At 46.4% G+C, this 71859-nt stretch overlaps 1 protein-coding gene across 1 annotated transcript; it reads right to left on the bottom strand.

Moving 5' to 3' along the window:
• Nucleotides 1-19016: 19016 nt before the first annotated feature.
• Nucleotides 19017-63215, bottom strand: NOX5 (NADPH oxidase 5). The gene is made up of 16 exons (XM_036274490.1): nucleotides 63166-63215; nucleotides 57459-57582; nucleotides 55511-55661; nucleotides 51076-51286; nucleotides 43929-44163; nucleotides 42214-42367; nucleotides 41814-41992; nucleotides 40558-40740; nucleotides 38916-39048; nucleotides 35705-35847; nucleotides 30853-30897; nucleotides 30440-30564; nucleotides 30064-30148; nucleotides 29095-29194; nucleotides 20217-20383; nucleotides 19017-19171 (listed from the first exon to the last, which is right to left on the bottom strand). The coding sequence occupies exons 1-16, from the start codon at nucleotides 63213-63215 to the stop codon at nucleotides 19040-19042; spliced, it is 2217 nt and encodes a 738-aa protein (XP_036130383.1). The 3' UTR covers nucleotides 19017-19039.
• Nucleotides 63216-71859: the final 8644 nt, after the last annotated feature.

Genomic DNA, 71859 nt, shown 5'->3' with positions numbered 1-71859 from the left:
ACCAGGCAGAGGCCTGGGCAAAGGTATTTGGAGAAGTTCTCCAGCTGATTCTTTTGATCAGTGGACTCCTAGGCTGAATCAGAGGTTTTAAACTTTGGCTGCATGGTAGAATCACATGGCCCAGGTTCCTGCCCCATAGATTTCCATTTAATCCATGTGGGGTGAGTCCCGAGCTTTTGTATTTAATGTTAGTGAGCAGCCAGGGCTGAGAACCAAAGGCTGTACTCTCTTAGGGATGGCTGGAGATCAAAATTAGAAACTTTCTGCCCCAGCCTATCCGTCCCTGCCCAGGAGTCAGGAATTAGGCTCTTGCAGACACACTTGCCTATGTCCAAGATTACATGGATCAGATCTCCACCCAGAGACAGACTGATGGCCTACTCAGGTACTGACTTTCATTTATTTATTTTTATCCTTACCCGAGGACATTTTTGCATTTATCTTTAGAAAGAGCAGGAGGGAGAAAGGGAAGAAGAGAGAGAGAGAGACATCAAATGGTTACCACCCACATGACCCCAACCAGGGCCGGGGACAAACCTCAACCGAGGTACATGCCCTCAGCGGGAACCGAACCCAAGACTCTCTGGTCCGCAGGATGATGCTCTAACCACTGAGCCAAACCGGCCAGGGCATCAGGTACCATCTTTTGCACCTGGTTTTATACTTTTGTTCCAGCTCTTCCTGTACAGAGCCAGTCGGAGAGCTGACCCTCCTGTAACCCTCGGCCACGCCCGGCCCCTCCCTTCTGCCCACAGCTGTGACAACCCGGAGCAGCGCGTCCCGTCACCCAGCACGAGCTGCTCGCTCTCTATTAGCAGTTTCTTCAGAAAGTCCCCAGTGAATAATTTCCATTAGTAACTTCATTTGGAAAGCCCATCAAGTCTACCAGGTGCTATGCCAGGAACCCCATAAGCAAACACACTAACAGTTCCCTCTTAAAAAAAGAAATGTTTTTCTCCTTCAGCTCAAAATTTCCAAAGTCATTACATCCCTACACCTGGCCTCTGAGGGGAATTGAAGAGGGAGTAGAAAAGATGGGAGCTCCAGCCCCACTCCGTGCGAGGAGCACAACTCTGCTCTTTTCCTATGTCTAGCCTCTGAAGCCCCACCCAACTCTGACATGAGGTGGAAGGGAAGCCCCCCAGATGGCCTCAGTTGTAGCTGTGTGACATCTGTGAGCCTCAGTTTCTCCATCGGTCAGTGCTGTTTTAAGGACTGCGGTGAACGCGGCTGCAGCAGCAAGTACCCCAGCTGGCACGTAGTAGGCAGCAGTGATTGTTAGGACCTCTTCTCTGTCTTCCGGTGTTTTTCTTCTAGAGAACTGACTGTGTTGGGACATCTTTATGTCACTGCTCCATGAGCTGGAAACCGCAGCCCTGCTGATTAAAATTCTGGTTTGCAAGGAGCTGAGTGATAGTGTTGACATTTGCAGAAAGCTTTCTTGCTAAACTTTAAACACTTTGCAGATCTAATCCTGCTGGCATGGCCTGTTAGTGATATTTCTATGGCGATGATGGGCATACCGAGTTCAATAGACACCGGGGAAAGGGCAGGATAATTGGTTTCCTTTAGGGATCCAGCTAAGTTAGGTGGACATCAAGTGTATTTTAGCATGAAGGAAACTAACATGTACTGAGTGTTCCTGAGACAGCCCAGAAAGCCAGGACCCGGGAACAGGAAAACTGAGACAGACAGTTAAACAGCCAAGCAGTTTATAGCCATCTAGTAAATTGCAAAGTCCTATCTTCCCTAATCAAGGACACTTAAGAGTAAATGGTTTATACTTCTCCCCATCCAGAGGGTAAATAGCTTAAATCACCCTACTCAGGCAAATAGATAGCGAAAATCCAATTAGTACCATTTGCCAACCACACCCAAGAACAGATAATTAGGGGAATAAATCTTATTTTGGCACATCAACTAGAGCTGATGAATATTCTATTGAATCCTCCCCTTCCCCCCCCCCTAAATCCAGCCTTTAAAACCCTCAAGATGAAAGACCCAGGGTACACTGTCCCTCTCAGGAGCACACCCATGCCTTTAGTCCCTCTCGGGCATGCATCTCCCAAACTCTAAGGGTACCCCATAAGACTTCAACCAGGGGAGCAATGGGCAGCAGCAACTTGTCCCAGGCTAACCCCCTGAACCTGTCTCCAAAGCCCCCTTTTCTCTGACTTTCCAGTGAGCCAAAGCAGCCCCAGCTAGGCTCATTTTCCCATCTAGTCTCTCTCCTGTTGCTTCTTCTATGCTAAGCTCTTCCTTGTTTCAGCTCTAATAAATGTACTCTCAAAAATCACCTGGACTTGTGTTGAGAAATCTCTTCTGCATGAAATCAAGAACCTGCACACTACAGGCTGGCCTGAGGCAGACCAGCTCTGGGTCTGGTTCCTGTCTGGTAACATTACCTGTCTGGCACATAGGAAGAGCTCAATAAATGTTGACAAGCTGAATAATGTGAATGAATGGATGAATGAATTGCATGGGCCAAAATGAATTATGCAGTTTTATTCTGTACTATTTGCTATGTACAAATGGCTAATTTCAAATATGGATGCATTTATTTGCACACAATGGTATGTCAGGCCTCATGCTAGGTTCCAGGGATAGAACAGTAAACAAAACAGACAAAATCTCTCTGCTTCTGAGACCTCTCAGTGCAGAGAGGTGACAAAAAATAAATAGGAATATGACCTGTATTAATTAGTTTGTTCCGGCTGCCATAACAAAAGACCATAGACTGAGTGGCATAAACAACAGCAATTTATTTCTCACAGTTATGGAAGCTGGGAGTCCAAGATCAAAGTTTGGCCAATTTGGTTTCTGGTGAGAGCTTGCTTCCTGGCTTGCAGATGGTTGCCTTCTTATTCCTTAAAAAAAAAAAAAATGTTTTTATTGATTTTAGATAGAGAGGAAGGGAGAGAGAGAGAGAGCGCGCGCGCGCGCAATCAACTGCCTCCTGCACGTCCCCTACTGGAGGTCAAGCCAAAACCCAGGCATGTGCCCTGCCAGAAATCAAACAGGTGACCTTTTGGTGCATGGGATGACAATCAACTGAGCCACACTGGCCAGGGTAATGGCTGCCTTCCTGCTCTGTCCTCATATGGCCTTTCTTCAGTGTGTGTGTGTGTGTGTGTGTGTGTGTGACAGAGAGAGAGAGAGAGAGAGAGAGAAACACACACACACACACACACACACACGGACAGAGGAAGGAATGGGGAGAGCTCCCTGCTGTCTATTAGAAAGCTAATCCTATTAGGTCAGGGCCCCACTTTTTGACCTTGTTTAATCTGAATTACTTCCCATTCCAAATATGACCACACTGGGGGGTAAGGCTTCAACATATGACATTCAGTCATGACATTACCTTACAGTGTGGTAAGTCCTAGGACGGAGAAGGCACTGGAGGCAGCTAACCCAGCCCGGTGGGAAGCTGGGGAGGAGGCAATCCGGTGAGGCCGCTGGAGGAACGGATGCAAGCGGCTGGGAAGGGTGAGTGAAAACAGCTAGGCGGAGAGCACGGAGAAGCTTGCCGGGCAACGGCAACGTCTTAGGAAAGGCCTGGAGGCAGGGAAGGGCTGGGATTCTGAAGAACTGGCTGCTGGTTCCTAGGCTGGTGCAGACAACAGAGAGGAGGCAAGATGGAGAGAGGTGGGAGATGACCTGCGACCTGGCCGCGTCATCTGATGGGCAGGCAAGTGAGCCGAAAGGCAAGGGCAACATGGTTGCTGTTGGTGAGGAAATAATTTGATGGGGTTGCGGGGGGGATAAATCAGCTCTTAGGTAAAGTTCCATTTGTATATTGCTTTTATTTTAAATTACACTGATGGTGGTTCCCATAACTCTGTAATGTTTAGGGTCTCTAAAGGCTCAGATTGTGAGCTCCCGAAGGCCATGGTAGCAAGGGGAGAGTAACAGGCCTACCGTACTTTGTTCCATCTCAGGTGCAAGGGAAGCTGTTCAGGAAGCACAACAGGCCGGCTGCCTAGATGCGGGCCCAGCCTACCCAGAGGCAGGCAGAGAAGAGCTGAGGACTCAGTTTCTCCCTAGACACAGCCTGCCTGGGGGCCTCAGGTCAGCCCAGGGGCCTCAGGTTGGCCCAGGCTGGGTGGGGACAAGTGGTTGACCAGGCAGCCAGATCTCAGAGTAAGAGGCCCACTTCTCACCTGGTGCTGCTACAACCTTGTAGGGGTGCAAACTGACTCTGTGACCCCTCCTCCAGGCTCTCGTTTGTGCCCAGACCCTGATTCTTCCCTAGGCCTTTACGCAGAATCTGCGCTTAGCGTAGTGCCCAGGGAGGAATGCTCTCTGCCACCACCCTGCTCCAGGCTCACCGAGGCCCCTTACCTCCTCTCCCTGAGGCCCCTCTGCCGCTCTGTGTAGCCTGCCGCCCGGTCCCTTGGCGTGTAGACACCCTCTCCAACCCTGCACCCCTTCTCTACCGCAAACCCCACAAGTGGAGCACAGGGGTGGGAGGAGTCTGGTGGAAAGGGGCAGGGAGGCGGGATCACGTCGGGTAGTTACAATCCTTCTCCCCCTCAAAAGCAACCCAGCACCTCCTGGGGCCAAGCAAGTGCAAGGCCACTGAGAGGCAGTTCCTTCTTGCTGTTGTTTTTAAATAAGGGCCTGTGCCTGGCCGGTTTGGCTCAGCAGTTAGAGCGTTGGCCTGTGGATCAGAGTCCCAGGTTCGGTTCCGCTAAGTACCTCGGTTGCAGTTTGTCCCTGGCCCTGATTAGGGTTGTGTGGGTGGCAACCAGTCGATGTGTCTCTCTCACATCGATGTTTCTCTCTCTCCTTCCCACTCTATCTGAAGATAAATGCAAAAAAAAAAAAGGGGGACCTGTGATCACAACTCAGTGGGTGGTCAGATGCCTCTCCCACTCCTCCTCCCTTCCTTCCATCTCCTCTACTGCTTGCCTCTCTTTCTCTCTTTAGGATTTTCCTTGTTTTATCATACAGTGGAATACACAAATGCATTTCACCGTGAGAGGTTGAAATAATACATGTATGAGATTAGGAAGCAAAATGTCATCTTATTGCCCTTCCGCTCCCCTCCCTGCAGTTTCCATTCCCCCAGGCGGAATGCGGCCAGCGCTGTGCCGTGTGCCAATTTATCTTGCTCACATACATGAACATATACATTTGGGAAAGTACAGATATGGCTCATTACAGATGTGCATATATGTACATGTATATATAACTTTTTTTGTATTTTTATAAAATCGGAGCCACATCATAAGTATTCCGTAAATTCCTATTTTCACATAACATGTCTGGGGCTGTCAGTGACAGAACATATGGGTCTTTTGCATATAAGTTCTATCTCATTCCAGCAGCTGCATGTTCCACACGTGGAAATCTCACGGTTTATTTAGCTGCTCATCATTGCCACTTCTGGTGTTTCTAATTTTTTGCTATTACAAACAAGAAAGCAATGACTTTTATATTCGTTATCTGTTGCCTAAAACATTACCCCAGAACTTGGTGGTGGAAAACTATAATAAATATTTATTATTGCTCATGGTTTGTGCCAGTCAGCAAGTTGAGAGCTGCTTGGCCGGTGGCTTCGGGCTCACTTTTTCGTGAGGTTGCAGTCCAGTTGTTGGCTGGGTTACAGTCACTGAGATGTGACTAGGGCCAGGGGTCCACTTACTCCCAGGCTGGCAACTGGGTGTTGGCTGATGGTGGGGAACCTTTGTTCCTCCCCATGTAGACCTCCCCACCAGGCGTACAGAGTCCTCACAACAAGGTGGTTGGTTTCCCCCAGAGTGGGTCATTCAAGAAAAAACAAGGCGGAAGCAGTATCTTTTATGACCTAACCTCGGAAGGCACACATTTCACTTCTGCCACATCTATTCATTAGACACAAGTCACTTTCTAAGGGCATTATGTCAAAGTCCTTGTGGACATATTTTAAAACCACTAGTATTACCCTTATGCATAATCTTTATGTAGTTATGTGAATATTTCCTTAGAATAGATTTTTAGAACCAGGATGGCTGGGTCAACTGATATATGCACTTTTAATTTTGATAGTTCCTGTTTGTGTCAGAAACTGTTAATTGTCCCCCAGTCTCCTTTGTCTCTCTTCTTCCTTTTTGCAATAGATGTCCTGAACTTTTGCTGGATGTTTTGAGTTATATTTCCCAGGCTCCTTTGCTGCTGCACAGCGACATGTAACTTCTGGGTCATGCCTACTTCCTCTCCCCCCTGGAGAATGCAGTTTGGAGAACAGATGTGATGGAAACCAGCTTCCAACATGTGATGAAGGCAGCACCCTTGGGGGTGGTGGGGTGACCACAGGAAGAACCTGGGTCCCTGGATGACCTTGTGGAGGCGAGCCACCCTTCTTCCCAGGACTTCCTATGAGCTTGTATGAGAGAAAAATAAAACTTCTGTCTTCTTTAAGCCACTGTTATTTAGTGATGAATTTTCAGGCATTGGCAAAGCTAAATGAGGGGCACTGGGACCAACTGAGGGTGCTTCATTGATGCTGTTGAAATCGTATTTTTTAAGGAGCTGGTCCCATTTTCCTCTTCTCTCCTACCCCTCTTTCTCCTCTCCTCTCCTCTGTTTCCTTTCTGTCTATCCTTGCCTAAATGGCCATCCGAGTCTCTGATGATTCAATGTGATTACGTTTCCATAGGCAGGTGTGTGTCTTGTTTAGTCACATTAAAAATAAATCACTTGGCCACGCACAGTCAATGCATCAATCTGTTACTCTCCTCTGCTTTCCAGGAACAGATTGCTCAAAAAGCAAATGGCTGTTGGTTGGAATTCAAGCAGGAAAAGGAGTGAGATAGAGTGAATAGAGTCCTGCTAAGCCTGCCCTTCAGACTTCCCACCAATCAGAAAGGGAATCAGTCATGCCCACAATTATGCCAATCACACAGCACTGTGCTGATTCTTGAGACCAATGACAGTGAACTGTGGGAGAACAGGTTTGGGCAGAGATGTGGGGCTTATGTTTACTGAACACCTACTATGTGCCAGGCCCTGTGATTGCTTTTGTATCTATTCCCTTCTAAAGGGGATCAGGGCCCTGGCTGAGGGACCCTGGGCAACTTTGCCTTTAGGGTCTCATTTCTTTAGACTAGATACATTACATCATTCTCTAATTTTTTTTTGGTATGATGAAAAACTCGTGGTGTTAGGCAGAACTAGCTCTACCACTGTGGGCGGATTCAATGGCTCTGAGCTTCAGTTTCTTCATCTCTAAAATGGGAACGGAGATTAGGATCAAATGAGATAATGTATCTAAGATACCTTATAAATAGGCAGCTAAAAAATAATGGTGTTTAATCTCTTCTTCATAACATAAACACAACTTCACCCTCTTAAAGATTTTTTTTTTTTATCCTCACCCGAGGACACTGTTTCCATTTTTTGTTCAGATAGAGTGGGAAGGAAAGACAGGAAGAGAGAGAGAGAGAGAAACATTGATGTGAAAGGGACACATCAAGTGGCTGCCTCCTGCATGACCAACCAGGGCCGGGGACAAACCGCAACCGAGGCACATGCCCTCAGTGGGAACTGAATCCGGGTCTCTCTGGACCACAGGCTGACGCTCTAACTGCTGAGCCAAATCTGCCAGGGCCCCTCTTAAAGATTTTGTAATTTTTATAGGTTGGGGTGGCAATGTTCCAGGAGGATGTGTGTGTGTGTGTGTGTGTGTGTGTGTGTCCTATTCTATTTTTTTAATCCTCACCCAAGGACATTTTTCCATTTTTTGTTCAGGTAGAGTGGGAGGGAGAGAGAGGAAGAGAGAGAGAGTGAGAGAGAAACATTGACGTGAAAGGGACACATCGAGTGGCTGCCACCCGCACGACCAACCAGGGCCAGGGACAAACTGCAACCGAGGTACATACCCTTAGCGGGAACCAAACCTGGGTCTCTTGGGACTGCAGGCCGATGCTCTAACCACTGAGAAAACCGGCCAGGGCAGTGTGTCCTATTCTTGATGAAAACAATCTGGGGGAGAGAGAACCAAGTCTTTTGTAGAAATCTCAACCCTTCAGAAAACCAGACCGTGGCTTCGATAAAATGCTCTTGGGATTCAGTCAAAGATATCCCCAGCAGATCAGCCTTTTCATAGTCCCACCCTGTGTGGTATCCTTCCACAGTAGATCTGGGCTGGTCTGTTACTTGTTTTAACCAATAAGACATGGCAGAAGTGACCCAGGGACAGTTCTGGGACTAAGCCTTAAGAAGTCCTAGAAGCTTACAGTTTTGTGCTTTTGGGCTCTTGTGTCAATATGTGTGAAATTTGGTCTCTCTGTGTTAGAAAGACCCTACAGACAGAACATGTGGGAAAGGAGAATGTATGAAGGAAGAGAGAGTCCACCTGTCCACGTTCCCAACTGAGCCCAGCCTGCCAACCACCCCTGCAAGGCACCAGGCAGATGAATGGCCCATCCTAGATACTCCAGCCCAATCCAGCCCCCAGACGCTGTGGCCTCAGCCGATATCATTTGCAACCTGAGAACGAACTGCCCAGTTAATCCCAATCAATCTGTGGATTCATAAGAGTCCTAAAATGGTTCTCTTAAGCCATTAATAAAAAATTTTTAAATTGATTTTTAGCTCTGGACGGTTTGGCTCAGCGGTTAGAGTGTCGGCCCGTGGACCGGAGAGTCCTGGGTTCGGTTCCTGCTAAGGGCATGTACCTCAGTTACAGTTTGTCCCCGGCCCTGGTTAGGGTAGTGTGGGTGGTGACTACTTGATGTGTCTCTCTCGCATCGATGTTTCTCTCTCTCTCTTTTCCTCCCTCTCCTGCTCTATCTGAAGATAAATGCAAAAAATGTTCTCGGGTGAGGATAAAAAAAAAAAGTATTTTTAGAGAGGGAGGAAGGGAGAGGGAGAGAGAGAAACATCCATTGGCTGCTGCCTGCATGCCCCCTTCTGGGAGTGGAGCCCACAACCCATGTATGTGCCCTGATCAGGAACTGAACCAGCAACCTTTTGGTGCATGGGACGATAGTCAACCAGTGAGCCACACTGGCCAGGGCAAGCCATTAACTTTTGGAGTGGTGTATCACACAGCAAAAGAGAACTGAAATAGCCAGCAATATTTTTGAGCTTTCACTGTGTACCAAAACATGTGCTACAGAGAGATACAGAGGAACCACCCTCTGGAACTTAGTTTGGGCAAGGAGATGTACTTAGGCAAGTATAAAGATCAGAGGCATTTACTAACCCACACTCCAGTGTGTGCTTAGAAGCACAATGCAAACAGACTACTCAGAGGAGGGTTGGGAGGGGGAGACAGGGAACACTTTCTAGAGAAAAAGGGTTTTGACCTGGACTTTGAAGGTAAGGGCAGATGGAATTAGATGACATTTCCAAGAATAGGGAGGTGGGGCATTGATAGCAACATGGCAAGAAAATTAGGAGCATGGGGAGAAGGAGCAGAGAAACTTCCAGTTTGATATTAGATGGATATCAAAAACTGGGGCTAAAAAGAGATCTTGCCAAGTCAGGATCTGGGCCTGCAGCAGGGACCTCAGGAAAGCTGATTATTTCAAGATCTTGACTGTCTCCTTCCCATTCGGTAAAAATATAACTTGCAAATGGCAGCAACTCTCCGCTGCTGAATTATTCGTGTGTGCTGGTGACCGGGGGTCTCTCCAGGGAAAGCCCCTTTTCGGCACCCACTGGAGGGAGCTCGGGAGGGTGGGCAGAACCTGTTTGCAGAGAGTCCTTTAAGTCTCCCCCAAGGACAGCTTGTGGGGGGCAGGAGGTGAGGTTGGCAGAGCCCCTCCTCCTTGCTCTAGCTAGAGGTGGAGACTCAGAACTGTGAAAGCAGCAGCCTCAACCAGAGCTAATTGGTTGGTAATTAGCAGGTTAATGGCTCACGTCAGGGATAATGCAAGGCTGGAGCCAAGTGGCAGGAAATGACTTTAAAGTGCCCCCTGGTTGCTTCCCTCCCCTCCTGGTGTTTGGTGGGGCTTTGATACTCTCCTCCCCAGAACAGCTGGGTCCTGTTTGCCTCCTCAGCTCCAGCAATCAGCACCAGGCCCAGGGCTAGCACCAACCACAGTGACTCCTGAGAAAATGAGGGACTCTGCCCTTCCCTTGAGGAACAGGGAGGGGTGCCAGTGCAGGGGAGGGGAGGGGGGCAGTGCTCCTCACTGTAGGCAAAGAAAGGCTGAGAGGGTCACAGCATCTCGGTTCAGATTTTAGGGTGGCACCTGAGTTTGTGGGCCTGCCCAGTTTACTTCACTTAGCAGACAGTGTTATTAATGTGTAGAGATACTGAATGAATCAGTTAGGAGTATGTTTCTAAGTAACATATCTCCCAACAGATAGTGGCCAAAGCAACAAAGACATACCCTCAAATCCACAAAGATTCCTGAGAGGTGACCACGTGCTGAGCACTGTAGCCCAGGTGAGGGCAGGGGCTTGACCTTGCTCTGAATGTCTGAATGACGTCTGTCCTTTTCCTCCGTTCACCCTGTGTACTGGCTTCTGCCTCACGACCATTAGATTGCTCGGGATGTCCAGGAATCTCGGTCAAGACAGAAAGCAGGAGGTAGAGGGGGGCATCAGGCTCACCTGTTCCTTGATCAGGAGAACAAAGTTTCCCCAGAACCCCCAGCAGCCTCTCCCTTACCATCATGAGGGAGAACAGGCACCTGGCTACATCGGAATTTTCATGAAAATCAGTCTGGTCATTATCTGTCACCTGGGGTTGCCTGGAACAAAGTCAGCATTCAGTTAGCAGAAGAGGGAGGAAGGACACTGGGGTCAGGTGGCCTTGCTCCCTTCCTGTTCATGGGGTGAGGTCGACAGGACACTTCATGAGGCCCTGCACCGGCCTCTGCCTGATTGTATGGGCACAACGCTTGGTGTCCTCGTGGCCCGGCACAGTGCCTGGCATACGGCAGGCATTCAACAAATGCTGTGGGGTGAATGAATGAATGATAGTTCTCCGATGGTGAACTGGTGGGCCTCAGCTGACTTGATAAGGTTTGCTGGGCACATTGGGGGCATGAAGAGGGGTCTTTCCTTTCTGGGACATCAGCCTTAGTCCAGCCTGGGGGGATGGGGAGAGGTCAGATGCTTTTTAAGGCCCTCCTGCCTCCTTCCCATCTCCCTGCTGCTCCCCATCTCCCTGCTCCCCTGGAGGTGGGCTCTTGGAAACTGGCCTTCCCCTCCTCAACACCAAAACCCACGCGCCCCTCAAGTGCATTTCCCTGTTTCCCTCTTCTGGAGAAGAGGCGCTCAGAGCCAGAGCCAGAGGGTGGGAAAGCATGGCTCGGATTTGATCAACTGGCAGGAGGCTTCAGAAGCAATCAGGGAAGAAAGAACATATATTATCTCCCGGAATCCACAATGCAGCGCTAATGAGCTGGGGAGCTGTGATTTGATCTCCCCCTGCCTCCTGCAGCCCAGGATTAGTGGGTTTGGGAAGGGGCCTGGAGGGCTGCTGTCTGCTCCGTGTCCTCACAGCAAGGCCAGGGCTTCCCCTGGGATGTGAAGGAGGGGACGGTGGTGTTTGCTGACTCCTGGGAGGCTCGTGGTGTCCCTGCCCCAGGGAGGGAAGGCATATTGGCTCCCACACGTGGCTGGTCCTGAACTGAAGACAAGGGACTGCAGATGCCTCCTGGTAGCTGTGGGGTCGCCCCGAAGAGGGTCCTCACCAGAACTCACCCTGCCGGCACCCTTATCTCCCCAGGCCAGCCTCCGGAACTGTGAGGAAGAAATTCTGTTGTTTATGAGCCGCCCAGTCTGTGGTGTTTTGTTAGAGTGCTCCGAGTGTGCTAAGACAGAAATAACCAACATCTCCTGAAACTTACTACGTGCCAAACTCTGTCTGACGCACCTCTCACACGTTAACTCATTCAGTCCTTCTCATTATTCCATGTGATAGGTACCATTTCATTATTGTCCCCATTTTACAGATGAGAAAGCTGAGAGCAGAAACCTTGGCTCTTCCATCCACTGTTGAACTCCAGCACTCAGAACAGTAGGAATTCAACAAACTGCAGAGCCGGGGGCCACCAGTCTCCCAGAAATGGTGCAGTGTGACCTGGAGAGAGATGCGGCTCTGAAGCTATTTAGGAGGTTCTACCCCTCCCTCTTGCACCCCTTTCTCCCAAACTTCTTTTTTAAGGGCCTCCTAGATGCAGAAATTGTGCACAGAGAGGCATCAGATTTCGTTCCTGCCACCAAATGGATTATAATTACAATTTAATAAACAGGGATGAGCTACGAATAAAAATTACGGTACAATAATAAAACACACAAAAAGAAGCAGACATAATGTTGCCGCCCATCTATCCATCCATGGCTGTCTATCCGGCCATCCATCCATTCATTCACTGGGTCACTCATTTGAGGAGCATCCCTAGCCAAGCTGAATGTGACTCCGGTCCCACCCTGGTGGGAGGCGGCAGTGGTGGCTCCCCCGGCAGAGGCGTGGGGAGAGAGACCACTCAGAGAGCAGGCTCCAGGCCTGAGGCCTGCCGCCAACCCCTGTCCTCCCTGCTCCGAGGGTGCTTTCCCAGAGCTGGCCTGACCCACAGTGGGGCCCCCAGGGATTCTGGCCTGTCGAGAAAGCAGGTCAGAGAGCCTTGTCCCAGCCTTTGGGCTGATTGTCTCTGTCCTCCCTCCCTCCCTCTCTGCATGTGGCTGGGCGAGGGCCCCGGCTTCTGGCCTTTCACCCGCGGAGCTGTCTGCAGCAGCCGTGGCCGCTCCCACCCGCCTGCCCAGAGCTCTGTGGGGTGATGGACGGGGCTGCTCTTGCTCCGGGTCCCAGAGAGCTCCTTTGAATAATAACTTGGCAAAATTACTCTCTCTTTTTATTTCCCCCCTATTTCTGATACATTTGCTCTTTCTAAGTCATTCATCTCTTTTGAGTTCGAGGAAGAAGAGGAGAAAGAGATATTGCAGAGGTATCGGAACCATGAGCTCCACCTCCTCAAGTTAGAGGGAGCTGGAGACAGACTGCACCTCGGCCATTAGGGGTTCTATGTTAAATCTGACCTCTGGACTGGCTGGTGTGGCTCAGTGGCCTGAGCGTCGTCCCATAGACTGAGAGGTCCCGGTTCGATTCCCGGTCAGGGCACATGCCCGGGTCACGGGCTTTATCCCCAGTAGGGGGCGTGCAGGAGGCAGCCAATCAATGTTTCCATCTCTCTCTAAAAAAATCAATAAAAACATATTAAAAAATATTTTTAAAATCTGACTTCTGCTTGAAGGAGAAGAGCAAGGGTAGGAGGTATGAGAAGTGGGGGAAGGCAGGACTCGTCCCAGAGCCCCTGACGTTACACCTTGCAGCCTCGCTCTGTCCACATGTAAAGCTGGTCCTGTCTGCCTGCAGGCTGTTGGCATTTTCCCCTTAAAGGGGAGAAGCAGAGAAGATAGGGAAAGGAAGGAGAGATGGGGTTTAAGTGAGTCATGTCAGCTCACCAACACTTTCATTGATCACCTCCTACGCGCCAGACACTGGGAGACTAAGATGAATGGACACTGTCCCTGCCCTCAAGGAGTTCACAGACACGTAAATGGTAAATACAATACCTGCAGAGATGCTCTGGCTACAAAGTAGGTCCCATGCGGTCACACGGAGGAGACAGTCTGTTCTGTGATGAGAGGGGCCTGCAAGGAAGTCTTCACAGATGGGCTGATGACACAATGTTCTGAAATCTCAGGGTGAAGGTGGGGAAGGGTGCTCCAAATGGCAGGCCCCATGGAAGCAAAGGCTGGACGGTGAGACTCTGCATGGGGATATGGGTGCACTAAGTATCTGGTATTTGTAGAGCTCAGAGTGGATGGATATTGACAAGACACAAGAAGCAGAACCTGGGGATAATATTGGTTTTAATAATAACAGCAGATCTTAATGGAGTGCTTAAGTGAGGGAGGCCTGTGTGCTAGTCTCAGGAGTTTGATGACAGCAATAGGACAATTATCCAACAGGAAGTTGTGTGATCAGATCCCCAACAGTGCGGAGGATGGATTGGAGCTGCAAGAGGCTGGAGAAAGGAAGACCAGTCAGGAGGCGGATGCCATGGTCCAAGCGAAATGCAGTTTACGGGCTGAACCAAGGCAGGGCCAGTAGGAAAGGGAATGGATTTGAGAAACATGTAGAATGTCACACTGAGAGGGCTTGGGGACTGACCGTGGGAGGAGAATGGGGGAGATGGAGGAGTCAAGGGAACCTCCTGGTGCCACCAGCTGAAACAGGGCTCATGGGGGCAGAAACGTTCATGAAACGCTGCCCCGTGCCCGTGAGGTGATAGCACTGTTCCAGCCACAGAGACTCAGAAACAAATAATTTGTTTCCCTCCAAACTTCTTCAGGGTTATTTAAAGACAGACTTCATCTGTATATGTAAACACACATCCAGACAAATTTGGGTGAATTTCAGAACTTTTTTCTTTGACAAAAGATGCACCCTTTCTTCCCTGTCACATTGGGATGATTCGAGGTGACCCTGTTGGTCCGTGGGTAGGAAGGAGTAAGGCAGCCTGTTGGGGTCATTGCTGCCTGGCCATCTCTGCCATTCAGCTTGGATATTTTTCCCCCTGGGATGGATTTCTCCATAAAATAAATGTCTTGTCTGAATTAATCTTATTTTTTAAAGGAGAAAGTCATCATATCGTAAAGACAGACCATAAAAAGATGTATCAATCTGTCAGGAAGGCTGGTTAATATGAGTGTGTGTTTAGCAGAGACGGTGCGCCCCGAGGCAGCTGGACTGGGAGGCGAGCAGGTGCCGCCGGCTCTGTGCGCAGAACTTCCCTGAATGCCGATGGCTCCGCAGTCTCTCTGGACCAGCCTTGGGCCTGCAAGGGGCCTTGGTTTCAATATTTAGCCCTTTGAAGGTGAGCAGCTCTGTAGATTGAGTAGGGGCGCTGTAGCAGCCTCACTTTTCAGAAGAGGCCTCTGGCTGGGGAGGGCAGTCCCAGGTCTCAGGTGTGTCCGAAACACTTTCATTAGAAAACTAATCAATATGATGAGATTTTAGATGACAGCTCAGACAATCTTTCCATTTTGTTTTATTCTTTCTTTGTTTGCTTGTTTGTTTTTGTTTAATCCTCACCCAAGGACATTTTTCCATTTTTGTTCAGATAGAGTGGGAGGGGGCGAGAGAGAGAGAGAGAAAGATGGATGTGAAAGGGACACATCGAGTGGCCACTTCCTGCACAACCCCAACCGGGACCAGGGACAAACTGCAACCGAGGTACATGCCCTTAGCGGGAACCGATCCTGGGTCTCTCTGGACCGTGGGCCGACGCACTGCTGAGCCAAACTGGCCTGGGCTGTTTTATTCTTCTAAGAAATGTACACAAGCCACAACATAAGTACACAGATAAAAAAGTAAACATCACACAATAAATACATAAAGTGCATGGCATAATCGTTCTATACTGTGAAACATTACATGGGAAATACATAGTACATGAAAGAGAAAAAAGCTAAAGTCTTCCTCTACCGCCTCCACAGTCAAGCACCATGAGCTATTTGGTGTGTCTCCTTCTCTTTCAACACACTTATCCTGCGCACAATACACATACAGGTTATGTTTTGTTAGAATCATATCAAAACGTGGTACTTTTTAAAAAACTTACCATCCTGTTTTTTGCCCTGGCTGGTTTGGCTCAGCAGGAAAAGTGTCGTCTGCGGACCAAAGAGTCTTGGGTTCGATTCCGGCCAAAAGTATGTACCTCGGTTGCAGTTCGTCCCCAGCTCCGGTTGGGGTTGTGAGGGTGGCAACCAATTGATGTGTCTCTCTCACATCGGTGTTTCTCTCTTTCTCTCTCTCGCTCTCACCCGCTCTCTCTCTCCCCCCTGTTGCTCTTCCTCCAGTTCTTTCTGAAGATTAATGTAAAAATGTCCTTGGATGAGGATTAAAAAAAAAAATTCTATTTTGGGTTTCTTTTAAAAATTAAATTATAAAACTAATACATGTTTATTTAAAAAACTTCAAACTTTAAAGAGGGGAAGAAAATAAAAAGTTAAAAGAAAAACCCCAAACAAAAAACAAAACTATTTTCTTCTTGTCCCTCCATCCCCACTCTTCAGAGCAAAGAGATTAAATAAACACATTTTTGTGTATCTTTTAAGAAACGATTATGCATTTACTAGCATGTAAACCGTATTTCCTTCATCTGTTCATTTTAGAGACAAGGAAGTGAGCGCTCAGAGAGGTTACAGGCATACTCAAGATCACACAGCTGACTGGGGCAGAGGCAGATGTGGGGCCCTGACTTCAGAGGGCAAAGACCTTCCCACTGCACATCCAAGGCGTCTGCCATGAGCAAATCTTGGCTGATGTCTCTCATCCCTTCCTAAGTTTGCCCTGGTCGGCAAGGCCGTGACACTCCTCACTGTTGCCTATGTCGCCCTCCCTCCCAGGAATGCTTAGGTTCTCAGTGTGTTAATAGACTACACTGTGCTGCTCCTCCGGGGACCTGCCTAACTATTTGTTTCACTAATGCCTGCTGTCTCTGACCTTGCAGCAGGCCAGCGTCTTGGAACCTAGCAAAGCGATTCATTCAGGGAGCATGTGTTTGCACCTTTGTTCCCAGATTACATCACAATTATAAGCAGAGGACCCTTCCCAAAGGTAATTTCATTTAAGCAGCCCTTTGGCCTGGTGGGAACCAATGTTTGCATGAGGCTTATTTCCCCTCCCTCTAGATTCAGGGTCCATAGGCCTGACCCTGGGGAGCTCACAGCACCCACCCTCTGTCTGCAGTCAGCCTGTGTTTCCCATTCTGTGTGTGTGGTGTCAGCCTTAGCCATCTTGGGCCCAGATGTGTCTATAGCATTGCCAACATCTGGGTGAAAGAGAAACGTCAGCCAGCCATACAGATGCATTCTTGTTGACAGCAGGATGGCCCCATCTGGACTTCTGGGAACCATCCAGATGGACAGATCAAATGATCTGTGCACCCACATATTTTACCTTGCCATCTATGATATGAGATGGCAGAGCCCAGACCTACAAAATCTCCCCCAGCTAGGCCTGTCCTGACCTTGCAGAAGGGAAAGAGGGAAGCCCAGAACCTGGTCACTGGGTGTGGGCAAGGGAGGTGTGTGTGTGTGTGTGTGTGTGTGTGTGTGTGTGTGTGTGTAGGGCTGGCAGCTAGAGAAACTCCGATCTTGGAAATGAACTCTCTTGACATCGCAGTTCTGCCTGAGGCTGGGCCTGGAAATGTTGCCTTGAGCCGGGAGCTTTGGAGTGAGGTGCGGTCTTCTCTGGCCCATCTTTGATTCACTGCCACTCAGCAGACAACTCCTCCTGGGATCCCTGATTCTGCATCGCCCTCCAGTGGGCAACTGGAATATGTCTGGAGAGAAAGCCTTCTGACACACTTGGTCACAAGTCAAACACATGGATTTTAGAACCTCGATTCTTTTCAAGTTCTCCCCCAGGGACCTCCAACCCAACCCACAGAAAAGAAAGGCACAGTCTACAATCCCATTGGAAAGTGCCTGATCCCGACCCTGTGAAGGCAGCTTTCTGGATGAGTGTTTAGACTGTCACAGAAAAGACAGAACTGGCAAGACCAGCTGCAAGGTGAAGGGTGCCCAGGAACCGTGGGGCTCCCAGGGGTTTGTGTTGTGGGGCAGCTGAGATCCGAGGGGGTAAGGCCAGCCCTCCCACTCTGCTCGCAGTCCAGGCTCTCCTTCCCAAAGTGCCTCCCAGGAGAGCTCTGCATCCGCGGTCTGCCACCCACTCTGCCCGGGCACTGACAGATGCAGACAGAGGCTGGGACATGGAGACAGAGGGAGCCACAGCGTAGCCAGAAGGGGCAGAGACGACATGTCTGGAGTGATAAAGAACCACAGAGGGATGGAAGATGAACGTCCTGAGCACTTAGTGATGTCTCATTTCACTTTCAACTGGGACTGGGAGGTGTCATCAGTCCCATTTTTCAGATGAAGAAATATATGTAGAGAGGTTGCCAGGGCTGCACAGCTGGGGTGTGTCTGAGCTGAGCTTCAAGTCACGACCTGCTTGGTCTCCAGCTCAGGGCCTTTCTGACCCCACAGACACATGGGCGCTGTCTCCATCCTATTTCTCTAACGACCCAGTGCTTGGAGAGAAGAGAGACACCGACATGCGGAGCAATGGAAGGACACTGCGGGACACTCTCAGGAGAGAGAGGAAAAGGGGCACAGACGGAGGGGTGATGGGAAGACAGTGACACAGAGAAATGTTGAAAATATGCTGCTTGCCCTGGCCAGTTTGGCTCAGCGGTTAGAGCGTCGGCCTGCGGTCCAGAGAGACCCGGGTTCGGTTCCCGCTAAGGGCACGTGCTTCGGTTGCAGTTTGTCCCCGGCCCTGGTTGGTCGTGTGGGTGGCAGCCACTCGATGTGTCCCTTCACGTCGATGTTTCTCTCTCTTTCTCCCTTCCTCTCTCTCCCTCCCACTCTATCTGTACAAAAAATGGAAAAATATCCTTGGGTGAGGATAAAAAAAAAAGAAAGAAAGAAAGAAAATATGCTGCTTATCTCTTCCTACAGGAATAGATTTTGGAGAAAATACACATGCCAGGTCTCACCCCCAGATCTTCAGAATCAGAATTTCTGGGAGTGGGGCCGAGAAATATGCATTTAAAGAAATGTCCTCCGAGGGGCAAAGGGAGCTGCGAACCGCATCAGAAGAGTAAAGCACACTGACGAGTGGACAGAGGGAGAGCCAGGCGGAGAACATGTCATAAAGCAAATACAGCAAAGTGTTAACTAAGGACTCTAGAAAGTAGATAACACTGTTCACTGTACACTGCTCTTTATTTTCTGTATGTTTGAAAATTTTCATAATATGATGTTGGGGGAGAAATTTCCCAAATGATTGTGATGACTAGGCAGGTCTAGAAGGACCATTGTTGTAGGGGAAGGCCCCCTCAGGGGAGTTTTGGAGGAGCAGTTGCCCTGGAACCCTCCCGCCCCACCCCCCATGAAGGAAGTCCATCTCCCCTTGGAGTCCCGTTCTGTACGCGGCTGTCTGAGCTGGTCCCTGCGGGGCCTTGGTGCAAGGCGATCCAGCTGGCTGGTGGGGTGGGCAGAGCTCTGAGAGGTGGGGCTAGAAGTTCTCTTGGAAGAATCTGAAGCTGAACTGCTCGCAGTGGACCTTGAGCACCTTGGCCAGGGCTGGGGAGCCACAGAAGAAGATCTGCACCTTGCCCTTATTCTCAGCGGCTATTTTCTGGAACACCTGGAATCCACGGGGTTAGGGAAGAGCAGAGGGAGGAGGGTGGGACTGTGGACCCACCTGCTGACACGTCCACCTGAAGCTGACCATGTAGTGGGTTGCAGTGGCAGCGGTGGCCATCTGTCTGGCCCCATGAGGAACACCAAGATCAGCTTCTTGTCTTCATAGCAGAGAGTCCAACATGCAGCCATTTGCTCTACTCATAACCTGACCCCAAACCCAGGAGGCATGGGCCAAAAAAAAGACCCAGGCCCTCGCCCACAGAGCTGTCTGTGGACAGGTGCACACCACACTAACCACTAACCACTGGAGGACAATGACAGAGCCCTTTTGGCATGCTGAGCCCAATGGCCCGGACCTCATGCTGGTCCTTCAGCTGGCCACATGTCTCCATTGAAATGGCTCTTTCCTGAAGTTAGGCTTCCTTTCCCTCAGGGGGGACCCTTTTCCACCCCACGTTCTGCTTAGGAATTGCTTTTGCTGAAAGGCCTCTTTGGTGCCCAAACACCTCTGGCAGCCTTTCCCCTCAGCCCTCACTGCCTCGGCCTGGATTATCTGTAACAGCTCGAGAGCAGTCCCGTTGGGGTCACGTTGTGAGACTCTAGACCCCAGTTGGTAAGCACTCAGGGAAGAAAAATGAGAAAACCACTCTGAGAAATAAAATAGAAAGACTGCAAACTATTTTGTGTCTCTGGGCCTCAGTTTCCTCATTGGTACCAGGATGGAATAAGATTAGGACGCTGTCCATTTGGGCCTTCTGACTCTGATTTCTAGGAGGTCAGGGCTGGGAGAGGCCTTGGAATGATATAGGCTAACTTCCTCTCCAAACAGACGAGGCAACTGAGGCTTGTGATGGAATAGAGTGGGTTAGTGATGGATCCAAAAGTAGGTCTCCTGCCTCTGGATCCAGCCCTGAGATCCTGGCTGGACTCCAGATGCCCCCCTCATGCTTTATCTCTGGCTGCTGGCCCCTAATCTGCCTGGCCACCACTTGGGGCTCTCAGCGGCACTGGTGCCCGCGGGCTGCATGGCTCCAGCTGGCCTTTACCTTGTTCCAGTTGGGCCGCCCCGGCTGGGTGCGCGCCTGGAGGCCCGTGATGGAGTCCTTCTTCTCCTTCTTGGCCACAAGGTCGAGAGCCATCTGCAGGCCAATGGCCTTCATGTCATTCTTGCCCAGTGCAGAGGTCATGTACATGTGCAGCTCCAGGAAACGGTCTGTATGGTGGGAGGAGAGGCACTGAAGGGCCTGTGGCCATGATGGGGACAAAATATAGCACCTCATCCTGGGGCTCGGAGGGACACCAAGAGGGCTTGGAACTCACGCCTGCAGCTACTGTGCTTACCCAGGAACCCTGTGTGACCAGTGATGTAGAGAGGAACGGCGCCCCCTGCTGGAGCTGGGCCTGTTCTGCGCCCAACATGCACTAGGTTTTCATTCATATCCATTGTCTAATGTGAGCCTCACAACCACCCCAGGGGTTATTTCTAGAGGGGAAATTAATCCCAGGGCAGTGTGACAGTCCTTGGGCTCCAAAGCTATGCCCTTCCATCCCACATGGTGGCTGCTCAGTCAGGTTGGGGATACAAGCCACACACACATGGAAAGGTAAGAAAGACCAAAGGGCGCAGGGTCGAGCAAGTGGGTCAGATGGCACATGCTACTGATACACAGGGAGGGGCTGGAGGAGGGCTGCTTCCCGGGAGGGCGGGCATTGGGTTAGGTCTTGGAAGAGGGGCAAGATTCAAAGGAGATGAAAAGCAGGCACCCTGAGAAGGAGAACTAGCATGAGCCAAGGGCAAGAGGCTGGAACAAACTTGGTGATTGTGGGGCACGATGTGAGTGTCTGGCTGGAACAGAGGATCCTTGACCAGGAGCAGCAGGAGGCCGGACTGGACGCTCTGAGGCCAGAACACGAAAGGTCTTAAGTGCCTACCCAGAACATAGGGGCAGGTAGAGGGCATCTGAACAGGGCACAGTGAGATGGAGACAGCGTTTCCGAAAGGGGAGTCAGAGGACCAAAGGGACAGGGCAAAGGCTGGCATCACGGAGACCATTAGTGATATGCCTGCAATGGGACGAGTCAGCCGAGGTGCTGACCCTTCAGCCCTCCGGACAATGGGAGCTCCCAGGTGGGCAGCTCTGTGTTCAGGCTCCTTCCTGTTTTCCCAGACATGGCACACAAACGTTGCCATTTTCTGTGTCCCATGATGGCGAGTGCTGCCCTAGACCTGTGCATCCGCGCAAAGTCAGAAGGGGCAGGGCCTGAGCTGGGCTGTTGGATTCACGGGCTGATGATCACTGCATCCTTCTCCTCTTCCCAGACTAAAGGATCTGTGCAATTCTCTGTACCGCAGGCCAACGCTCTAACTGCTGAGCCAAACCGGCCAGGGCGGATCTGTGCAATTCTCAACTTGCGCTCCACTGTTTGCTATGGCACCATGAGCCCAGTTTCCCTTCGGCTAAAGGTCTTGGCCACTGTTAAAATGCAAATGGCCTTCGAAGGGACACCACATTTTATTTAGCATATCAGTGACCTTGAATAGTGCTGAGTGGTGTGGGAGGGAAGGTGATGTGCTAAAAAGGATGCCTGCCTGCCCTGGCTGGTTTGGCTCAGTGGTTGGAGCGTCAACCCATGGACCAGTAAGTCGCGGGTTCGATTCCAGTCAAGGGCACATACCTGGGTTGCGGTTCGTCCCCGGCCCCGGTTGGGGTCATGTGGGAGGCAGCCACTCAATGTGTCCCTTTCATGTCGATGTTTCTCTCTCTTCCCCTCTTTCTCTCTAAAATCAATAAAAATATTTAAAAAATAAATAAATAAATAAATAAATAAATAAATAAATAAATAAATAAAGGGTGCCAGCCTGTGAGAGCCCCAACCCTCTCCTGCCTTCTGCCTTCACCACACCCCAGAGAGGGGCAGGAGAAGAGACGCCGTGTGGGAGGGAGGCAAAAGATCCGACCTGACAGACTTTCACCGTCTCCAAAACAGCTGCGTTTGAGACAGTCGTCCCATTTCTGGGACACTCTCCCAAGGGAATCATCCAAAGAGAGGAGGGAAAAAAACCAAAAAAACCATCATGTGCACATACATATTAATTGCAGCTTTACTTATGATAGCGGAGAATTAGGAATAAAAAAAATGTCCAGTAGTAGAAACTTGGTTAAATAATTTGTGGCAAATCACTAATTGTATCACTCATTAATACCACTAAATACTACTACTGCTACTGCTAAATTTATTGAGTAGTTACTTCTTCTTCTTCTACTACTACTACTACTACTACTACTACTACTACTACTACTAATTTACTGAGCAGTTATTAAGCTCCAGTCACTGTTCTAAGTGCTATACAGATGATGTCTCATTTAATCCTCACAACAATCCTATGTGGTAGGTAACAGTCATATCCATATTTTTTAGATGAGGAAATTGAAGCAAAGCAGTTAAATAATGTGCCCAAGCTTCTTTAGCTACTAAGGAATAAAGATTCCAACAAAACAGAACAATTGGAGCTTAAGCTATAGAAATTAAAAATGATCAATCACAAATTCTTTTACTCAAACCTCATTATAAAATTAAAATCTGAGGCCACAAATTGAGCTGCAGTTAATGAGAAACATTGGTAGAAATTTGAGGTAATAAATGTGTTGACTCACCCTGGCTGGTTTTGCTCAGTGGTTAGAGCGTTGGCCCGCGGACCAGAGAGTCCCAGGTCCAGTTCCCGCTAAGAGCATGTACCTCAGTTGCAGTTTGTCCCCGGCCCTGGTTGGGGTTGTGTGGATGGCAGCCAGTCGATGTGTCTCTCTCACTGTGATGTTTCTCTCTCCCTCTTCCTCTCTTTCTCCCTCCCACACTATCTGAAGATAAATGCAAAAAAATGTCCTCGGGTGAGGATAAAAAAAATAAAATAAAAATAAAGGTGTTGACTCAAGTGGCTTTGAGAATGGAAAGCTTTGGGTTAGCTGTTATCCTTGTTTACATGGATCGGAAAGAAGCAAACAGCAAATATTTATATACCAGTAACTAGACATTTAAATTAAATCTAATCTTTCCCCCTTGCTTACATCATAAAATCCAGTTTCTAGTGAGTTAATATACATAAAAGCATTTAGAACAAAGTTGATGCTATATAAATATTTGCTATAATTGTTATTCACAAGAAAGGGCAAGAAGCTTTACTACAACATTCTAAGGTTGAACAGTTATCTTCCAAAGACTGTTGACTTGGGCTTTCAGGCTTTAGATGTTTGTTATAAGTAAGCTGCATCTGTTTGAACGTTTCCTGTAGAAAACTGTTTGATTACTTGAACTTATAAACTATGTTTACTATTGGAACTGGAATTTCCTCATGGCGACCCTGTGATAATTAAACAGCCAAATAAGACCTAATCCCAGTGAATTCAACCAGTATTGAAAAAACACACCAATTCTCTTGAAGTCAGAAATAGATCTAAAGATGTTCCTCCTTGTATAAATTATCCCACTAGTAAAGCAAAATGAAACAAAAATAATGAATCTAACAGATTAACTTTAGAACACAGGGCAAAACCACAAAGATGTCCTGTGAGGACTATGACGTAACCCAGAGAAGCTTGTTATCATACGTGGTAAGGACTGGCTCGGTGAATAATGTTGAATGCACCTTGGGTAGGGTGCGGGAAGACTCGGGGCTGGAGGAGAACATGTGAAACATTCATTTTTGATGAAAGTATAAAATAAGGGACCAAACAGTAATATTCATATATGCTAAGGTGCTTAACCTTTATCTTAGACCACTCTTTAAACTTTTTGATTGCCACTGTATCAGGAAATATATTGAGCATTCAACCCCAATAATATATGTTTATTCACATGTTCATTTCTACTAACCTATTATGTACATTAAAAATGTATGTTGGGGTAAAAAGAATCACGCTTCCTTTCTCACCTTAAACAACTAGAAAAATGGACAAAATACATAAGACAATGGTCAACAGGTAATGCGAGACTGTAACTGCCGAGAAGGAAACAAATGAAGTGAGCCCTGCAGTTGTCCCAGCCTGGTGCCGGCCTCGCTGAGTAAGGAGACAGAAACTGGAGGTCAAGAAGGCCAAGACAACTAGAATATGCAGGCACAATACTGGGAAAAGGACACCACAGAGAGAGAGAGGGGAAAAGAAGAAGAGAAAGAGGAAGGAAGGAAGACAGGGAGTCAGGGAGGAGGAAGGGAGGGATCTAGCTCTGGAAATCTGCATAAAGTTTCCCCTAAACTTTGACTAAGCATTAATCTGTACACGAAAGAAAATTTCCAGAAAACAATAGGCTGAACAGTGCCTGGAGCTCAAATAGAGTTGGGAATAATCTGTGCTTCCACCAGTAAGAGTGGGGAGACCTTGAAATACACAGGGCAGTAGGTAGAGTCCTCAGAGGTGAAAGCCTTAGTACTGGGGCTAAATTAGTCCCACAATAAAGTCTGCTCTGGACTCACCATACCAAAAATTGAACGCAAGCCTTGAAAGGATCCAAATTATCCTAACTGTGCACCAGAACAAAGTACTATTTAAAGAAATGCCACAATATCCAGACCATAGCATGCAATCACAATGCCCAGCATCCAGTAAAAATTATTGGGCCAAGAAGCAGGGGAACACCACTCATAACTAGGAGAAAATTAGTACTAGAAACAGACCCAGAAATAACAGATATGATGGATTTAGACAAACATGTTACACAGATATTATAAATGTGCTTGAGAATGTAAAATCAAAACAAAGCAGGTATGATGAGAAGAGAAATAAAAGACATAAAAGAGACCCAAATGAAACTTCTAGAGAAGAAAAATATAATCACAGAAATTAAAAATACAATGGATAGGATTAACAGCTATTTTAAGTCTTTTGGTTTTCCAAATAAATTTTATTTATTTATTTTTTTGTTAACCCTCACCTGAGGGTATTTCTCCATTGATTTTTAGATAGACAGGAAGGGAGAGAGAAAGAGAGAGAGGAACAGTGATGTAAGAGACATCAATTGGTTGCCTCCTGCACAACCCCAATTGGGGTGGGGGATCGAACCTGTAACCCAGGCATGTGCCCTTGACTGGGAATCAAACCCATGACCCTTTGGTGTGTGGGCCAATGCTCAAACCACTGAGCCAAACCGGCCAGGGCTCCAAATAAATTTTAGAATCAGCTTCTCTATTTTTTTTAAAAAACCTGTTCAAACTTTGATTAGGATGGAAATGATAGATAAGGTAGTGCAGAAGAAAAGATCAGTGATTTTGAAGACATAGCAATAGAAACTATCCAAAATGAAGTACAGATTGAAAGGAGAAAAGAAAACAAAAAGAAAAAAACTAAGTCTCAGTGACCTGTGGAATATCACACTGCCTAACATCTGTGTAACTGAAATGACAGGAAGGGAAAGAGAAGAGAGGAAAAAAATGTAAAGAAAGAATGGCTGAAATTTATCCAAATAGCCAAAAAGTAAAAACAACTCTAATATCCATCAACAAGTAAATGGAAAAACAGATTGTGATATATCATAAAATAGAACACTATTCAGAGACAAAGGAATTAACTACTTACTGATATAAGCAACAACATGAATAAACTTGGAGGAGGATTAAAAAATCCATTTATATAAAATTCTAAAACTATAGTGACAGAAAGCAGTTCAGTGGGTTCCGAGGACTATAAGTTGAGGGGAAGGTATTGATGCAAACTGGGATGAGGGAACTTTTGGGGGGTAATAGAAATGTTCCCTATTTTGATTGTGCTGATGGTTATACAACTAGACACATTTGTCGAAATGTCATTATATTCACTGAATAGTTGTATTGGTGAATTTTATTTAAATTATCTCTTAAAAAAGCTTTTTAAAGGAAAGGTATGAATAAGAATCATCTGAGAAGTATGTTAAAATAAAAATCTTAATGTCATTTTTAAAATAAATAGAACAAAAACCCCCATCATATTTGTATGGGAGCAAAAAAGAACCCAAATAGCCAAAGCAATTCTGAGAAGAAAGAACAAAGCTGGAGGTATCACACTACCTGACTTCAAATTATACTACAGAGCACCGATAATCAAAACAGCATGGTATTGGCAGAAAAACCAAAACAGACCAATGGAACAGAATTGAGAACCCATAAATAAAACCACATGTATATGGGCAAATAATGTTTGACAAAGGAGCCAAAAATACACAGTGCAGAAAAGAAAGTCTCTTCAATAAATGGTGCTGAAAACATTGGAAAGCCACATGTAAAAGAATGAAACTAGACATGAGTTTGTCCCCATGTATAAAAATTAATTCAAAATGGATCAAACACCTAAATATAAGATCTGAAACAATAAATTACATAGAAGAAAACATAGGTATTAAACTCATGGACCTTGGATCTTAGAGAAGATTCTATGAATTTGACCCCAAAGGCAAGGAAAGCAAAGGCAAAATAAATGAATGGAACTATATCAAACTAAAAAGTTTCTGTACAGTGCCCAGTATGTCTGGCTCAGTGGATTGTTGTCTCAAGGACTGAGAGGTCCTGGTTTGATTCCCGGTCAGGACACATGCCTGGGTTGCAGGCTTGATCCCCAGTAGAGGGTGTGCAGGAGGCAGCCAATCGATGTATCTCTCTCTCCCTTCCTCTGTCTCTAAAAAAATCAATAAAAATCATATTTTTTTAAAAAAAGTTTCTGCACAGCAAAAGAAACCACCAACAAAACAAAAAGGCACCGCCCTGGCCGGTTTGGCTCAGCGGTTAGAGCATTGGCCTGCGGTCCAGAGAGACCCGGGTTCGGTTCCCGCTAAGGGCACGTACTTCGGTTGCAGTTTGTCCCCGGCCCTGGTTGGTCGTGCGGGTGGCAGCCACTCGATGTGTCCCTTCACGTCGATGTTTCTCTCACTCTCTCTCTCTTTCTCTCTCTCCCTCCCACTCTATCTGTACAAAAAATGGAAAAATATCCTCGGGTGAGGATAAAAAAACAAAACAAACAAACAAACAAACAAACAAAGGCACCAACCAAATGGGAGATGATGTTTGCAAACAACAGCTCCAACAAGGGGTAAATATTAAAAATATATAAAGAAGTCATATAACACAACACCAAACAAATAAACAATCCAATGGAAAAATGGACGGTGGACCTGAGCAGACAATTCTACCAAGAAGATATGCAAATGGCCAACAGATACATGACAACATGCTCAACTTCACTAGCCACTAGGGAAATGCAAATCAAAACTACAACGAGATACCACTTCACACGTGTTAGAATGGTTATTATTAACAAGACAAGAAATAACAAGTGTTGGAGAGGTTGTGGAGAAAAGGGAACCCTCATTCACTGCTGGTGGGAATGTAAACTGGTTCAGCCACTATGAAAAACAGTATGGTGGTTTCTCAAAAAATTAAGAATAGAGTTACCATATGACCCAGCAAATCTCCTGGGTATCTACCCGAAAAACTTTAAAACATTTATTCGCAAAGTTACATGCAACCCTATTTTCATTGCAGCATTATTCATGGTGGCCAAGACATAGAGACAACCCGTGTCCTTCAACTGAGGATTGGATAAAGAAGATGTGGTACATATATGCTATGGAATGCTACTCAGCCACAAGAAAAGATGAAAATATTGCCAGTTGCGACATGGATGGACCTTGAGAATATTATGCCAAGCAAAATAAGTCAGTCAGAAAAAGCTAAGAGCCATATAATTTCACTCATATGTGGGATATAAAACTGAAACTCATAGACACAGACAACAGTATGGTGGTTACCAGAAGGAAGAGGGGTGGCGTGATAGTAAAGGGTAAAGGGGGCCAAATATATGTGACAGAAGATGATTTACTTGACTTTGGGTCAAGTGTGGTGGGCATACAATACAATACACAGATCATGTATCAGAAATCTACATTTGAAACCTATACAATCCTATTAACAACTGTCACCCCAATACATTTAATAAAAATAAATAAATAAATAAGTAAGTAAATAAATAAGGACTAGCAACTTGTGGGGAAAAAATAAAATAAATTTAAAAAGGTATGAAGTCTGGCAGGTGTGGCTCAGTGGCTGAGCATTGACTCATGCACCAGGAGGTCTCTGGTTCGATTCCTGGTCAGGACACATGCCCAGGTTGTGGGCCAAATCCCCAGTGGGGGGCATGCAGGAGGTGACCAGTCAATGTTCTTTCTGATCAATGTTTCTGTCTCTCTCTCCCTCTCATTTCCTCTCTCTGTAAAATCAATAAAGTGTGTGTGTATGGGGGGGGGTATGAATAAGATTCACCTGAGAAGTATGTTAAAATGTATGTTCCCGGGCCCTCACCCAGAGAACTGCTTGGAAGGTCTCAGGTGAGGCCTGGAATCTAAATTTTCAACAAGTAGTCATCTTTGAATGAAAAGAAATGTCATGAAAAAGAGAAATTAGTCCTGGCCGGTTTGGCTCAGCGGTTAGAGCGTCGGCCTGCGGTCCAGAGAGACCCGCCCTTCCCACTAAGGGCATGTACCTCGGTTGCAGTTTGTCCCCGACCCTGGTTGGTCGTGTGGGTGGCAGCCACTTGATGTGTCCCTTTCACATCGATGTTTCTCTCTCTCTTCCTCTCTCCTCCTCCCACTCTACCTGAACAAAAAATAGAACCTCAGGTGAGGATAAAAAAAAAAAGAGAAATTAAATAAAAGAAGGACATACATTTTTATAAAATGTGAACAAGGAAATCCTTTAAAATGCCTGGAGTAGTCTGAATAGCTGGATGGGATTATGAATGATTTTTTTTTCTCCTTTTTTCCACCCCCCCCACAAAATGTTACATTTAAGTGGGAAGTAAAAGCAACCCTCTCTCCCCCACATTTTTTATAGAGATGGAATAATCTAAACACCTTCTCACAAAGACCCGGCCCCACTCCCACCCTCCTCGAGACTGTTCCTCTCCTAACCTTCTTGAGGCTCCTCGGCCTGGTCCATCTCCAGTTTGGTCAGCAGACTCACAAACCACTCGAAAGACCTCTGGTCTCGGTTGATCCAGATGAAGTCCACCTAGGGAGAGGGGCCCTTTGGTTCCGAGACGGGGCCTACCTTGTTCACAGCACGCTCATGTCTGTGATCCCCTGTCTGACTACCCTGGTGCAAGCAGGGCACACATTATCATCCCCATTTGCTAGAAGGGGAAACTGAGGCTCACAGAGGTGAGGAGTCTTGACCAGGTCACAGAGCAGCATGGGAGCAGAACTCAGTCTCCTGACTGCCTGGTCAGGATTTTCTGTGATAATCGATTGTTACAGCAAGCAGTATTCTGAGGTCTTAGGCATAGGACAGCCAGAAAAACTCTGCTTTTTCCTTTTTTTCTTTTTTTAATCTTCACCCAAGGATATGTTTTCATTGATTTTTAGGGAGAAAGGGAGAGAGAGAGAAACAGATGTGAGAAACGTTGATGGGTTGCCTCACATACACACTCTGAACAGGAATTGAACCTGCAGCGTTTTGGTGTACAAAATGACACTCTAACCAACGGGGCAACATTGCTTATTTTTAAAGAAGTTCTTTGAAATGGACTAGTCAAAATAATAAATTTTCAAAAGGCAACATTTTCATTTTTAAAACCATCACCAGGTGATGGCTCTTAAACACCATGGGTATAACTGAATCCAGGCTGCCTGACTTTCAAGCTCCTTGGTCTTCAATGAGATGCTGTCCTCAGAACACCTCTCAGAGGTGACGAGAGGTGATGGAAGGGGGACCTGGACACGTAGGAGGCACCAGAAGAATGCAGGGCACTGGGGGAAGTGTAGGGACCAGCGGATCCCAGCAGGGGAGAGGTCATCTGTCCCTCCCCTACCTCTGCACAGGAGGGCCTGGCTCCTGTTCCCGGTGGAGTCCCAGGCCTGCCCGCGGAAGGCCACGCTCACCTTGTGGAGCTTCATGTCGTCGTCGTGGTTGCCCTCCATCCAGGACTGCTGGCAGTTGGGGCAAACGTGCTTTCTCTTCTGGAACCTTAGGGGAGGCAGGAGCAGGGGTTTTGAACTTGGGGTGAGTAGGAGACTTTTCAGGACCTCAGAGAACTATGCAGGTGACAGGAAGGGAGGGTGGGGTGACAGAACCCACCCTATGAGGAAGGAGAGAGATGAGACTCAAAAAAGAGAGGCCGGAGTAGAGGAGGAAAGAAAAGGGGAGAGGGAGACAGGTGACAGGAGAGAAGGGAGGGGGGAGCGGGGAGAGAAGAGGGGAGGGATTTCTCAGGACTCCGCCCCAGGATGCAGGCAGGGGCCATGGCTGTTCACCCACCTATACATGATGCTCTGCAGGATGGAAGCAAAAGGGGTGATGCCAATGCCTGCCCCGATGAGCACAGCGTGCTCAGAGGCAAAGATCCTGCGGGTGGTGGTTCCATAAGGGCCATCAATGTAGCACTGTGCGCCGGAGAGGTTAGAGGAGAGAGCAGTGAGGGGGTGCAGGGAGAGCTGTACCCCGAGGCTGCAGGCAGTCCTCTCCTGGCATGGAGCCCAGGTCTGAGGGCTCCCACTGCTGTGCCCCGAGCTCACTCTGGGAGAGCCCTAGAATGTCAGAACGCAGAGCGGACGGGGAGCAGGGCTCAACCAGCATCCTTGCGGGCCCCTGGGACAGGAGGGTTTGGCTCATTCTCTGGATACCTGGAATTAGCCCGTGGGACTTGGGCAGGGGTTCCTGGAGCCACTTACCTTGATGTTACAGAATTGGTGTTTCTCAGGGGACAGCTCAGAGACCTGTGAGGAGTACAGTAGTGAGCTGTGGGTCTCTGGGTGTGGGCATGTCAGGCCTTTCGCAGAAGCTTCCTAGCCTTTGTCAATCTGAGTAACTTTACAAAATCAAATTGCCTTTTCTGCCCCAACCATTCCAGGGAGCATGGAGCCCCTTTGAGTGAGAACATCAGTGGTGATCTGGAAAACTCACTCTTAAACAGCCACAAAACTCCTGATTGTTGTGTCTGTTGATTTCTGGTGTAAACACTGCCGTCATGGCTCCCAAGGTCTGTGTTTAATAACTGGCTCTCAGATTCCTGGAACTTTAACAATCAGCTCTTGTGGCCCAGTACAAGTCAGCTTCAGGGTGTAGCTGGACAACATTCACCTCCAGACACATCTCTGGCTCTGTCTCCAGCCCTTCCCGATAACATTCCCATCTCTACACAAATCCCTGGCCTCGAACATCTTTTCCCTCAGCCCAGAGCACCCTTTCCTCTGCCCCAGCTGGCGAATTCCTGTGCATCCCTCAGTGTCCAGCTCCTTTGAAGTGGTTGCTCCTCCCCGAAGCAGCCTTGCCCTGCTGTACCTGCAGAAAAGCCAGGGGCTGGCCTGCCCGGAGCTCCCTGGGGACAGGGAGCAGGCCTCCTGACTCGCCCAGGCCTGAGCAACCGCAGGCAGTCAGACTAGATTTGTTGAGGTCAAATTCTGGAAGGTGAAGGAAGCAGACTCCCAACCAGGCTACAGAGCCCTGCGATTGTTCCCCCTCTGGTGCCAGAGGCAGAGCAAGGAGTGACCTTCACCATCATGCCGGCCAACCCCTTATTTCAGAAGAGAAGCAGAGTCTGAGAGTGCACATGACCCGGCCAGCTCTCCCAGAGCGGGGCCGAGCCTGGGTCTCCTGCGGCCTGTCCAGGGTTCCTCACATTCCGCCACGTCCCTTCTGGGTCTGGGAAGGCTGAGTGCTGTGTTCCCCACAGTGCTGGACACGAGCTACTCGTGGTGACTTTAGGAGGCACACTGTGAGAGGCCTATACTTTTTGATTTTTAAAAAATCCTTCTGACTGCAAAGAGAAAGCTTTACAATATGGCTTCTATATCTTTAACACTTAGTAATGCCTCCTCTTTTTTTTTTTTTCTTTTTTCTTTTAACATCAGGAGAAAAGAGTGACGGCATAAGAGGGAGAAAGTGAAGGGAGAGAGAAAGTGGAGAGAGAGAGAGACAGCAGGAGCAGCTTCAGGCTCGGGGCCTTGGCAGGCGGAAACCTCTGACCAGAGTCTAGTAACAGTTTTCATTGTTTTTACTTTTAGAGCTATCTTCTGTTTATGGCACAGGATACTGGTTTTCCATTAATGACAGCCATCAAAAGAGTCCTTTTTAAGTACAATTAAATTGCCCGACCGGTGTGGCTCAGTGGTTGAGCATCGACCCATGTGCCAAGAGGTCACCGGTTCAATTTTGGGTCAGGGCACATGCCAGGTTGTGGGCCGATCCCCAGTGGGGGGCATGCAGGAGGCGGCCAGTCGATACTCTCTCTCATCGATGTTTCTATCTCTCTCTCCCTCTCCCTAAAAAAAAAAAAAAAAAAATGAATAAAAAAAAAAAAAGAAAGAAAGAAAAAATTATTTGAAATTAAAAAATAAATACAATTCAGTGTAAATAATGTTGGGATGTAAAGGGAAATGTCAGGAAGGAAATGTTCCGGGGAGTGAATATGGCAGGAGTGATGAAGGTGGATGCTTGTAGAAACACTGCAGAACGTGTGGTGCTTCCCGCACGTGGCCTGCCCTCAGGCCCTCTCCTCCAACGTCCAAAGACCCCCATCCCTGGGAGGCAAACCACCGGCTGTCCAGCCTCTAGCCCAGCTCCTCGGCCTTACCAGGACCCGGCTGCTGGCTGCGGCTCCCCTCTGTGCCTGAGCCCCGTCCTTTGTCCCTGTGTGCCCCAGGCCTTCGCCTCCCTTGCACTGGTAGGATGTCATCTCCACGCTGACGTCCTGGTGGGAGACCACTGCTCCCTGTGCCAAGGCCTTGGAACAGACGGGCTGGGGTGGCAAATCCTGTTTGGTTTCAAAATGGGAATCGCTCTATTACTTAAATCCCAAAATTAATACGCTAGTTTTAAAGATTCAGATATTAAGAACGTTAATGAATAAAGTGAAAAAATACTTGAATTAGATAATGTAACTTCTCTAAATATTTTCTCTGTCCTTCCAGACTTTTCTTCTCTCTCTCTCTCTCTCTCTCTCTCACACACACACACACACACACACTCTTTTACATAAATGGAACATACTACTTTGTAACCTGACTTTTCCACTTATTATATCGTGACTAGGTCCATGCTTTCAGTGCATATCTTCTTTTTAGGTGACCTACTAGATCACCTAAGGGTGATCAGTAACTTATTTAGCTACTTCCCTATTGTGGAATTTTGATTCTCCTCATTTCCTTATTATTGTTAACAATTACCATATGCAAAATAGAACATTTTCACCCTGGCCAGTTTGGCTCAGCGGTTAGAGTGTTGGCCTGTGGTCCAGAGAGACCCAGGTTCGGTTCCCGCTAAGGGCACATGCCTGGGTTACAGTTTGTCCCCACCCACTCGATGTGTTCATTTCACATCAATGTTTCTCTCTCTCTCCCTCCCACTCTAACTGAACAACAACAACAACAAAAATAGAACATTTTCTATCTCTATCCTTTACCCAAGCCATTTTCAACCTGTGTGGCGCAAGAATTTTTAAAACAAGCAATACTTGAATATCTGGGGGCACTGACCTCTTTTCCCTTAGATGCTCAAACAAAAAAATAACAATAGCTAACACAACAATAGCTGTCCAGTGTGAATGTCCTGTCTTGAACCACAAATATATAGGTCATACAACAGAGTTGCACCTTATTGGTAAGGTAGCATAATAAGGTTGCATCTGATTGGTTAATTCTTGGTACCAGAAATCCTTATATACAAGTACAGGCACCTGATTTTTTATAAAAGTAACTTTGGAGCGAAAAGGGTAGGTAATTACTATAATAATTATTATTATTTATAAATCTATCAAAATTATACCTATTTTTTTTGTCAGATTGGCCAAAAACATAATACATTTGTTGGTGTGCCAGGGAATTTTAGTATCAGCTTATGTGTGCCATGAGATGAAAAAAGGTTGAAATAGCTGCTTCACCTTTTTATTTTTCTTCATAGTGCTTATTATCACTTGACACAGTGTCTATTTTGTGTGTTTATTGTCTGTCTCTTCAGAACGTAAGCAGTGACGGTGTCTGCCTTGCTTAGCGATGTGTCTCCAGCATCTAGAACAGTACTTGGAAAGCAGTAGGCATTCTGGGGGGTGGGGAGGAATGCATCGAGATCAGAGCAGCGCCTGAGGAAGTAGGAACAGATGAAGGAGCCTGGACACTTCCTAGGCTGTGCCACCAGGCTGGGAGACAGTTCATTTGTGGAAACCCTGCCGAAGGTCAAAAGAAGAGAAGCCCCCAGGCCTGGCCCAGCCCTGCCTTGCCCTAGAAGAATGTAAAGTCCAGTAGAATCCCACCTGGTCCGACCAGAGGACCCTTCTAGAATGGTGCCAAGAGCAAAGCTCTGGGAAATGGAGGGGTAGGTAGAAACAAGAGAGCATTCTTGCTAAAGCACGTTTGCTAAACGAGTGAATGCACAAGGTGATCAAGGTACTTCTTGTGTACCTGTCCAACTAGCTTTTTAGGATAAACCCCTTAAAATGGAATTGCTGGGCCAGTGGGTATACATATTTAAAATGCTGACATGTATGCCCAAATTGCCCGCCAGAAAAATTGTGCCAATTTATTCTCTGGCAAAGGTCCCAAAGGAAACACAGCTTTTAACCATTCCCAGTGTGCCATGACTCACCTAGTTTCAAAAGTCAGCTTCCTCCTTCAGGAAGTTCCCCCTGATTAACACTAGAGAATGTTCTCTTGTTTCTACCTACCCCTCCGTTTCCCAGAGCTTTGCTCTTGGCACCATTCTAGAAGGGTCCTCTGGTCGGACCAGGTGGGATTCTACTGGACTTTACATTCTTCTAGGGTAAGGCAGGGCTGGGCTAGGCCTGGGGGCTTCTCTTCTTTTGACCTTCAGCAGGGTTTCCACAAATGAACTGTCTCCCAGCCTGGTGGCACAGCCTAGGAAGTGTCCAGGCACTCTCAGCCTCCTTCATCTGTTCCTACTTCCTCAGGTGCTGCTCTGATCTCTGTGCATTCCTCCCCAACCCCCCCCCCCCCCCCCCAGAGCCTGTATTCATTCACTCCAGGCACTGGCAACTTGTCAGAGTCACGGGTTTCACCAGGGCTCAAAAGACAATGCTGATGCTAATGCTGATGGTGTTGATGGTGATAGTGAATGGTCTACGTGGACCATGCTGCCCAGTTCACTCAATACTCTACATTCATTCCACTGGTCCTTAAAGGAACCATGTGAAAAAGGGAAGTCAAGATAGGAATTACCCCAATTCATAAATGAACAATCTGAGGCTCAGTAAGGATAAAGGATGAGCCCATGGCCATACAGGTAGCAAGGGCTGGAGCAGACACATAAAGGTGAGTTTTTCTGATCTCAATTTCCTCCTCTCTTCATTGTTCCCACCTTTTAATGGAGGACACAGACTGGGGACATTGGGAGCTCAAGCTTCAAGGAGGCTTTTGGACCACACAGGCCTCAGCTTGCCTCAGCCTCCATGCTGCCGCTCAGCCAGTGTATACACTGCTGCTCAGTGATTGGTGCCCCCCAGCAGGCAAGAAGGAACTTGGTTCTCATGGGTTTTCCTCCATGGTGGACCCTTCCTTCCCCACAGCCACCTACCTGGGGCCTCCTCTGGCTCCTTTTCTTTCTCAAGCTGCTTGATAGCCTCTTGGAATCACAGTCCACTGGGTCTGATGCCTTGAAGGACTCATAGAGCCGGTTTGTCCACTGGCCTTCTGACCGGATGTGTAGCCAGATGGTGTCTGAACAAGAGGTGGGGGGAGGGGCTCAGTGTTGGACTCCAGCAGGAAGCAGCCCATCTCACCTGATTGAGGCTGGGTGTCTGCTGCTCAAGTCTTGGGTTGAATGTCCTTCCTCAGTTCCAGACCAGTGCCACACTCAACAGGACGTGGAGATCTGATCTCTCTCTCACACAGATTTTCTCAGTGAAGTCAGTCTAAGCCTACACAATAAGTGTTCAATTTCCTCTGCCAAGGCGGGGTCAGAGTTGCCTTGAGCACACAAGGAGCTCCTTATGGCTGGGTTCCTCACCTCTTCCATCAGGCCAGGATCTCACCAAGGTAGGGACCATCTCCCTCTCACATTCAGCCAGGTGCCTGTCAATGGTTCTGCACACAGTAGGTGCTCAATTGGTGGTGGGACCAATGACTTATATTGCAACCAGTGCCTGGGATGTAGCAGGTGCTTACTAAGTTTCTCTGTTGAGTGGAAAGCTGGTGGAAAGGTAGTGTATAACAGCCACCCTTCTACTGAGGGGGACCAGAGAGGATCTACAACATTAGAGTGAGGAGACCCCTAAGAGACTTCTTTTTTCTTTTAGTTTAAACCATGGACTGTTTTGGCAGTTTTGTGAAGGCAATAGACAGACATCTCACAATAAAGTTTCTAAATATGTAAAGCAACATACATAGGCATTACAAATGAAACCAGTTATGATGAGAAAGTTATCAAAATATTTTTAAAAACCGAATGTGTGATTTAGGAATGCATGTGTTTCTTTGTTAACACATGAAATAGCCCTCACTGTGGAGTTGCATGGCCACTGAAACCTGAAGTAGTGATGAGGGATCAGCCACAACTGTCATATGATATAAAGGAATCTATGAGGTTTAGTTAGAAAAAGTCACAGGTATTATTAATATTATTGTGGGTTGTTATCTGCATTCCTAATAGAAGAAAATACTAAATTTCATTTAGAGGTTAGTGAAAATGTCACTTTTTCCTCCCATCCAAGTTCATGAATAAACTGGTTGAATTTTGTATTTACAGAGGCCTGGAGCAGTGTGGCATGCTCTCACAGCTTCTGAGGAGTGAGCTGAAAAGTCATGACCAGAGCTCACGTCCTCAGACCCCCGTTCCCACGCTCCTCTCTCAGGCTTCCTCCACCTTCAAGTGCATGTGTGCATGTATGTGTGTGTGTGTGTGTTGTGGGGGCTATGCCTTCTCTACACAAATGCACCCTGAAGTGCCTCCCACAATGACTCACACGTAGGAGGCCTCCCTAAATGTCAGTTGCATTTAGTCAGCCACAGCTGCCAACCTGAGGCTCCCTTCTGACTTCCATAAACCAACGTTGTAAACAAAATCAGAGTATTTTCCAGCCCCAATAAGGACTCAGCTCATTGCAGGAGACTTGCGGCTCAAGAGATAGGCTGATTCCAAGCTGAGACCCTGCAGAATTCCCTTTAAAAACTGGTCAAATAAATGACCCATCCATGTAGTAAACAGTCATTATAATCAGAGGAGTAGCTATATACTGGAATACTATGCAGCCACAAAAAAGAAAACTTTTTTTTAAAATAACTGACATGCAAAGATTTTTATGACATACTGTTCACTGAGAAAAAGTTGGCTGCAAAACAGTGTGAACAGTGCGATCACGTGTATGCAAAATTCTCTCTGCATCTGACTATCCATGTAGACGTACAGGCTGGAAAATTGTTCACTGAAAGATTGACAATAGCTTTCTTCGGATGGAATTGTTTGAGAGATTTTAATTTTCTTCTGTACAGGTTTCTATGTTGTCTGAATTGTCTGAGAGCATAGATCTTCTTTAGAAAACAAAAATGGGAAGAAAAATAGAAAGAAAATAACCTGCCCTCTCCAACCTCCATTCCTATCTTCATCCCATTGTACATCCAGGCCACAAATCAGGTCATTTGAGGGTGGGTGGTGTTCAGCCTCACATGGGGGGAGCCCTGGCCTTGGGTCTGCACCCTGAACTGTGGGAGCTGGGTCCTGCTCGGCTCTGGCTAGGAGGCATCTAAGTGAAGCTAAATCTTTTAATAGGGATGGGTCAGAGAACCCCTTTACCCCTCATGAAACCAAGCAAGGGTCTCATTGTAACAGGCCACTCAAGGCCTTTTCCGTCAGAAACACCACTTGAGGTGGGAAGGCCAATCTTTGGCCTAGCCAGGAGGGCAGAGGCTTGGGTGCTAGCTCCAATAACAGCCTAGGACCAGAAAGAAGGCACACGCATGGGTGGTGGTCAGAGGACAGCTGGGCAAAGGGAGGGTCAGTTGAGCAGTTCTGTGGGTGCTGGGGACCCACAGAGAAATGAGAGTAGTGCAGGGCTGGGGGCAAAGGGGGTGAGAGAGTCTACTGCCTGGGGGCTCCTGGGGCTCATGCCCACAGGGAGTGGGAAAGCCTAGCTTCTTGTCACAGCTCCCTTGAAAATGCCCTGGTACCTCTTCCTGAGCGCTGGCTACTCCTCTGCTTAAGACCTTCATGAGCTCCCTATTGCCTGTGCCATCAGCTTCCAACTCTGCATTCCAAGTCCCCTTGGTCCCACCCTGGTTCTAATTAGCTTTGCCATTCACACTGTCTGCCTTTCATCCTTTTTCTGACCCTCTCTCCTGTCCCCTCACTCTCTCTCTCTCTCTCCCGTCCCTCCCTTCTTCCTCCCTAAGCCATCCCCACCCTTAGCTCCAATAACATCAGATATTCCATGTTTCCAGGTTTTAATGCTTTTGCCTAAGCTTGTCCCTTTGCCTCCTCTCTCATCTCCTCCCCTGTCTACCAAACTCCTACTAACCTTTCAAAGTTCAGCTGAAATGCCACGTGTCTGCAAAGCCTTGTCCACTTATCCCATCGTGTCAGGCCCTCCCTGGTGACCCTCACATTAGATGGTACAGCCATGACCGCTCCATTCACTGCATGTTTACTCGTCTGCCTCCTTGTTTCAGAGGGATCTTTTGGGGATACACTTTGCACCTCTGGTTTTGTTCACCTCTGTGTGCCTGGTTACCAGCCTGTGCTCGGCACACAGCAGAGCTCAGTAGTCATCTGAACTGCTGGAGGACTGGCATACCTTTCTGCTCCGGAGCACTGCTGATGGTGAAGGGATGCCACTCGTAGCGAGCGATGGTGGGGATGTTCAGATACAAGTAGTCGCCAGGCCTGTAGTTGAAAGAAGGGGGCCTCTTGATGATGAGATGAGTCACCTGGGGGAAAGAAGGAGATCAGCATCATTCCTGCAGGCCCCAAACTGTCAGGGGCTCCCACGGGCAGGAGGGCAGAGGCTGGGCCCATCCTCTGCCACAAACCAGGCCAGTGTAGATGTGAGGCACTGCCATGCCAGTAAATAGAGGCCACCTCCACAGCACATCTGCCAATCAGCGATGGGCCACTCTCAGAGAAGGGAGGAGTCAGGCTGTGTCTGAAGTGGGGTTCATGGCTTAGTTCCTCTTATGGTGTAAATGATGCTTTTTTGTAGCCCCCTTCTCTGTGAAGCGCTCCCTGACTGCTCCAGCCCCTTTCGTGGAACTTCTGTAGCACTTGGCCAGAATTCCAACCACCAACGGGCATCTCCCCTGGGATAATAACATCCTCCTGGATGATAGCATCAGCTTATTGAGCACATACTATGTGCCAGAGCTATGTGTAGCACTTTAAGTTTTATCTCTAGTCCTTACAGTAACTCTTTGAGATGAATGTCATACTTTCTCTACTTTCTGGACGAAAAGCTGAGGCTCAAAGTGGTTAAACAGCTTGCTCAAGGCCATTGCCAGGAAACCATGGGATTTGAATCCATTTATGGCCGTCTGATGTCAGAGCCAGGACATAATCCACAGACTCATTATTTAACTTCCATGTCTTCACACTCAAGTTGTCCATAGCCCTGCCTACCCAGAGCTGCCTTCCTTTTCTCCATACATGGCCTGTCACTCAGACACTTGGGAGATATCCTAGCCTCCTTTCTCTCTCTGATGTAAAATACATCCAGTTACTTTTGGAGTCTTTCTGTGATATCCCCCTCCCCATCCCACAGCCACTGTCCCAGTTCAGGGTCAAGGCCCTTATGAGCTCTCATTTGCATTTGTGCAACAACTTCCCAAATGGTCCTCTCTAAGCCATCTTCCACAGAGCAATCAAAGAAATCTAGCTGGGATATGAACCAGCTTAATACCACCACCCTTTCCCCTGCCCTGCTTAGGGATTCTCTGGGGTCTGCAGAGTGAGGCTCCATTTCCCACTAGGCCCTGCCCTTCCTTCCCTCTGGCAATACCCTTCCCTGTCATGTCTATCCAACAAACTCCTACTCATCTCTCAAAACCCTGATATAGCATCTCCCCCCTCATTCTGTAGTCTTCTCTGACCTCTCAAAGACAGAGTGTGATATCTCCTGGGACTCTATTTCCCTTACTAACATAGCCTTGAACTATAATAGAGGGCATGACAGTGCCTGAGCCTTCTCTGTGTCCCTGTCACCTAGCACAGGGCCTCCCACCTTATAAGCATTTAATATACATTAACTGAGCATGTGGTATGCAGAGCAGGCCTTCAGTGGTATCCTGTTGTTCCCCTTCCTACAGGGCTGGACTGGGTCTTGCACTTTGCTTGTCTCCTGCACTGTGCTGGGGCTCCCCATTTCCTTGAGGTCAAACAGGGTATCCAGCTGCTGTACCCTACCACCATCTGCATTTCCCCTTGGCCCCTCATGCCCTCTGCACCTTGGAGGGGAGGAGATGGACTTCCACGATGCTCAGGGCTGCCATGCGGGATACTGCCAGCCCAATGACCTTCTCCAGGAAGAACAATATGCCAGGGACCAGCAGCCACTTCCAGAAGCTGGGCCCGTGCAGGATGAGCAGGAGCCACATGGGCTGGTAGGACAGGTGGGTCCAGTAGAACACCTGTGGGGGTGGGACATAAGCTTCGAGAGTTCAAGGCCTAGGGTGGAACAGAGCCAGGCCTCAGGGCCATCCTCAAAGCCAGGATGGTGCCCAGAGTCTTTGGCCACACACACCTTCTCCTGAGGACCAGGCTGGGTAAAAGACTGGGGGTGAGGAGCTTCTTCGTTCTAGGGACTTGGCCCAGGGAGCCTGTAAGGGAAGTCTCCTGGTGCCAGCGGGCACACATCTGAAACATACGCCTGGGGATGTTCTGGGCAGAGTGGGGCACCCCCAGAGGGCTCATCCGCACTAATGTCCCATCACACTGACCCTTTCTCAGGGGAAAGAAAGGAAAGACAGCAATGGTTTTCTGGGAATGGAAAAGAAAAGAGCTGAGCACTGAGTTTTAATAAGTGATCTGCCACTGTGTTGGGACCTGGCCTAGTAAGTTACTTTTCTGAGCTTCAGATTCCTCGTTAAATGAAGATGTTGATTCCTACTTCACAGGATTGTTTCCGGCCCAGATTAGGTGCTCTGTATATGTCTATTTCTGATGTGACCAGATCAGTCCAGGGGGCAGCCAGGGCCTCTAAGCTAAATCCTCTGTGATCTCCCGTGTCTTGAGGAGGTTAGAGAGAAGGGAGCAACGATGAAACGGACATTTTTGGAGCACCTAGGTTCCAGGTAGATAGTTACTGGCTTCACAAATATTATCTCATTTAATTCCTAAAATAACTTCAAAGGTAGATCATAGCTTTATTTTATAGACAAGGAAGCTGAGTGACCTATAAATAGTGGGGTGAGGATTAGACCCATGGGGGCCTGTGTTCCTTCCCCTTCCCTATGCCTTCTTGAGCCCAGTTTAATCCGACTGGGGCAAGGGGATGAGCCAGAGAAGAGGCAGAATCTCCTAGAGCAAAGCATTTGCACTTGGCAGACATTAACTACAGCCCTGTGGCAGAACCCACATCACATGCACATAACACGCATACTAGCCTGGGACTTTCATGGGGTCTGGAGTAAGTTAGAGGGGACCCAGCATGAAATAAAGGTGGGAGCCCAGCTGAGAGAGGCAGAGGGCAAGGGCTGGGCACCTCAAAGTGGCCGCTCCTGCGGATGCAGGAGCTGGAGCAGGCGGACATGAGGAGCAGCAGCAGGAGGAGAGCCACACCGGTCGGGGAGGCCAAGCCACCGACCCAGCCAATGCCAGGCTTCGTGGTGAGCAGCAGTTCCCAAAACTGGAAGAGGCTGGACTCAGACTGAGCCTGGAGTGCTGGAGACGAGTACAAAGTAATTCTTCCCACTCCACCTTCCCTTTGTGGTCCCCGCCTCTCCCCATCAGATACCCACGCAGGCAGGGACTTTTGTCCAGAGGGCTGGCTTAATGAGGGCACCACTTCTCTACCCACTGGGCAGGCAGGACACACAGGGGCTGGATCACAGTGGTTGTGAAAGGCTCAGGGCCCACCAGCCCCCCAGCCCCCGGCCACTCACCAAAGTTCACAACGTGGGCCACAGTGTGCACGAGGGAGAGCCCGACCACCACGTAGCCCATAAGCTGGTGGAACTGTATATTCTGGTCCAGTGGCAGAACCTGAGCCAGCCAGGTGGCCCGCAGCCACGTGAGGCAGCGCCTGAGCATCAGCACCTGGCAGGGCGAAGGGGCAGAGGTCTCCACCCGGCTCTCTCTGTGTCCTCCATTCCCAGCCGTTGTCTCCCAGCCTTCCTCTGAGCTGGCTGTGCTTCCTGGAGGGGCCCTTCACCCCCCCACCCCCAAGCCTTCCGTGCTCTCCTGGGTCTATAGTTGGGTCTCCAAATTAGGGTCTCCAGAATTGGGGTGGGAAGAGAAAGTGTTACAGAATGTTTGCTGATATATTACTTTTACCTAAATACACGAGAAGCACATATATTTTTATTAACATTTAGTGTCTGCATTGACATGGTGCCCTTATTTAGTCTTGAGGTTAGACGGGCACATGTCACATGTGGTTCTCGAGGTGTCCTGGGGAAGACCTGGTTTTCTGAGGGGCTTTGACAAGGGCTCCCTCACTTGCTCATTTGTTTTCAACGTAATTATGTGTACCCAGATATATGGACTTGCAGATTACATTGCCTGGTTTTAACTTAACTAAGCTAACTACCCCTCACAGAAGTGACAAGTAGTTTAAAAAGATTCACTGCAAATAAAGTGAAGATTGAAAACAGCGTTGATAATGTAATAGCAAGTTACCAAGACAGTGAGTTATGCACCTCCCACTCCTGGTATGAACTCTTTGTAGCCAGTAATGAGGTTAAACATACAATCCACTCTAATAAGAAGCTGATATTATTAAGAAGGGTGTTTGGCCCTGGCCAGTTTGGCTCAGCAGTTAGAGCAGTGACCTGTAGTCTGGAGAGACCTGGGTTTGGTTCCCGCTGAGGGCACGTACCTCAATTGTGGTTTGTCCCTGGTCCTGGTTGGGTCGTGTGGGTGGTACCCACTCTATCTGTCCCTTTCACATCGATGTTTCTCTCTCTCTCTCTCTCTCTCTCTCTCTCCCTCCCACTCTATCTGAGCAAAATATCAAAAAATGTCCTCAGGTGAGGATAAAAAAAAAAAAAAAAAAGAAGGGTGTTTGAAATAGAGATACACTTCCCTGACCATTGAAAGAAAATGAACCTTGCCTTATACTTATACGGTGCTACAAGTCTATTGGCTAATGATAATAGAGCATGGCTATAACTATAAGTAAATGAACATATAATGGGTTGTTGGAAGGGTCTTTTGTTTCGTTTTAATTGTAGGAATGTGCAAAAATGTTTGGTGACTCCATTGCCTGGTCTAGAGATCGATCACATTAACTCCTTAGTCTGGCATTCAAGGCCTCTGGAATTGTTCTCTCTGGTTGGAGGCTTACCAGGAGCCAGCCCTACCTCCTCCAGATTCACTATAGTTTTGTTGTGAAGATCAAATGGAAAGTGCTTAGCACCCTGATTGGTACACAGTAAAGTGCACAAAAATTCCAGCTATGTTATTTATGTGTGTGTGACTATGGACAAGTCACTGCCCCTCTCTGGACCTCAGTCTCCATCACTGAGTACTGGTCCTGATTTCAAAGGTACCATCCTGCACTAGCATTCCAGGTGTCCACTGTGTGGTTCGTTTTGTCTGTGAGGAGCCCACATCAATACTCCTGCCTGCTTCCCTGCATTGTGCCCTAGACCCCTACCGCAATGAAGCTGCAGTCGAAGTTGAGGCATTGGCCACAGCCCTTGGCCACCATGATGCTGATGCCGAGGGCCCGGTGTGCACTCGCTGCCAGGGCGAAGAGCAGCACGTGGAGGCCCACGAAAGTGGCCAGGCAGAGTAGCTGACTGCGGTGATTGTGCCAATAGGCAGAGGTCAGTGGGCGCGGACGGTGCTGGTGCCGTTGAGTGACTGGGGGCTTCAGCCAGTGGGCGGCACTACGAGAGAGGGGCTCCACTCAGAAGGACGCAGTCGAGCAGGCTGGGCAGGGGAGGAATCCATGTGGACTATGATGGGGCCCATCAGAATCTCAACTCCACTTCCACTACAGCCCATCAACTCTCTGGAGCCTTGTAGCAAGCAGGCCAGCTTCTTTTTATGGTAGGAAACAGAGAGGGCAAGCGACCTGCTTACAGTCACACAGCTAGGTGAAGCTGGGATGGAATTTTGGTATATCTGATGCCACATCTATGACTATTTTATCATCTTGCCTTACTTCCCAATTGAAACAAACAAACAAACAAACAAACAGCAAACAAAGGAAGAATCTGAGTGTTGTGGTAATAATCCACAAGAAAGTTAATACACAAAAAGAATAAACTACCACACCAAAATATATTTAAAAACTTCTGGAAGACTTCAAAGGAGAAATTGATACAATACAATCATAGCAGGGGACTTCAACACCCCATTGACAGCACTGGATAGATCCTCTAGGCAAAAAATTAGCAAGGAAACAGAGACTCTAAATGAAGCACTAGACCAAATGGATTTAATAGATATCTACAGAGAATTACACCCCCAAACTACAGAATTCACATTCTTCTCAAGTGCACATGGGACATTCTCAAAGATACACCACATGTTAGGGCACAAACTAAGTCTCTACAAGTTCAAGAAGATTGAAATCATATCAAGCATCTTCTCGGATCACAATGGCATGAAACTAGAAATCAATTGCAAGAAGAACATACAAAGACATTTGAACACATGGAAGCTAAATAGCATGTTATTAAAAAATGAATGGGTCACCGAGGAGATCAAGGAAGAAATCAAAAACTTCATGGAAACCAATGAAAATGAAGACACAACAACACAAAATCTATGGGATGCAGTGAAAGCAGTTCTGAGAGGGAAGTTCATAGCACTACAGGCCTACCTCAAAAAACAAGAAAAATCTCTAATAGATTATCTAAACTCACAACTTAAAGAACTAGAGAACAAACAAAAAGAAAATCCCAAAGCAAGTAGAAGGAAGGAAAGATCAGAGCAGAAATAAATGACATAGAGACCAAAAAAAACAAACAAACAAACAAACAAAAAAAACAATTCAAAGGATCAATAAAACAAAGAGCTGGTTTTTCAAAAAGATAAACAAGATTGATGGACCCTTAGCTAGACTCACCAAAAAACAAAGAGAGAGAACCCAAATACACAAAATCAGAGATGAAAGAGGAGAGGTAACAACTGACACCACAGAAATACAAAAGATCGTTAACAACTACTATGAACAATTATATGGCAACAAATTCGACAATCTAAGCGAAATGGACAAATTTCTAGAAACACATAGTCTCCCAAAACTGGATCAGGAAGAGATGGAAAACTTGAACAGACCAATAACAACAGAAGAAATTGAAGATGTAATCAAGACTCTCCCAGCCCCAGGCCCAGATGGCCTCATGGGGGAGTTTTACCGAACACTCAAAGAAGAACTAATACCCATTCTCCTCAAACTATTACAAAAAATTCAAGAAGAAGGAAGACTTCCAAACTTCTTTTATGAAGCCAGCATCATTCTAATTCCAAAACCAGAAAAAGACACAACAAAAAAAGAAAACAACAGGCCAATATCCCTGATGAACATAGATGCCAAAATCCTGAACAAAATACTAGCAAATCGGATCCAGCAATACACCAAAAAAATTATCCACCATGACCAAGTGGGATTCACCTCAGGGATGCAAGGCTGGTACAATATTCGCAAATCAATAAATGTGATACAACACATAAATAAAATGAAGAATAAAAACCACATGATCATATCAATAGATGCCGAAAAAGCCTTCGACAAAATCCAGCATCCATTTCTGATAAAAACGCTCAGCAGTGTGGGAATAGAGGGATCATATCTAGACATAATAAAGGCCATATATGAAAGACCTACAGCCAACATCATACTCAATGGGCAAAAACTAAAAGCATTTCCCTTAAGAACAGGAACAAGGCAAGGATGCCCACATTTGCCATTCTTATTTAACATAGTACTGGAAGTCTTAGCCACAGAATCAGACAGGAAGAAAAAATAAAAGGGATCCAAATTGGAAAGGAGAAAGTGAAATTGTCATTATTTGCAGATGACATGATACTATCCATAGAAAACCCCAAAGGCTCCATCAAAAGTTTACTAGACTTAATAAATGAATTTGGCAAAGTAGCAGAATACAAAATTAACGTCAAAAAATCGATGGCATTCTTATACACCAATGATGAACTCACAGAAAGAGAAACTAAGAAAACAATCCCATTTATCATTGTGGCAAAAAAAATTAAGATACCTAGGAATACACTTAACCAAAGAAATAAAGGACCTATTTGCAGAAAACTACAGGACATTGAAAAAAGAAATAGAGGAAAATATAAAAAAGTGGAAGCACATACCCTGTTCATGGATTGGGAGAATTAACATAATTAAAATGTCCATATTACCCAAAGCAATCTATAGATTCAATGCAATCCCCATCAAAATACCAACAGCATACTTCAGAGAATTAGAACAATTATTTCAAAAGTTCATATGGAACCAAAAACGGCCTCGAATAGCCACAGCAATCTTGAAAAGGAAGAACAAAGTTGGAGGGATCACATTACCAGATTTCAGGTTATGCTACAAAGCCATTGTAATCAAAACAGCCTGGTACTGGCACAAGAACAGGCATATAGACCAGTGGAACAGAACAGAGAACCCAGAAATATGCTCAATTAATATTTAACAAAGGTGGCAAGAGCATACAGTGGAGTAAAGACAGCCTCTTTAATAAATGGTGCTGGGAAAATTGGACAGCTACTTGCAGAAAAATGAAAGTAGACCATCAACTTACACCCTACACGAGAATAAACTCAAAATGGATAAAAGACTTAAATGTGACTCATGAATCCATAAAAATCCTAGAAGAGACTGTAGGCAACAAAATTTCAGATATCATATGCAGCAAAATTTTTACTGACACATCACCTAAGGCAATAGAAACAAAGGAGAAAATGAACACATGGGACTACATCAAACTCAAAAGCTTCTGCACAGCGAAAGAAACAATCATCAAAACGGAAAGGCTACCCACGGTATGGGTATGGGAGAGCATAATTGCCAATGATATATCAGATAAGGAGTTAATTTCCAATACATATAGAGTGCTCATACAACTCCACAAAAGGAAGACAAAGAATCCAATTAAAAAATGGGCAGAGGAACTAAATAGACACCTCTCCAAACAGGACATACAAATGGCTAAGAAACATATGAAGAAATGCTCATCATCACTAATCATCAGAGAGATGCAAATTAAAACAACAGTGAGGTATCACCTCACACCTGTCAGAATGGCCGCCATCAACAAATCATCAAACAACAAGTGTTGGCGAGGGTGTGGAGAAAAGGGGACTCTAGTACACTGCTGGTGGGAATGCAGACTGGTGCAGCCACTATGGAAAACAATATGGTGTTACCTCAAAAAATTAAAAATTGAACTTCCATTTGACCCAGTGATCCCACGTCTAGGAATATACCCTAAGAAGCCTGAAACACCAATCAGATAGAATATATGTACCCCCATGTTCATAGCAGCACTATTTACAATAGCTAAGATCTGGAAACAGCCCAAGTGTCCATCAGTAGACAAATGGATAAAAAAGCAGTGGTACATATACACAATGGAGTACTATGCAGCTGTAAGAAAGAAAGATCTCTTATCCTTTGAGACGACATGGAAGGACCTGGAAAGTATCATCCTAAGTGAAACAAGCCAAACAGAGAAAGACAAATTTCATATGATCTCACTTATTTGTGGAATATAATGAACATAACAGTCTGAGGAATGGGGTAGTCCCAGAGACGTGGAAGTGGTGTACAGACTGACAATCCCCAGAAGAGGGGGGTGGGGGTGAAGGAGAGATAAACCACAGAACTTATATCCATATATGCATGAACAGTGAACATGGACAACAAACTGGGGAAAGGGCAGGGAGGGAGGGGAAGGGGGGAATCAGTGGGGGAAAAAGGAGAAACATCTGTAACAAAAATTATTAAAAAAAAAAAAAAAGAATGAACTACCAAATGGGCACTATTCAGAGCTTGGAATGAACTTGGGTCTGTTACACCCTATTCATATTATTTCTCCACAGCCCTTATTACATTTCTACTTCTCTATGTGTTTGTTTGTTTTATAAATTATGTGTCTTTCTGTCTGGAATGCAGCCCCAGCAGGGCACTGCCACTATTCAGAATAGTGCCTGGCACATAATAGCTGCTCAACAAAGTTGAACAAATGACTGCCTTTGCTAATTACTTGTGTGATCTTAGGCATGTTACCTCAGGTGAAATAACTTTTTGTAACGTTAATGGTTAATGTCCTTTTACATATCAGTGCTCTACAAATGTACTGATGTATTTACAAAAATGCCCAGCACAAAGTAGATGCTAAAGAGACACTGGAGAGATTTCCGGTCAAGATGGTGGCGTAGGTAAACGTGGTATCGTGTCCTCTCACGACCACATCAAAGTTACAACTAAACTACAGAACAACCATCATTCACAACTGCCTGAAATCAAGCTAAATGGAAGTCCTATAACTACGAAATTAAAGCAGCAGCCACATCCAGATGGTAGGAGGGGCGGTGCGAGGGGCGGCTGGTCCCACACCCAAGTGTGGCAGATAAAAATCAGGAGGACACCTCAGCTGGGAAGGTCCTCCCTGAGGACTGAGGAGTCCCCATCCCACACCAGGTGCCCCGCTCAGGGTTCCAGTGCCAGGAAGAGAATCCCCATAACTTCTGGCTGGAAAAACCAGCGAGAACTGAGGCTCAGGGAAGCTGACGCAGCTGGAGCCCCAGGCAGCTCCTCTTAAAGGGCCCGCACACGGACTTATCAGACTCTCTCCCTCTAAGCTCGGAGGGGAGGCAGCTCGAGGGGCACCAGAGACACACAGGGAAGAACTGAGCTGTTTGGCACTGGAGCGAGGGTTGGAGAGGGGGCTTTCTCCGGGACAAACGTGCTGTCAGAGGCCTTTGTTCCTTTGGTGAGCCCTCTCCTGGGGTGGCAGACAGAAGCCATATCTGGGACTCCAGCAACCTGGCTCACACTGGTAGCCCCGCCCTGGTGATTCCCTGAGGCCCCGCCCCACCCAACTTTCAGGCCCACCCAAGATGTTGCCACTTGCTTAACCGTAGGATTGGCCTATCTTGGATCGTGCTTCAGGTTTTCCTTAAATTCTTTCAAACAAGCAGCATCTGGTCTCAGCTAGCCCCATACCACTCGTTAAGTAATACACAGAAACAGACACAGGAGGCAGCCAAAATGAGGAGACAAAGAAACAGGTCCCAAATGAAAGAACAGAACAAAACCCCAAGGAAAGAACTAAGCGAAATGCAGATAAGCAACTTAACAGATGCTGAGTTCAAAATACTGCTTGTAAGGATGCTCAATGAACTTAGTGAGAACTTCAGTGAACTTAGTGAGGGCCTCAAGAGCATAAAAAAAGAAATGAAGGAGGCACTAACTGAAATAAAGAATAATTTACACAGATTCAATAGTAGAGAAGGTAAATCCAAGAAGCAAACCATCGATTTAGAATATAAGGAAGCAAAAAACGCCCAATCAGAACTGCAGGAAGAAAAAAGAATCCAAAAAAATGAGGATAGTGTAAGGAGTCTCTGGGACAACTTCAAGCGTGCCAACATTCACATCTTGGGGGTGCCAGAAGGAGAAGAGCAAGAACAAGAAATCGAAAACCTTTTTGAAACAATAATGGCAGAAAACTTCCCTAACTTGGTGAAGGAAACAGACATACAAGTCCAGGAAGCACAGAGAGTCCCAAACAAGATGAACCCCAAGAGGCCCACACCAAGACACATCATCATCAAAATGCAAAAGGTTCAGGACAAAGAGAGAATCTTAAAAGCAGCAAGAGAAAGGCAGCTAGTTACCTACAACGGAGTTCCCATAAATTTGTCAGCTGATTTTTCAAAAGAAACTTTGCAGGTCAGAAGGGAGTGGCAAGAAATATTCAGAGTGATGAAAAGCAAGAACCTACAACCCAGATTACTCTATCCTGCAAAGCTGTCATTTAGAATCGAAGGCCATATAGTTTCCCAGACAAGAAAAAGTTAAAGGAGTTCATCACCACCAAACCGTTATTATATGAAATGATGAAGGGTCTTTTTGAAGAAAAAGATAAAATATATGAACCAACAAAATGGCAATGAATACATATCTATCGACAATGGAATCTACAAACAAAATGAACAGGTAGAACAGAAACATTCTCATAGATACAGAGAACATTTTGTTGGTTGCCAGATGGGAGGGGATTGGGGGAATGGGAGAAAAAGGTGAAGGGATTAAGAAGTACAAATTTATTGCTAGATTGACAAACCTCAAAGGAAAGGGGTTGGGGGGTGGAAAGAAATAAACCAAAGAATTTATATGCATAACCAATGGACACAGACAGTAGTGTGGGAAAAGGCGGGAGGGGGGCGGGAGTGGGGAGGAGGGGGTCAATGGGGAAAAAATGAGGAACATTTGTAATACATTCTACATTCAATAATAAAGATTAAAAAGAGAGAGAGAGAGACACTGGAAAATGGAGGCATGACTACAGCTGTCCCCTGCGGGAAAAGTGGGCGGGACTGGGCTAAACTGCGGGGGGGGGGGGCAGGGGAGGGGCTAATCGGAGGCGGGGCGAGGCAGACTAGGGGAGCGGGCGGGCGCTGGTGTGCACTGGGCTAAGCTGGACGTGGCTGATCTGGGGTGGGGCGGGGCGGGGCTGAGGGGTTGCAGGTGAGGTCAGGCCACTCCTCGCATTTGGAGTCTAAACCCCACACGAGCAGTGTTCAAGCGGGAGACGGGGCTGCACCTGATAGTCAGGTTCTCCATGACGCCGGGGAAGCGCTGCAGCTCATCTCGGAGTTCCTCGAAGGTAATGTCGCCGCTGCAGTCCTTGTCCGCCGACTCGAAGAGCGCCAGCGTCAGCTGGTCCAGCTTCTCATCGGGCAGCGAGATGGTGCTCTCCAGCAGGCACGACTGCAGCACGGTGCGCAGCTCGTCAGCGTCGATGGAGCCATTGCCTGTCTCAAGAAGGGATGAAGCCAAACTGGGGGCCTGCTCCTGGACCTCACTCTGTACCTGCAGGCACTCCCGCCTGCTCAGTCACTGCACAGAGTAGTGCACTTCTCCTGTTAGCCTGTGTCAATTTTCCTGCCAACCAATTCCCTTTCCGGGTATAGACCAGACAGTCAAAGATCATGCGTCACCCCTAGCTCACAAACCCTCCATGGCTTCCTATTGCCAAGCTCAACAGAGATCAAACCCTGCCCCGCAAAGCATGGAGAATCTTGGGCCTTGGTGCATGCCTTGCTGAAGAATCTGCAGCCTCTTCTTTCAGTACCATTCAATGTCCAAGACTGTCCAAAAGGTACAGTTGCTTGCTTAATCTATGAGGAGCTATGTGCCCAGAGTCCAGTTGTGTATGAGGTGATGGTGAGGGGGGAGTTCCCCTGTTGTTCCCCAACTTGTAGCAGGCTCTGCTCATCCATGTTGTCCTGAGAGGCCACGGCTGGGCACTCAGGTCCAGCATGTGTCCTGCTGTGAACATGAGTATTTAAAAGTGATGTGAGCCCTGGCCGGTTTGGCTCAGCGGTTGGAGCGTCCACCTACGGTCCGGAAAGACCCGGGTTCGGTTCCCTCTAAGGGCATGTACCTCGGTTGCAGTTTGTTCCCGGCCCTGGTTGGTCGTGCGGGTGGCAGCCACTCGATGTGTCCCTTTCACATTGACGTTTCCCTCTCTCTCTCTCCCTCCCACTCTACCTGTACAAAAAATGGATAAGTGTCCTCGGGTGAGGATAAAAAAAAAAAAAAAAAAAAAAAAAGTGATGTGAAAAGGAAGCCAAAATATCAGCTAGATGAGATTTGGGGTGGGCGGGGAGGGGGGGGGATTTTTTCATATATATTTTCATTCTTCAAAAACATCAGGACCCTAGATTAATGATTTCTTGGCCTACTTTGGATGTAGACACACATGTAGCAACATGATTCTGCTCCTAACTACCTGTGTGACGGTAAGCTATAAGTCCTTTATAGCAGTGAACGTTATTTTGCTCATCTTGAAAATGGGGATAATAAATCCTCCCTTTCAAAATTAATTATCTTCAAGGATGGGAGATAATTAATTATAAAGCACTTAACACTATATCTAGAAGGTGGTTGCATGTAAATGGAAAGTCTTACCAGCTTTGTGATCATCATTTGGACCAAAGCCAAAGACTGTAATCACATTACAGAACAGAGTCTTACAGGTCTGTTCTCTGGCCACACCTCCTGTTCTCAGCTTTCCTAGACAAAAGCCACCATGCGACAGGTTTCAGACCACATCCAGTCCCTCCCCTAACCCTCCTCACACCCTCTTGCCTATCAAGCTCTGTTCTCTCGGCCATTTGCAAATCCAGAGTCCTCCTTCATAATTATTCTCATGTACACATTCTTCTTCCTTATCCATCTGTCCTTCTATTCCACTGACCCTAAAAATACCCCATCCCTGGGTGAATACAGCCACCTGTTTTCTCCTCTCCTGCACCAGGGCAGCTAAGTGAACACTGCTGAAGAAAATTACCCAAGAGGGCAGACATTGTTTGGTTTCTGGCCACAGCAAAGCCTGCAACTTGCCCAGCAGTCCTCTCCTGTCCCCTGGTAAGGTCACTCTCCTGCTGTCTGTAAGGACCATGTCTCACCTCCATGCCCATCAAATCAGTCCCTTCCCAGCTCTCAGTGAAAACCGGAGCCATTGGAGGGAGTGCCCTCTAGTTCTTGCTGTAAAACTACAAACCTTATACCTGCTCTGCCCCGTCTTCCTCCCCACCTCTGTCTGCAAGAGGAGAAGGTGAGTGTGTTGCTTCTTCCTGTTACAGGTCAACCTCTCTGTCTGAGGCATGAGGAAAGCTTGGTAGTCAGAAAGCAGTCAGCGAAGAGGGCCCCATGATGACTGGAGTGGGGTCTGAGGAAGATGCCCAGGAAGCAGCATGATGAGTTGTCCGTGGAGAGGGCAAGCAGGTCAACTTGGGGAATGGGGTTCCAAGAATAAGGTCTGGCTAGATTGAGTTAGGTGGGAATGGGAGCTAGGGAAACTCCACAGGCCAGAGAGCCTTGCCCAGCAGCAGGTCTGCAGGTAGGTTGAGCTTTTCAGGATGGAAATCCAGCCCTGTGACTCCCCTGCTCAACGTGCTTCGAAGGTTCCCCATTGCTCATTGTACTGAGCCTCCAAACCATGGCCTCTGCGGCCTGCACAGTCTGGCCTCACCCACCCTTCCGGTCTCATTGGATGCCTCTTTCCCACGTCAGCCTCTTCTGGCCTCAGAGGCCCTAAAGCCACCAAACATGTAAAAACCAGCATGTTAATTGCAGTGTCGTTTACAATGCCCCCATTATAGTGGGGAATTCTCCATCTTGGTAATAAGGTTTGAGTAAATAATAATAAATAACAGCCGATACCTATAAAGAATATATCCTACAGTAGGCACTGTTCTGAGTTTAGCTAAGTTTACTAATTTAATCCTCAGATAGACCTCATGAATATGTTCTATTATAATGATCATTATTCTCATGTGATAGGTGAAAAAATTGAGGCACAGAGAAGTGAATTAACTTGCCCAAGGTCACATGATTAGTAACTGGTGAAGCTGAGATTTGAACCTAAGTAACCTGGCTTCAGAGTCAGAGATCTTAACTACTAGGCTATGCTATATGGAACATAGGATCACATATATACAGTGGAATATGACACAGCCACTAAAGTGATGCTATAAATACATTGAGTTACCACCTCACACCCATCAGGATGGCTATTATAAAAAAAATAAAAAATAAAAAGTTCTGACAAGGCCATGGAGAAATTGGAACCCTTGTGCATTGCTGGTAGGAAAGTAAAATGGTGCAACTGCTGTGGAAGAGTATGTTTCCTTGAAAAATTAAAAATAGAATTTCTGCCCGGCCAGTGTGGCTCAGTGGTTGAGCGTCGACCCATGCACCAAGAGGTCGCCAGTTTGATTCCCGGTCAGGGCACATGACCAGGTTGTGGGCCAAATCCCTAGTGGGGAGCATGCAGGAGGTGGCCAATTGATGTTCTCTCTCATCAATGTTTCTGTCTCTCTCCCTGTTCCTTCCTCTCTCTCTAAAGTCAATAAAGAAAAACAAATTAAAAAAAGAGAATTTCCATATGATCTAGCAATTCCACCTCTGGGTATATGCCAAAAGAATTAAAATCAGCCTCAAAGAGATATTTGGACACTCATGTTCATTGTAGCATTATTTACAATATTCAAGCATCCACTGATGGATGAACGGATAAACAAAATGTGGTGGTATATACAGACAATGGAATATTATTTAGTCTTTTTAAAAAATGAAATCTTGTCACCTAGTAAACATGGATAAACCTTAAAGATATTATGCTAAGTGAAATAAGCCAAGCACAAAAGGGCAAATATTATGATTCCTATTATGATTCCACTTACATGAGATATCTAAAATAGTCAAATTTGTAAAGACAGAAAGTAGAATGGTGGTTGCCAGAGACTGAGGAGGGGAGAATGGGCGTTAGTGTATACTGGGGACAGTTTCAGCTTGGAAAAGTGAAAAGTTCTGGAGGTGGATGGTGGTGATGGCTGCACAACAAGGTGAATATACCTAAAGCTGCTCAACTGTACACTTAAAATGGTTAAAGTGGTAAATTTAATGTTATGTATATTTACTACAATGAAAAATGATGTTATTAAGCAGTCTAGTCCTATATGAACAAATGTTCATATTGTTCAGCAATAAAAGGCAGCATGTATACTGTAATACTATTTAGTTTTTAAAATGTACATGTGGTACGTGTGTGTGATCAGTTAGAAGACAGTGTAGAAAAATGTTATGAGTAATCTTTTGCTTTCTTCTTTAAACCATTTTGTATTGTCTAAAATGTTCATAGTGGTCTTGAATTATTCTTGTTATAAGGAAAAAGCAACATAGAAAAAAATATTTTTCAAATACAGAAAAAGACAAAGGAAAGCTCTGGTTTCCAGTGGGTTTAATCAAGGGCATTGGTCTCCAGGGCCAGAGTCTTCCCCTTCTTCCCCACCCCCCACAAAAGAGAATCGGCGACCAGACAGAAAGATGGGGGCAGGGAGGACACACAGAGGGAGAGCCATCAGCTCAGCCTGGAGTAAACAGCTCTGTGTTGGGCACAGCACTGAGATGGGCTGATTTCCTTTGTCCCCTCCCACTGAGTACCCCCTTCCCCTACAAAGAGCCCTTACCATCGATGTCATACACCTGGAAGAGGAATTTGAGTTTGTCCATGGGGTTGCCGTGAGTGAGCAGGGTCAGTGCCTCCTGCAGCTCCTGCAGGGTGATGGTGCCACTTCCATCCGAGTCAAACAGGGTGAAGAATCGCTCAGCAAAGAAGGACTGTGGCCATAGGAGGGCAGAGACAGGCACAACTGTGGTCACAGGGCCTGAACTTTGAATTCATTCATTCTGTGTGTGTGTGTGTGTGTGTGTGTGTGTGTGTACCATGGGTGGTAGGATTCAAGCAGGACCCAATTGTCACCTGCCCACAAGGCCACCCCAGGGTACAGTGTCCATGGCCCTTCTGGCCTGCTTAGACCAAGTTTGGGCTCCAGTGGAAGAACTGTTCAGAGCACTGCAGCAAGGATGGACTTGTGTCTGGGGCTCAGGCCCCCTTCCAGCCCCTGGGCTTGGTCATTTGTGTGGGCTCTCTGTTCCTACATGCCACCACCCCCATAAGCCTTGCAGGTCAGACCTCTGGTGGCCCCTTACTCAACATGGGGAAAGGGGCAAACATAGGGTCCTTCTGCAGGTTCTCCCAGATCCTTCCCATCCCCTTGGCAGTGACCACCAGGGATAAGTGAACCTAGGAAGGACTTATAGAGTAGATGTTGCTTGTCTTTTTCTTTACTTGTTTATGCTGCCTACAGCCTACACATAAGCCTTGTTCTTAAGTGCCAATTCCATTCATTCATTCATTCATTCATTCATTCATTCATTCATTCATTCCACAATCATATCCTGCATAACCCCTGTTTGCCAGGTCTGGTGTTAGGCACTGGAAAGACAGATATTAAGAAGACAGGCTGCCCTGGCTGGTTTGGCTCAATGGTTAGAGTGTTGGCCCATGGACCAGAGAGTCCTGGGTTCAGTTCCCGCTAAGGACAAGTACCTTGATTGCAGTTTGTCCCCGGCCCCAGTTGGGGTCGTGTGGGTGGCGACCAATTGATGTGTCTCTCTCATATCAATGTTTCTCTCTCTCTCTCTCTCCCCCCTCTTTCCCTCCTGCTTTATCTGAAGATTAATGCAAAAAAAGAAGAAGACGGGCTGGATCAGTGTCCCAGCTATGCCAAGCCCTGGATGCTTCCTTCAAAACAGAGAGAGAAGCTTGCAGCGCTTTTGTGTCTGACCTAAAGAAACCATGAGTTCACAGGAAGCGTAGTCAGCTGTGGACAGTGGAGTCTGCCTTGGCTTTACTCTTTCCCCCTGGATCAGCTGAGTAATGCCTTTATCACTCTCTACTACCCTAAATGGTCTTTATCTTAAAACACTTTACAGCCTGCTGTGCTGAGGGTAATGCATCGTTAGACAGAAGGTCTTTTTTCCTCTCTCGTAATTACAGTGGAAGGAGGCAGAACATTTAGAGTTCTTTGCAGCCCAGGTGCCAGCAAGTGAGAGGCCCTCCGATCCAAGGACTTACCAAGGACACAGGCCAACACCAGATGCCAACCCAGAGGACAACTGGGGAGAAGTTGGTATTTGCAGGCTCACTCCTGCTGTTTCTCTGCTAATGTCGCCACTGTTTGTCAGACATGCAGGCTGTTATGGGGATGAGCAGAGGACCCACAAAACCGAGAGAGGACTGGGTGGTGTGGCAGTGCGAAAACTCATTTCCTGGAGGGGGTCTTACATCACAACATCAAATCAGTAATATTTCTTAAGATTGGACAAGCCACTGATGTCCACCTTCATGTGTTGTTCTGAAGATCACATAAAGGTATGGCTACCAGGAGGGATGGAAGCGCCCCAGTAACAGAGACAGAAACACCCTTCAGTTCTGCTCCGAAGTGGGACTTCAAGCCCAGAGGAAGCCCAGAGAACCCGGAGGGGACCTTTCCCTCCTTGTAAGGCACCGCGTCTTTACAAGATTGCTCTTCCTCTAGAAATACGGTCCCCACTTCTGGAGTGGACACTTGCCTCTTTCACATTCAGGGCTGTTTTGAATTCTTGCAGGTTGATCTCCCGGTCTTCTCCCGCAATCGTCTCAAACTGGCGTGTCACCCACTGAAGCCACTTGGCATCATCCTTGGCGATCACGGTGCTGGGAAACAAGGGCAACAGGTTTATGGGTTTGAGATGGCCTAAGGCTTACAGTGGTCCCCAGATCTCTGCCTTCCTCTAACTAGAGCCACAGATCTCCCATGGGGTTGAATCAGCTTCTGTCATAGAAGAGGAGCCTCCCCGCAGGTGTTGCTTTATGTCTTTAAGACCCTGTCTCTTTCTTCCATCTAGCATCGACTGGCCCAGGCTTGTGTCTCTTTAGGTTCTGGAATGATAGGGCCCCAGTGAGATGAACCCTAGACTGTAGGCATAAGGTCGGAGAATGACACACTCCCAGAGTGCTGTTAACGTGATGACAATGACTTTCCCACTGACATTTATGCAAGTCTGTACTGTTTTCCAAATACTTCTTACCCGCTACTTACTTTGGTTTCTATGACAATCTGGTGGACTACGATATTGTATAAGGAGGAAATAGGCTCACAGAAGTTGAATAATTCAGCAAAATTTATTCAGCTGGTTAGAGACAGAGCTCAAATCCAAGACCAGTGTTTTTTCCATCATGCCCCAGAGCCTCCACCCTCTGCTTGAATGTTTCTAATACAAGGCACACCAGGACTCAGACCTTGGGTCTTGACTCTGCAGGTTCAGGGCATCTTCTACAATACCCCAAGGGCATCAGCTGTCTAAAACCCTCACAGATGAGCTAGCTATCCAGCGATCTGAACAGAGGTTAGTGATGAAATGAGGACATCAGGACCCAACAAACCAAAATGAGGCAGTAAGTGAGGATTTATAGCATCCTGTTGCTATAAATTTTCTTCTGAGAGAATGGCTTTGTCCATATCCCATGAGTTCAGAATAACTGTGAATGATTTAGCTATAATCGATCCTCATCAGTTGTAGATTCTGTATGTGTGAATTCACCTACTTGCTAAAGTGTATTTGTTACCCCAAATCAATACTTGCAGCACTTTTGCAGTCCTCGTGGACGTGAGCAAAGCAGAGCCATCAATTTGAGTCTCCGGATGCACACCTTCCCAGTCGGGGTTCAACAAGGGGACATTCTGCCATCTTGTTCCAGCTCTCATACTGTGAACAAGTGTCCTTTTCATGATCTATTTAGTACGGCATGTTTCACACTTTTGTGCTTTCTAGTGGTGCCTTTACTCTTTAAAACAGCCCCTAGAGTAGTGCTGAAGTGCTGCCTAGTGTTCCTAAGTGCAGAAAGGCAGTGATGAGCCATATGGAGAAAACATGTGTTAGATAAGCTTTGGTCGGGCATGAGTTCCAGTGCTGTTGACTGTGGGTTCTATATTAACAAATCAATGATTTTTATTTTTGAAGGAGTCTTTAAACAGAAACACACATAATCATTTGATAAAAATATTATGCCCAGATATTGGCAAGAACCAACATCTTCCCTAGCAGTTATTCAGAATTCTCTAATTCACTGTTTGCAGTGACTTTGTAGACCATAACTGACGTGGATAATAAGAATTGACTGGATTTGTGAGCACACTGTCTAGTGGATACTGGGTTCGGCAGTGCACTACTTCTGGTCTCAGTATACTTGAGCTTTGCAAGGTCCAACCTTACAGGCTCTAGGGAAGCAAGGCTGGATCTTAAGCTTAGGTCTTTCAGCAATGAATATTCTTAGTGATGAAATCGGGAAATTTTATAAGTGACAAAACAAAGACCCTGAGAGGTTTGTTTCCTGTCCAAAACAACATAGCTTGTAAATGGCAGACCCAGACTCAGATAAATTCCAGGGACCCAAAGCTTAAGAGTTCCCTCTACCAGAACTGCTGCAATTGCACATGAAAAAATGCAAATTTAAAAAGAAGCCACTTTGCCTGGCCAGTGTGGCTCAGTGGATTGAATATTGTCCCATGGACTGAGAGGTCCTGGTTGGATTCCTGATCGGGGCAAATGCCCAGGTTGTGGGCTTGATCCTGAGTGGGGGGAATGCAGGAGGCAGCCGATCGATGTTCTCTCTCATCAGTGTTTCTCTCTCTCACTCTACCTTCCTCTCTCTCTAAAAAAAATCAATTAGAAATTTTTTTTTTAAAAAGGAGCTACTTTGGGCTACACAATTAGAAAGAATTTTTATTTTTCTCTGACTGATAAGTGACCAGGATGGATGAGCAAAGAAAAGGCTTCTGGTGCTATCACCACAACAATCTAAATTATTATTATTTTTTATTTATCCCATGTTTTCCTCTAGTACTATTTTTCCTAAAATGAAAATGGCATTGCTTGCTGCAACTTACTTAAACAATACAGAAAAAATAAAATTAATTGAAAAGAAAGAAATGATTGTGTTATCATCATAATTAGCTGGTTAATATTAAGAACAGGAAGAAAGCAAAGGGGAGTCCAGACATTATAAGCATGGTCATCTGGGCAGCCCTACCAGGAAGCTACAGCTGCGTGCTCCCCAGGCAACCACCAGTCCCTTTCCTGCAGATCACTGGGGGAAGGGGTGGAACAAAGGGGGAGATAGGCACACTCACAGTGAAGTCAGGGTGCTGTAGGGAAGGTGCTTGCCTGTCAATCTAGCCTGGGGAACAATGAATTGGCTAAGGGGTGGGCCCCATCAGAAGTACACAAAATCCTGGAAGGTTAAAATCCCCAAGGAATTCCCTTCTTCTTGCTCTCTCTTGCTCCATGGCCCACACTTGCCTGTGCTCTTGTCCATTCTCTCTCTGTAGCCATGTGGCCTTAAGCAGCCATATGGTCCATGGCTGTGTGGACCTTACACCCAATGGACTGCAGCTGGGAACACAAGCTAAACTAGCCAGATGCTGGACTAGACTGTAGTATGGAGCAGAAACTGTGGGCAGTGGCCTTCATTCTCTAGCCCTGCTGAAGACATGGTTGGACTTTTTCCATGAGGCATGGATGGAGATGGGACTTTGGTGGGGAACCCTCTCAATTTTACTCCATCAATAAAGCTTTCCATGAAACCCCATCCCCTCATGGGGACCTCAGGAAATTCATTTCCTTGTGGCATCCCAAGAACTCCACTTCCACCGATAACTATATTTATAAAGATGAAAAATAAATGAGCTGCCCTCGCCAGTTTGGCTCAGCAGTTAGTGCATTGGTCCACCGACCAAAGGATCTTGGGTTGGAGTCTCAGTCAAGGGCACGTACCTGGGTTGCAGGTTCGATCCCTGGTCCTGGGAGGCAACCAACTGATGTGTCTCAAATTAATATTCCTCCCTCCCTCCCTCCCTCCCTCCCTCCCTCCCTCCCTCCCTCCCTCCCTCCTGTTGTATCTAAAAATCAATGGGAAAATATTCTCGAGTGAAGATTAACAAATAAAATAAATAAATAAATAAATAGGCTTCCACTTAGGAACAAGAAAAAGAATAAAATACACACATACACAAGTAAAGGAACAGGCTATTAAAAAACTAAAAAACTTTAAAAATGGTCAAAGTGATAAACTTATTTTGATTATGGTGATGGTTTTACAGATATATCTACATGTTTAAACTCATTAAATTGTTCATTTTAGATATGCAGCTATATTATTGTACATTAATTATGCCTCAATATAGTGAAAAAAACAAGTTGGCTCTTTGAAAAAATTAAATAGAAAATCATGATTAAAGAAAATAAATTTTAGCCTGGCCAGTGCGGCTCAGTGGATTGAGCATCATCTCATGGACTGTGAGGTCCTGGTTCGATTCCTGATTAGGACACATGCCTGGATTGCAGGCTCCATCCCCAGTAGGGGACCTGCAGGAGGCAGCCAATCAATGTTTCTCTCTCACATCGATGTTTCTATCTCTCTCTCCCTCTAAAAAAATCAATAAAAACACATTTAAAAAAAAAATAAAACAAATTTTAAAAATACAACATTATCATTGGCAAAGATAACAGAACTCTAGAAAAATGGAGGGCTACAGAAATATAAGAGTATCAAGTGCAAATGTTTGGTAAACTTAGAGAAATAAATTAATTTTAAGAAGTAACAACCTGAACTGACCAATAATTATTTAAAAAATTAGAAAGGTAGTTAAATGTCAACCATTTAAAATAATGTTAGGCCCATCTTGTTTTTATACCTGAGTTCTATCTGATCTTCAAAGAATAAGTCCAATATCAAACTATCTCAGATTGTAGAAAATAACAGTAAGATTTCCAACTTATTTTGCAAAGCTAGCATACCCAACCCCAACGAAGATAGCATACAAAAAAAATTCTATATAAATTTAACTTTTAGAGAGGCTAAATATAACCAACCTAAATATAACCAACCTAAATCCTGAAGTCTAATTCAAAAAATAAAAATAATAATCTACCTTCATCAGGAAAGGTTTACTCCAGTAACATAAGGATATGAGTCACTATTAAGAAATCTATCAATGCCCTGGCCCGTTTGGCTCAGCGATTAGAGCATCGGCCTACGGACCAGAGAGTCCTGGGTTCAGTTCCCCCTAGGGGCACATACCTCGGTTGCGGTTTGTCCTGGCCCCGGCTGGGGTCATGTGGGTGGCAGCCACTCGATGTGTCCCTCTCATGTCGATGTTTCTCTCCCCACCCGGCCCCCGCCAGCTCTATCTGAAGATAAATACAAAAATGTCCTCCGGTGAGGATTTAAAAAAAAAAAAAAATAGTAGTTCCCATTACTCCTTCCCCCCAAAAGAAAAATCAAAACCCCAAACACACAAAAGGAATAGTGGTTCCCAAACTATCTGATAGGTGTCTATCAGAAACAGGGAGAGCTTGCTAAAATGCAACTTATGAGTGAGACCCCAAAATATGCACATTTAACCAACACCCTGGATGTTTGTGACCAGGCTCACACCTGGAGAAACAACCCACTGCCCTCAGGGTTAATTAGCTCTCAGTCTCTCGGGACCCCACAGGAAGACATTCCACAAAGCAGAGAGAAATCTGGAAAATTACCTGCATGCAAGTGCTAACCCAGGAGGATGGAGATGAGTATCTGGTGTTCACCTCCCTCTTCTCAGAAATATTAGTGTGTCAGCCTGAAGAATGAGAACGGACCCTCTGGGAAGGGGATGGAGAAGAGACCAGAACAGCTGGCGACAGGTAGGAGAGAGGGCAAGGGGGGAAAGGAGGCAGCACCAGGGAGAAAAAAGTCCTGACAGGAACTGGGGATCCTCAGAGTCTAAAACTCCAGGGAACAAACAATGTGTTCACAGAACTGTCCCCAGGAGTCCAGGATTTTAGGTCCCACCTTGCTTCACACCAACTGATTAACTCACCCCACTGCACGGTAATTTCCTCATCTACGAAATGTGACAAGCATCCCTCAAACCAAGGGCTGCCCTCAGGACCAAAGGATATGCTACTCGGGAAAGTGCAACTGGCAAGCACTGTACAAATGCCAGCTCTTGTCATTAGTCTGACAAGACTAATAAGGCCAATTCCTTATTTTACAGACAAAAAAACAGGCCTGGAGTGGACTGGTGACTTACCCAAGATTACACAGCTTGCTAGTAACCAGGCAAGAGCAGAGCTCAGGTTTCTTGACTTCTGTCCCAGGAAGACACAGTTACCCTTTGTAGATCCCCTAAAAGGCAAAGAACCCTTGCCTTGTCCTTGTCCCTGGCATGGAAAGCTTGACAAATGAGCCACTCACCCGCTGCAGCCCTCAGGGTCTGGCTGCGCCGGGCCTCCTGGGATGCTCATCCTGTCTTCTGTCTTCTAGACCACAGGTCCCAGAGAAGCTGCTATTCATACAGCAGCCTGGGTGGTGGAGCCCATGGCTCACCCCTCTCCAACTCCTCCTTTTCCTGACTTTCCTAATTAGCTGCCCACACCCACCGATAACCCCTCTGTCATTCCTGTGATGGCCGATGACCGGCTTAATCCAGAGAAATTCCAACAAGAAGCCTGGTGCAGGGTGGGGCAGGACTTTTACAGGGAGTAAAGAGAAAAAGGACTTTCACTGGGAAGAATATTGGCTGTCTTTCTTCTGGCCCAATATCTTCCACTTTCCCTCCCTTAAGGGGAGAGTGCAGGTAAGAGATCTAGAAATGCACCATGAAAAAATCACCAGCAACACCAGGCAGGCCCTGCTCGGTGCCAACCAGTTATGTGAGACTTCACTGATCACATTAATGTCAATTACCAACAAAAGTGCTGCAGCACTGACTCTGAGCTGAGCACTGTGCTAAGGACTTTACACCTACTGTTCAATTTCCTCCACAACACAGACCTGCTGGTGGGCATTAACATCACCATTCGATAGACCAGGAGAGGCAGCTCAGAGGGGCGAAGGAACATGTGCAGGTGGCTCAGCAGGAATTCAACCCATGTTGGGATGACTTTGGAGACTGCATTTAACTATGCAGGGAGCGAAAGGCAGCCCTAACCGATAAAATATATCGGAGAAATATATTGTGTAAAAATATATTGGAAGAGCCACACGTTAGGGTTTTGTTTGGGCTGGTGATGCAGGCTTGGGAAAGAATTTACAACAGAGAGAAGAGAGGAAAGGGAGGGAATTTAGTTCTCTTTCCCCGTGACAAGGAAAGGACCCAAGCACTGACTGGCAGTACAAGGGCAGGGAAGAAAGAGAGAGTTGCTCTATGACTGGGGTCTTTGGGGAGTAAAGAGCAGTTGGGACTGGGAGGGGATCATGTTCGAAGTCTAACAGATGCAGGGGCAGGGAGGTGGCCTTGAGGAGCTGCAGTTTGTTCTTTAGGAGACAGTCAGCCTATGAGTCAGGGAGTGTTTCTTATCATATTTTTCCACCTGTAAAATATTCTTGGGAGTAAAGAGAAAAAGGAGTTTCACCTAAGGGGGCTGCAAAGCCTTCGAAAGAGGAAGATTTGTTTGAAGGGAGAAGGGAAGTTTCTATTCTGAAAACAGCTAGGAAAGGGCCCAGACCTTATCAATTTTTTTTAAAATTCTCACCCAAGGGTATTTTTTCACTGATTTTTTTTTAGAGAGGGTGGACTGGAGGAAGGGAGAAAGAGGGAAACATCAACATGAGAGAGACATAACTATTGGTTGCCTCCCGCGTGACCCCGACCAGGCAGGGGATCAAACTGCAACCCAGGTACATGCCCTTGACCGGAATCAAACCCACAACCCTGTGGTCTTCAGGTCAATGCTCTAACCACTGAGCACCTGGACAGGGCAGCCCTTACCTACTTTACTGTTTGGGTAGAAAGGAGATTTGAACTTGCAGACACCGGCAAGCTCTGTGTTTAGTTACCAGGTGCTTCTCATAAATTGTGGGGAAAAATCATCAAAAGGAAAAATCTGCTCCAAATAAGTAATACAATTGTCCTCTGCTCCTTACAACATAGCCACCCTTCTGCCCCAGCGCTAGCCTTCAAAACTGTGCAGGACCAGTGCTTCCCTCTTGGTGACTCCTGTCAGGGCTCACAGGCAGGGACAGCTACACGTCCTAAGCTTGAAGGCGTTACAGAAGAATGACCTTCAACCATGCCCCCTAGTTTGGAGTCCATTGTTAAGAAAAACAATTCTAGTACTTAGAGTGGGGAGTTGTAAGGACAGAAAACAGGTTTTACCTTATGATTTTTCCACAATTTATGAGAAGCACCTGGTAATTAAATGCAGAGATTGCTGGTGTCAGTAGCTTTAGACGGCCTCTCTACCCAAATGCTAAAATAGGTGAGGGCTGGGCCCTTTCCCTGCCATTTTTATTATTATTTTCTTAAATTATTATTTTTTTATCCTCACCCGAGGACGTTTTTCCATTTTTTACTCAGATAGAGCGGGAGGGAGAGAGAGGAAGAGACAGAAACATCGATGTGAAAGGGACACATCGAGTGGCCACCACCCACATGACCCAACCAGGGCCAGGGACAAACTGCAGCCAAGGCACATGCCCTTAGCGGGAACCGAACCCGGGTCTCTGTGGACCGCAGGCCAACGCTCTAACCGCTGAGCCAAACCGGCCAGGGCTATTATTATTTTCTTTATTGAATTTAGAGAGAGAGGAAGGGAGAGGAACACAGAGATAGAAGTATCGATGAGAGAGATCATCGACTGGCCGCCTCCTGCATGCCCCCCACTGGGGACTGGGCCCACAACCTGGGCATGTGCCCTGACCACTAATCGAACCAGCAACCTCTTGGTGCACGGGTCGATGCTCAACCACCAAGCCACACCTACCGGGCTCCCAGCTGTTTTTAGAATAGCAACTTCCCTCCTCCCTCCTCCCTCCTCCCTCCTCCCTCCTCCCTCCTCCCAACAAATCTTCCTCTTGCAAAGGCTTTCCAACCCCCTCAGGTGAAACTGCTTTTTCTCTTTACTCCCAAGCATATTTTACAGCCTGAAGAACATCCGAGAAGAAACACACCCCCTGACTCATCGGCTAACTACCTCCTGAAGAACAAACTGCAGCTCCTCAAGGCCACCTCCCTGCCCCCTGCATCTGTTTGACTTCAAATGATCTCCTCCCAGGCCCAATTGCCCTTTACTCCCCAAAGCCCCCAATAACAGAGCAACTTTTTCTTCCCTGCCCTTGTACTGCCAGTCAGTGCTTGGGTCCTTTCCTTGTCTACGGGGAAAGAGAACTAAATTCCCTCCCTTTCCTCTCCTCTCTGTTGTAAATTCTTTCCCAAGCCTGTGTCACCAGCCCAAACAAAACCCTAACACCATATGTAGAGGTTTTCCGTCCAAGGCACCTAGGGAAGAAAGGTCTGCAAGCTGTTTGTTCAAAATCTAAGAGAAATTATACTTTGAAGTTACTTTGATAAGGCCACCTTGCAACTAAAATTCAAAGTGCTTTTTACTGTTTGGCCTGCCTGGTAACAGATGGGCTCAGGCTAATAACCCTGGACACCTGTTGAAGATCTGGACCGCTGGTGATTTTAGAGGTCTCTGATTATTATTATTTTTTAAATGAGGAAAATAATTTTTGTTTTGTTTTAAAGCAGGTTGGTAGAAGATATTTCTCCACTTCTGTGGTCCACGTGGACTCTTGAGCCAACAGGGACTCACCAGAAGCCCCTTTGCTGTCACCCACATGTTCCTCCGCCACAGGCTCAGGGGTTCTCATTTGGGCCAATCCCAAGGTCAAGTAAGGTCTGCAGAACCGGGGTAATCTGATGATCTCTGGGAATCCTCTCATTCTGACTTGGCAAGTGATTAAATCCATTAAGTCTAAATGGTTTAAAATAGTGTCAGAAAGTACGAAGAACATCTGGTTTTCCACAAAAAGGGTTTGCACTATGATGACAGCGTTTTAGGCATTCAGCCTCAAGACCTTAGTATAAACTTGCCCCGTTTTTCTTAGACTCAGGATTGGAAAGCCCTCCAAGGTCATAGACTTCAACCAATCTTTTCTTCACTCCAGACCCTCTTGCACCCTTCCCCCGCCACACCTGTGGCCACCAGTCCTGACGGTCCTGAGGGTCCTGACGTGCCTGCTTCCGGCACAGGGTGCTCACTGGCTTGAGAAGCAACAATTTGAAGAGGGGACTACTTTGACTGTTCAAATAGTCATCCTACTAGAGTGAAGACAGAAATAGAAAAAATTCTATTAAACCATTTTTAAAATGAAGCCTAGAAAATGGAAAATTCTTTTGAAAAAATGAGCCAACCAGTAAATATGAATTACGCTTTCAAGTTATGGCCCATTAAAGGAGAAAAGGAGGAATAAGAAGAGGTGAGACAGAGTTGCCTGTACCTTATTGTCATTGTAATTATATGTGCTTCTCTCTGACTACCCCATTGGACTGTGAGTAAGGTCTATGTCTCATTCATTTTGAATCCCAGGAAACTAGCGTTGTGCTTAGCACACAGTGGGTGTTCCATGTACATTTGTAGAATGGATAAATCAGCCTCCATTCCACTAATACTTATGAAATACATCCCATGTGCAGGTCCTGCTTGGGTACACAAAGATAAGTAAAATACTCCAACATGACAAAGACAGATACAGAAGTATGTACATGGTGGAGAGTGCCAAGAGGAGAGCAACAGGAGGACTTCCCAGTGGAAGTAACTGATCTGAGGTGGGTTTTAGAGTGTGAATAGGAGTTTTCCAGGTGTAAAAGGAAAAGGGAATCCTGAGCAGCTGGAGCATGGAATACAAAGGCACGAAGATGAGAATGCATTCTGTGTTCAGGTACAACTAAATGATCACGTGGGAGGGGACAAGATTGCAAGCAGAACAGGAGTGGGAAGCAGAAGTCAGATCATGAAAGGTGTGGTATAAGGTAAGCTAAAGAGCTGGGACTCTGCTCTGGGAGCTAAGGAAGCAGTAAAAATGTTAAACAATGGCCCTGGCCCCTGTGGCTCATTTGGTTGGGGTCATCCTGTGCATGAAAGGTCACCATTTCGATCCCCAGTCAGGGCACATGCCCAGGTTGGGGCACAGGCAGATGATTGATGTTTCTCTCTCCCTCTTCATTCCTCTCTCTCTAAAAAAATCCATTTAAAAAATATTTTTTAAAAAATGTTAAGCAAGGGAGCAACATAATCAGATGCTTGTCAAAGTTCACATAGATAAAAAAAACTAGTTTGTATCCTAGTGTCTGGACAAAATGCAAGTTTTTTAAAGGAAGATGTTAATTATTGTGAAAATTTATTTATTTTTTAAAATATGTTTTTATTGATTTTGAGAGAGAGGGAGAGAGAGATAGAAACATCGATGAGAGAGACACATCGATTGGCTGCCTCCTGCATGACCCCAATGGGTACTGAGCCCGCAACCCAGGCATGTTTCCTGACTGGGAATCGAACCAGCGACCTCTCGGTCCATGGGTTGATGCTCAACCACTGAGCCACACCAGCTGGGCCAGACTGCTTCTTTATATGCAAAATATTGTTGTGCTATATTTTGTTAGTCAGCTTTTTATAGATTGTGCTGCAGTAACAAACAAAAAAAACTCCAAAATTTTCAATGGCTTACAACAACAACATATATTTTTTTATTTTTATTATATATCAGTTGATGCTCTGCTTCTGTTCCACACGTCATTTTCTTTTCTTTTCTTTTTTTAGATTTTATTTTATTTATTTATTTTCCAAATTTTTTTAAATTTATTTTTGTTACAGATGTTTCTCCCTTTTCCCCCCTAGACCCTCTCCTCCCCATCCCACCCCCCACCTCAGCATTGTTGTCTATGTTCATTGGTTATGCATACATGCATATAAGTTCTTTGGTTCATCTCATCAACCCCCCCCCCCCGCCCCCTACTCTGAGGTTCGTTAGTCTGAAACACACTCCTTTCTGTGTCTCTGGGTCTATTTTGTTCATCAGCTCACCCTGTTCATTATATTCCACAAATAAATGAGATCATGTGGTATTTGTCTTTCTCTAATTGGCATAATACTCTCGAGGTCCCTCCATGTTGTCTCAAAGGATAAGAGATCTTTCTTTCTTACAGCTGCATAGTATTCCATTGTGTATATGTACCACAGCTTTTTTATCCACTCATCTATTGATGGACACTTGGGCTGTTTCCAGATCTTAGCAATTGTAAATAGTGCTGCTATGAACATAGGGGTACATATATTCTTTCTGACTGGTGTTTCAGGCTTTCTAGGATATATTCCCAGAAGTGGGATCATTGGGTCAAATGGCAGATCAATTTTTAATTTTTTGAGGAAACACCATACTGTTTTCCACAGTGGCTGCACCAGTCTGCATTCCCACCAGCAGTGTACTACAGTCCCCTTTTCTCCACACCCTCGCCAGCACTTGTTTGATGATTTGTTGATGGCGGCCATTCTGGTAGGTGTGAGGTGATACCACATAGTCGTTTTAATTTGCATCTCTCTGATGATTAATGATGTTGAGCATTTCTTCATATGTCTCTTGGCCATTTGTATGTCCTGTTTGGAGAGGTGTCTTTTTAGGTCGTCTGCCCATTTTTAAATTGGGTTCTTTGTCTTCTTTTTGTTGAGTTGTATGAGCACTCTATATATTTTGGAAATTAACCCCTTATTTGATGTATCACTAGCAATTATGCTTTCCCGTACAATGGGTTCCCTTTCCATTTTGATGGTTGTTTTTTTTGCTGTGAAGAAGATGTAGTCCTATGTGTTCATTTTTTTCCTTTGTTACTATTGCCTAACAAACACTTTGGAAGAACAGAAGTTTCTCCCTAATAACATTTTTGCATGGTTACAAAAATTATAAATATTAGTTATAAAAAAATAGAAAAATACCTAAAAGCACAAAAGAGTATTTTTTAAAAATCACGATAATCCACCCACCCAGAAAAAAATCACTGCTAAAATGGAATGTTTTTCTGTGGTTGCATGCAGAAAATAACATAGAATTCAGGGTGGGGTTATGACTGATGATCTCGTTCAGAGCTGGTTTGCCTGTGGGAAGGGGCTACTGAGGAGAAGGGTGCAAGTGGAGGGCTTGGGGTGGCACCAGAGAACAGGGAGAGGAAAGCATGGGTCTGTTCTTCAGCCTGCCCTTGAACTCAGGTCTGAGGTCTCTGAAGAGAGAGGGGATTGTCAATCAATTCTGAAGAACAATCTTTATTTTGGCACCTTAGGAATTGCAATTGGGAGACACAGGTTTGGGTAGAAACCCAACTGTGTTCCAAGGGGGAAAAAAGAGGCAGAATTAATAAAGACAGAAAAAGGGGGCTTCCGAAGGGGGGGCTATACAAGCTGTTTTGCAAGAGCTGTGATTGGTGCTGGCAAACTTGCTTACACTGTACTAATACTGTACATGATTAACTACTTATTTCTGTTGCTAGATGAAAATTTTATTTATCCATAGAGAGTTCAATAACGCAGGGCCAGTTCCAGGAATTATATTAGGGTGGAGCCATTTACAGTTTATCTCAATTTCATAGGGAGGGTGTGTGAGCTCAGCTTCCTAGTGGTTTCCTGATTACATTTTAGATTGTTTTCTGGAAAATGTCATCCCCATTTTGGTGTTTTTCTTTCATAGGATGCTCTCCCTCTTTTGCAGAAAATTCACATGGCTCTGGTACTTTGTGGACTCAGTGGTATTGAATATTTGGAGATCCAGGAGATCACCCCTGTACTGGGAAGTGCTTTCCAAAATGACACCAGCTATAGACAGGAGGAGGAGAGATGTCCTCACATCTGGCAGTTGGTGGACAGCTCCAGGACACCAGAGTGGTCAGATTTAAGCAGGCTGCCTGGTGAACACCCAAGTGCTCACCCTGGCCAATGCCTGGGGAGAGTGGAGTAAGCAGTACAGTCAGCAAAAGGTGGACATAAATGCTGATGACACTTCCTGCCCGTCCACAAGAAGTCAGAAAAGTAAGAAGTCGCAACTTAGGACTTCTGGTTCAGATGTCATTAAGTTCACTCTTTGAGGCCCCCTTATCTGTACCACACACAAAGTAATGATAGATAAAATTATTTTTATTAATTTATTTTTGTTACAGATGTTTCTCCTTTTTCCCCCATTGACACCCTCCTCCCCACCTCCTCCCCACTCTGTCCCCAGCTTTGTTGTCTATGTCCATTGGTTACCCATACATATAAGTTTTGTGGTTTGTCTCTGCCTTTCCTTGCCCCCACCCCCTCTTCGGAGGTTTGTCAGTCTGTACCCTACTTCTATGTCCCTGGGTCTATATTGTTCATCAGTTTGTTTTGTCCATTTATTCCACAAATAAGTGAGATCATGTGATATTTGTCTTTCTCTGCTTGGCATATTTCACTTAGAATAATACTCTCTAGTTCCCTCCATGTTCTCTCAAAGGATAAGAGATCTTTCTTTCTTACAGTTGCATAATATTCCATTGTGTATATGTACCACTGCTTTTTTATCCATTCCGTCTACTGATGGACGTTTGGGCTGTTTCCAGATCTTAGCTATTGTAAATAGTGCTGCTATGAACATGGGGGTACATATATTCTTTCTGATTGGTGTTTCAGGCTTCTTAGGGTATATTCCTAGAAGTGGGATCACTGGGTCAAATGGAAGTTCAATTTTTAATTTTTTGAGGTAACACCATAGTGTTTTCCATAGTGGCTGCACCAGTCTGCATTCCCACCAGCAGTGTACTAGAGTCCCCTTTTCTCTACACCCTCGCCAACACTTATTGTTTGATGATTTGTTGATGGCAGCCATTCTGACATGTGTGAGGTGATACCACATTGTTGTTTTAATTTGCATCTCTTTGATGATTAGTGATATTGAGCATTTCTTCATATGTCTCTTAGCCATTTGTATGTCCTGTTTGGAGAGGTGTCTATTTAGTTCCTCTGCCCATTTTTTTTTGTCCTCGGGTGAGGACATTTTTCCATTTTTTGTTCAGATAGAGCGGGAGGGAGAGAGTGGAAGAGAGAGAGAGAGAAACATCGATGTGAAGGGACACATCGAGTGGCTGCCACCCGCACAACCAAC

The sequence above is a fragment of the Molossus molossus genome, unplaced genomic scaffold (assembly GCF_014108415.1).
Source record: "Molossus molossus isolate mMolMol1 unplaced genomic scaffold, mMolMol1.p scaffold_m16_p_1, whole genome shotgun sequence".
Classification (NCBI taxonomy): Eukaryota; Metazoa; Chordata; class Mammalia; order Chiroptera; family Molossidae; genus Molossus; species Molossus molossus.
The sequence above is the reverse complement of the archived record's forward strand: the minus strand, read 5'-3'. Positions and strand labels throughout refer to the sequence as shown.

Coding starts and splice junctions, on each gene's coding strand:
- NOX5 (XM_036274490.1), bottom strand. CDS start 63,215: ATGAGCATCCCAGGAGGCCCGGCGCAGCCAGACCCTGAGGGCTGCAGC. Junction 57,583..63,165: donor GACCCTGAGGGCTGCAGCGG/GTGAGTGGCTCA, acceptor CTTGTTTCCCAG/CACCGTGATCGCCAAGGATG. Junction 30,149..30,439: donor CTGCAGAGCATCATGTATAG/GTGGGTGAACAG, acceptor GCCTCCCCTAAG/GTTCCAGAAGAGAAAGCACG.